A 72089-nucleotide genomic window follows, 5' to 3' on the forward strand; every position below is an offset into this window, starting at 1 on the left:
TAACTTCAAATGATAAAAATCTCTTATATGTTATGTATATGTTGTAAATTTTATTCCACGAGTGAACAATATTGTGTTGAAGTAATATACGTTGAGTAGATACCGATCAAAAAAAAATATACGTTGAGTAGATAATCGAAATCACGAGGATTGAGTATCCACTAAGTACATTTTTTATTATTATCAAAATTAGCTCTAATTTGGTACACAGATTTAACGTTTTTGTATTGTTTTTTGATCATTCTAATTATCCGTTGGAAAAATATCCTTTTTTTTTTCGTGCTATAATTTATATTTTATAATAACCAATTGGGCAAAATTTCGATTTACGGGGTGAACCGAATAAAAGAGAATGATTAATGGTCGAGGTAAGAGTTCGGCTCTTTTTCTTTAAGACGATAATGTCAGCAATGGTGCTGATGATTTTCTGGCACTTGTCTTCCAAGATATAACAACCTCAACTTGTAATAGTAGCGCTCTAAATTACAAAATTCGATGACCTAATAATGTTTTGATCTCTCTAAAATTTGAGGACTGAAATGCACGAAAATAATATTTGGGATTAAAATGCAAAATATGAAAATATGCAGGAAGAAAGAAATACAATTTGCAAGAGAGAAAAAATTGGAATTGATTTTTGTAATGCATAAAATCCGGCACATGGTGGCTCATATATATAAGTTGAAATGTTGTGTCAAAAAGACACAACAGCCAAAAAATTGTGTCTTGAATAGACACAATCCATTTGGACAAATAGTTTAACAGTCAACCATCAAATTCTAGAAGACGTCACGGATCAGGATAAAAGTTGTTGCATTGAGATAGATACCTTATGGGTTTGAATCTTTCCTAGTAGAATATTATCGGATTTATATGGCTAATCAGTAAAAGTGATGTCTTGAATTGTCAGCCATTTGTGTAAATCAAGAAAATAATAAAAAAACATTAACCTTTCTAACATTTTCGAGTTCTCATTGTTGTATTCATTTTGGCCTTGAATAACTTTTGAATTTCTTAAGTGCTTTAGAGAAATCAAACCTTTGAAACATTCTTATAGAAATGTCCCCACTTCATACTTAGACATCATGATCCCTTGTGGAAAAATATATATATATCAAATTTCTACCAAGATGATTAGAAGTTCCAACCAATAAGAATTATAGGTGATCTCCTATCAAGAGTACTTGTCATACCTTACTTGGATAATTCAAGCTATAAGAATCATTAAAAGTATAACTTAACCTAAAACTTTTTGCATACATCACATTTCATATTATAGAAACGGATAGAAATTAACTCCCAAGCGCTCAGTGAATCTTCATAACTTAGTAGTCCCATTAACCAAGATTTTGGGATCTTCAGTCAGAAATGTTGAGCTACTATTACAAAGATTCTTATGTAATAGGCTTTAAGCTGATTCTCTTTGATAGACAGTATACTTGATCTCTTGATAAACCTTTAGTAAGTAGATCTACAAAATTCTCCCTAGATTTTACATAATTTATGGAAATAACATCATTTGAGATCAACTGCTTAATTGTATTATGTCTTCGAGAGATATGTCGAGACTTATCATTATACACACTACTTTGTGCTCTATCGATCACAACGCATAAAAGTTGTGAAGCCATTCTGTTTCCTCTCCAATTTTATCTAAAGCTATGAACTCAAGTTCCAATGTAGATCGAGCTATACACTTTTGTTTAGAGGGTTTCCAAGATACGGTTGCGCCACCAATGATAAAAACATAACTACTAATAGATTTTGAGTCTTTTGCACTTGATATTCAATTAGCATCATTGTATCCTTTTAATATAGCTGGACTTAAGTCTATTAGTGTTTCAACTGGACTTTCATCATATATATGAAACTTCTTAACTATAATCTTAATATAGTGAGATTGGGATAAAACAAGTCCCTCATATGTCTTAAGAATTTTAATTCATAATATTACATCTATAATAACCATATCTTTTATGTCAGAATATTTTGTTAGCATTTTCTTGTTAGTTGTTATGATATCACAATTAGTACTCATAATTAGCATGTCATCAACATATAGACATACAATTACACATACATTTGATGTGATTTTAATATAACACAGTTATCACACTCTTTAATCTTAAAATCATTAGACAACATAGTTTTGTCAAATTTTGCATGCCATTGTTTTAACACTTGTTTTAGTCCGTATAACGATTTAACGAGTCTATACACCCTTTTTTTCTTGTCCAAGAGCAATGAACCCCTCAGGTTGTTCCATATAATTTTTTTCAGTAGCTCTCCATTTTAAAAAGTTGTTTTAACGTCCATCTAATGAATCTCCGAACAATGCAACGCTGTGATTGCAATTAATACTCTAATAGATGTTATCCTTATCATAGGTGAGTGTGTATAAAAATAATATCAAGACTTTCTTTTTGATTGAGCTATTTAATTAACATTCCGACCTTATATTTATCAATTGATCTACCAGTCTTTAATTTTCTTTTCAAAATCTAATTACCACATAACGATTTATTACTGGTGGGAGCTCTACTAACTTCTAGGTGTGATTATGCATGATAGAATCAATTTTCACTATTGATAGCCTCTTTCTAGAATTGAGCTTCTGGTTGAATGTCGTAGGTTCATTTTCTAACAAATAAGTTAAAAATTTTGGACCAAATGATGGAGCTATTTTGGTCCTATTATTGTATATTGGTTCTTCATTACATTGATGATTATTGATTGCAGTATTATAAATTCATTTTTGAGAACTTAGCTCTTTTCTATCCTTACAAGGAAAAATATCGCCTAAAAATACATTATTCCTAAATTTAATGATAGTACTTTCATGTACATTTGAAATGTCAGACTTATGTACGAGGAACCGATAAGCACTACTGTTATTAGCATATCCAATGAATATGCGGTCAATGGTTTTATACATTATTTTAACTTGTTTAGGCTTTGATACTTCTATCTTCACCAAACACCTCTATATTTTTAGTATTTGTATGAAGGTTTATGATATTTCCATAACTCATAAGGAGTTTCTTTCCTACTTTTTGTGTGGTAATTTATTTAGAATGTAGTTAGCTGAGAGAATTGCTTCCTCCAACAAATTCTGAGATAAACTAGAACTAATCAACATAGTATTCATCATCTCTTTAAGAGTACAATTAATATCGTTCGACTGAGGTAAATAAGAAGTTGTAGTTTGATGAATAATCCAAGAGTCTGAGCAAAATTCTTCAAAAGGTATTCCATATTCTCTATCTCTATCACTGCGAACAACTTTTATTCGTTTGCTAAGTTTATTTTCAACCTCATTCTTGTATTGTTTAATTGTTTCTAAGGGCTCATCTTTTTTTCTTAGCTAATAGACATAACAGTACCTTGTACAATCTTCTATAAAAGTAATAAAATACTTTTTACCTTATCTAGTTTGTACAAAATTTAAATTACAGATATCACTATGAATTCGTTCCGGAGGATTCGAGTTCCTTTCAACTAAATGAAACGATGTTTCGGCTAATTTAACCTCTGCAACAGTTTTGCACCGATATTTTTGATCAAATAAAATAGAAGACTATTAATCTAAACTTACTAATTTATGTAAAGTATTAACACTAACATGTCTTGATCTATCATGTCATAAATTAGAAGATTCAATCAAGTAAGTAGAATATTTATTTTTATTAATATCAAAATCACAAAGTATTACATTCATTGTATGTAAATGATTTGAAAATGCAGATGTGATCTGTGATCGCTTGAGGTGGACTATCTGATTTGGTGAGAGTTTTACCTTTGACCTTCTTCTGCACTCATGTACAGATATTAAGTTCCTAAAAGTTGACATAGAAAGCAAGCTCCGAAGGAGGATAGGTGTCATGTGATATGTAGCATATAAGTTTCCTGATGCAAAGGATGGAAAACCGTATGTTCACTGACTTTTTTAGTTAGTATGTATCAGTATTTCCAGTTGGAACAATTTGGTGATTCATTCTTTGTAGATTATTTGTTGTCTCTGCCTGTTTGCTCTGCCATGTGACTATGGTATGCTTCCATTTTGATGCTCAAGACTGGTTTTTGCCTTTTGTAGATCGACTAAGTCATCGAGTCAATAACCTTGGGCTAACCGCATGACTTGGCATCAAGGTCTGCTAGTTGGTTTAATATGAATTATTTTCATCCACTAAAATAGGATGGAAGAAGGCACACTAAGGTCAAATGTTTATATAAATTTGGGCCGCACTTATTTTCCATCCTTCTGCTTCATTACTTCTCAAATTGTCCAAAGCTTTTGGCCCCATCAGATGCTTTGTTTTATTAGTTCTGTTTATTTCTTTTGGGCACAGGTACTTCATTGGTTCTTCCAGAATCTTGGATTGGAGAAATAGCATCTGGATTATGGTTAAACATCAATAGGCTACTACTAATTATTTTTTGGGCCGCCTCCTAGTCTTATGATTTTATTGGGCTTGTCCCATTTGTGAAGCCCCTTACTTTGGATCACATTTAAGTGGAACATGAAATGGCAAAAGTCGTAATTTTCCTCTTCATCCAAATTGGCTGCATGTTTTAAGTTATTCCAACTACTTCAAAATTGAATAAATTCTGGAAAGATTATTGATGCTACAAGCTAGTTTAAAAAAAAAAATCCCATTCAAAGTATATTGTGGCTATGCTTATAAATTTTTATTTTACTTTATGCTGAATTTCAATACTATGGAAAGCTCATGTCAAAGAAAAGAATTGAGGTAGTCAAAACCATTGTGGTTGCTACAATGTTGTAGGCAGCTATATTTTTCAGTGACATTAATTCGGGCACCACCGACGCCCATGTCGCACATTAGTTGCTGAAATATGCTCTACTGGCAACAGCAATTCGTTTTAACATTGGGAAGATGCAATAAAGAAGGACATGATGCTCATTTGATCTATATATTTTGGGTTTTCTTGTTTGGTAAAATAGGCTAACCCAACTTCAGTCCTTCGCATCTGTGCAGCAGTGGTTGGTTTGAATTAGCTAGTACAGTGTCCGACTACAATCAGTTGCACATATGGCATTGCACAAGTGCTTTGTGTGACCAATCAGCCTTGAATATTCAGTTCAGACAAGTATTTAATATTGTCTTCCACAAGTTGAAATCATTTTGAAAAACTAAAAGGGCGTTATTTATTTGGCTTTGCCACTATCCCAGTTCCATTTTTGGCTTTCACGAGCTTAGCCTAGATTTCTCCTATTTGAAGGTCATCTTGATCATCATCATCTCTATTTTCGATGCAAACTCTAAGACCTCGCATGTCCGAGTCTTGCATGTAAGACCTCATATTATTGAAGGTGAGCTCTAGTTAGAGGCAACAATTTGGAATCCCAGTTTCTTGAAAAATGAAGAGGCTAATTGTAAAATGTGTTTGCCTTCGCAAAATGAGATTTTATGGCCTTATTTACAAAATGCTTATTGCTCACCTCTCACTATCGTCGAGCCTAGCCGTAAAACCTTATCATTCCGAGGCTAGTTTACGAGACTCCGAAAGTTTGAGAACTATTCGTGTGATGCTTATTTCTAGCTTAACGAGATGTTTATTCATCATCTCTCACTATCGTCGAGCCTAGTTATAAGATCTCGTCATTCCTAAGCAAGCTTATAAGACTTCAATAGTTCATGAGTTTTTCGCGAGATGTCTATTTTCCGCTGGGCCAAATGTTTATTCCTTGCTTTATGAAATGTTTATTCCCCGTCTCTTGTTATCACTCGGCCTAGCTATAAGACTTTGTCATTCTGAGGCAAGTTTATAAGACTTCAATCATTCTAGAGTTTTTCGCGAGATGTTTGTTCCTCACTACGCCAGATATGTATTCTTAGCTTCGCGAGATGTTTATTCTTCGTCTTTCACTATCGTCAAGCTTAGATGTAAGACCTAGTCATTCCGAGGTCAGATTATAAGACTTCGATAGTTCAAAGCTATTCGTAGGATATTTATTCCCCACCTCGCTAGATGCTTATTTCTGATTTCACAAGATTTTTATTCCTCACCTCTTACTATCATTCAGCCAACTATAAGACGTCGTCGTTCCGAGGAAAGCTTATAAGATTCCAATAGTACAAGAACTATTCACAAGATATATATTCCCCACCTTGCCAAATGCTTATTCTTAGTTTCCTGAGATGCTTACTCTGCGCATCTCACTATTGTCGAACCTAGCTATAAGACTTCGTCATTTCAAGGCAAGCTTTTATGACTCCGATAGTTCAAGAGTTTTAACGAAATGTTTATTCCCCATTGCGTTAGATGCTTATTCCTGATTTCACGAGATGTTTATTCCTTGACTTTCACTATCATCAAACCTAATTGTAAGACCTCGTCATTTCTAGGCCAGTTTCTAAGACTTTGATAGTTTGAGAACTATTCGAAGGATATATATTCCCACCTCGCTAGATGCTTATTTCTGGCTTTGTAAGAAGTTTATTCCTTGCCTCTCACTATCGTTGAGCCTAGTTGTAAGACCTTATCATTCCGAGACAAGTTTATAAGACTCCAATAGTTCGAGAGCTATTCGCAGAATGTTTATTCCCCACCTCACTTGATGCTTATTCTCGGTTTCGTGAGATGCTTATTACTTACCTCTCACTATCTTTGAGCTTAGCTATAAAACCTCTTCATTCCGAGGCAAACTTATAAGACTCTGATAGTTCAAGAGTTTTTCACGGGATGTTTAATCCTCGGTGCGCCAGACGTTTATTATTGGCTTCATGTGATGCTTATTCCTCATCTCTCACTTTCATTAGTCCAACTATAAAACATCGTCCACTTGAGGCCAGCTTACAAGTCTCCGATAGTTTGATCGAGCACCAGTTCAATATTATTCCTCATTTTGTGAAGATGCCTCACTATACGAGTTGTTGCATTATATGTGCACTTATATTCAAGAGAGCTCATCATGGCTCTACATCGACTATATTACAGTTGCTTATCTTTCAAAGCTTTGTTTCCACTTCAGCTATGTCACATCTACTTATCTTTAGAGAGCTTATATTATCCCTTACATAGATGAACCATCCATCATACAGGGGAGTGTGTGCACTTCGACGAAGAGAGGGATCCCAAAGATGGTCGTCTTCTTATTCATTGAAACAGATAGTACATGCCTCCCATAGGAAAATCCTCTGTATGGATGAACCATCCACCATGCAAGGAAGCGTAAGCAGTTTGACGAAGAGTGAATCCCTAGGACCACCTTCATATTTGTTGACGCAAATAGCACATGTATCCCATGTATAAAAAGCCCCCATTTGGTTCCCATTTTTTAGAAATAAAAATGGGTGGAATAGTGTTTTTTTTTTTTTGAAAAATGAGTAGTTGAAAAGGAAGAATTTTTTTTTATTTGCATGTAATATTATTTTATGGAAGATTGTGTGGTTAAAAATAGGAGAGAGAAAAATGGAATATAATTTAATGAGTATCAAACAAGGATTAATTTCAAGTGAGGCAATGAGAAATCACAGGAAGGAATATAAACTTCTTCATATTAGTCTTGTCCAAATTACTATCAAGCCTTTGTTTAGACTTGTTCTACACATTCCCGTTCTCTTAATCTTAAGAGACAAGAGACATCTCAAATTTGAGAATTTTTTACTTTCTGTTTTATAGTCAAACCTAAAAAGTGATCTAATAATCTCGAATTGTTATCCCAATTATACTATAGATCTAAATTATGGAGCTATAATAAATTCTCTTACTCTTCATAAAGAAACAAAGAACCTTAATTTTGATGAACGTTCAAAATTATTCGTTGTAATATATCGTATATATTACAAGGTAATGAGCACAAATTTATATATTGGAGCATTAATATCTTCTCCGAAACAAGAAACTCTTCTTAGGATGTCAAAATTCTACACTCAAATACAATTTTTCCAAAAAGAATTCATTGGAATAGGAACAAACTTTCAAAATCTCTAGAATGGGGGAAAAGTCAAAGGATACTTCTCATCAAAAAATAAATTATCCTAATGAAAACGTTAAGATGATATTTGATGATATTCTTTCTGGTTTAACACATTCCATTTTTTTTTTTTTAGAACCAATCATATTTCTAAAAGATTTCATCAACTCTCAAGACTTTCAACATCTTCCAAAAAATTAAAAGGAGGTGATTTTAATCCAAATATTCAGAAATCTCAATATGAAGATGAGTTTGATTCATAAAGAGCTGAGTCTCCTACTTCTGATATGCAACCTCCCCCTCCATTTGAAAGATTAGGAAAACAATTAAATGCCATTTCTTCTGATAGAAGAAGACAATTCAAAACAGATCAAACAATTCAAATTAAAGCCTTTAGAAAAATCTAAGGAAGATGTTTTCTAAAGAAGAATTAGAATCATTTTGAGAAAAAATTTATTCTTACCCAAAAAATTTAAGCTTCTTTCAATGTGTTGAAAAAAGAGTTTTTAGAAAACAAAAACAAAAATCTGTTAATATGACTTGTATTAACAGAAAAAGTTGCAAAACTATAAATGGAGAAAGCTTTGAGTCAAAGCATCCGCCAATCAAAAAAATTGTTTTTCCTCATGAAAATAGTGGGGTAATTGCTTCTTCTCTTAAACAAGTCATTGATAGACCAAAAAAATTGGTTCTACCGTCAAAGACATCATAAATATTCAAGCTCAAAATAATTATACAAATATTTTGTTACACTCAATGACAAATCAATTATCTAGAATTACGTCAAACCCAGAATCAAGAAGAGAAGAAAAAAACCAATTAATTCAATCTTTAAACAAATAGAAGAAATGCTTAAAACCTTATCTAGGGAAACTCTCTACAAAATCAAGTGTTATTAAAGAATCGTCAAAGCAACTATCAAAATTAATTGCATCAAATAATGTCAATATATTTGATTCAATTAAAGAACTAGAAAATCAATTTCTAGAAGAAAAAGAACATTCTCAAATTAATAAATTAAGAGCTAAAAATTCAAAAATACCTAATTTTTACCCAAAACTTTCATTTTCTAATATGCAATATGAGGAAAAAGGGAGACCTCAAACCTCTTATAAAGTTATAATGGATATGAGATAATTAAATGAAATATTGATGGAATGACCGAATATCAAGTAATTCAAGTCATTGAAAATATTGCCATGTGCCATTCGGCTCATCTCCGTAGGTATATCTCCAAGGAAACTGATTTCAATAACGTATTACTTGGCCTTTCAATTAGTTAAAAGGTCAATAGACTAATTACCTCTATAACGATAAACGCGAAGAAGTAATTAATGCCACTAAATCAAATGAACAAAATGACAGCCTCCTAACATTTTTGTTTGTCACTATCAAACATTTTATTGAAAGCCTGACTTCTTTACAAGAAGGATCCTCTAAAATTTTTAATAAATTTAACATGCCCAAAGCTTGATGATTTTCTATGGTACAAAGATATCTTCCTTACTAAATTAATAACAAGGAAAATTTGTTTTCAATCATTTTGAAAAGAAAGATTTATTTTTGAACTTTCAAGGCTCTTTGCTAAAAGAGTTAGAATTGCTAAAGATGCAATTCCATATGCTAAACTAACTTGTGGTGATAAGAAGGATTAGTACTATGCAATGATATGAAACTCAAACAAAACTCAAAAGCGAAAGAGCTAAAATTCGACGAGAACTCTGATCATTTTGTGGACAATATGGTATCGAAAAGATCATTACTCCTTCAAAACATAAAAATTAAAATAAACCGTATCCCCAAAAAAATAAATAAATAAAAATAGAGGATTTTATCAAAGAGAAGAAAATATCAAAAACCTCAAAAAAGAAAATTTTATAAATAGAGGTTTCAAAAATATAACCTATTGGAAACGTAAACAAACATGTCATTATTTAAATAAATGTCATATGAAAGGAAAAATATATAATCTTCAAATAAATAAAGATATTAAAAATTAACTTTTAAATTTGATCCATTCTAGTTCTAAAAAATTTTAGAATCTGACTATGAACAAATTTATCAAAATCAATAAGATTCAAATTTTGAAGAAGCCTTTGATTCTTCAAGCTTTATCAATGACAAAGATATTTGCGGATGTAATGGTAGTAGTTGCTATTGCACAAACAAATCAATTACTGTCCTTATTAAATAAAGGAAAATTATTCAAAAAGTAATTGAAAAAAATAGAAGATTCTCAATTAAAGAATAAATTCAATCAATTATTAACACATCAAGAACAATCAAGAGAGCAATTGAGCACGTCTCAAACAACGAATAGGAATCCACTTCTAAAGTTACAAGTTCTGATTTGATATCAAAAATCAACGAAATGAAAAATTAAATATTCATGCTTGAGCATCAAGTAAAAAATGTGAAATTGGAAGTTGTCATTCGAAAAACTAAATCTTTAGAAAAAGACGTTCTAACAAGAAGTAAATCGAAAATTGAAGAATCTGATTCCGAAGAAGAAGAAAAAAGGAAAAGAAGAAATTGAATCCACAGAAGAAAAAGTTAATGCAAATAGAATCTAAACTTCAAAAATGTTATTGTCAAACGACAATTAGGGTGTGTGCGATTGATGGGGAAAATATGTCTTAAAAAAGAAAATATTTTCCTTGTTTTGAGTGAAAAAAAATGAATAATCTACCTCTCAAAAAAAAATTTTCCTGAAAAAGGAAAACCAGGTAAATTTTTCAAAAGTTGAAAACCATTTTTCATGGAAAAAAATGGCAACAAAACACTCCAAAAGTTGGAATTCGAGTGAAAAAATGTTATTTTCCATGAAATTTTTTCCAATCAAACGTACTCTTATAGTAAATAAAGAATTCAAGCTAAATTCTCAAGTCCTTATTGATTCTGAGGCAAATCAAAATTGTATTGGAGAATGATTAATCCCTACAAAGTATTTGAAAAAACCAATAAGCAATCATATGGAGCCAGTAGAAAGAAATTGGATATTCGATGCAAACTTTTAAAAGCTCATATTTGGAATTCAAATATTTGTTTCAAAAATATTTTCTATTTAGTAAAAGATTTAGATCTATAGGTAATTCTCGGCATACCTTTTATTGTATAAATTTATCATTTTCAAGCAAATGCGGAAGGATTTTAAGACTTCAATTCTTTGACAAGAAATTGTTTCAGTTTACTAATCCTCCTTCATACAAAGATATGAATGTTCTCAAACAAGCTTCATTCTCAAAGATAATTAATAATATTACTTATAAAAAACAACATATCAAGTTTATGAAGGAAGAAATTAAAGATGAACAAATAGAGGAACAAATTCAAGAACCTAAAAATCAGGAAAGAATAAAAGAAAGGGGAATTTTCAAAAATGTCACAAAATTAACAAGTTCCCCAAAAGTTGTCATTTTCATTTTATGTGAGCAAAAATATCACCTTTTTTGTGTAAAATGTCCAAATTACCCTTAATGACACATTTTCATTAGCATTTAATACTTGATTTGAAAGAATTGATTATATTGATGTGATGATTTATTTTACATATAAAAAATATTGATAAATGTGTATTATATTGATTAATATGAATTTGTGTTAATAAAAAATGGTAAAAGAAATTTAAAATGAAACATAAACAAATATATCTTCTTCTTCCCTTACAAACCCTAATTTTTCTCATCTTCTTCATTTCATTTATCAAGAAGATTTTTCTCTTGCATTCATAATCCATTTTGAGAGGTTAGTTATTAGAAAATATTTACATTTTACTTCTACAGTTTACTGTTTTGTAAATATTAAATACAACCTGGACATATTTATTTAAAATTTTTGAAACTATTATTCGTTGATTTTTTTTTAAAATCCTTCACAAATGTGATTATCACTATTAAGGTTTTGAGTACTTTCTTCCATTCAAACCAAAAAATGTTTTCATTAAATGTCTCTTCAATAACAAGGCCAATCTGAAGCTCAATACTAATTATCACACTTAATGTGTTGTGTTGAAGAATATGTTCTACCCACTGTCATCTGCTTCTCGACATTTTCGACGGTTCAACTGTCGAATTTGACATTTACAAACTGTCGGGTTAAACGTTTGAAATGTCGAACCCGACATTTACAAACTATCGGGATATATAGTTTTACTGTCAAATTGAACACTTAAAAACGATGGAAAGCCTTGATTTGACCTTTTACTATTGTACGTATTTACGTATTATGTAGTGCCACTTTCATGCTATTAAATGCCAACATATTGATTCTGTAGAATTCTTATCGTTGCAATCCCAATATTTGAGGTATGAATAATCATTTGAGTTTCATCATGTCGCATGGGGAAAGTTTGTTCATGCGGATGACGAATAGAAGTGAAGAGGGGACAAAACCACTTACATTCTGGTTCCAACAAGTAATATCGTAACCGGACTTTTATTAATATTGAAGGACAAACTTGATATTCTTGATCCCCGTACTCAAATTGAATTGAAGTTCAAGGTCGTTAACTTGAATATACCTCCGACCGAAATACGCGACGATGGAAACTTATTTTCATCACATCTCAAATTGAATTTGAAAGACAATTAGTGTGATGCTTTTAAAGTCTAAGTGCGCTTGTATCACTCACACTTGTCTATCATTTATGAAAATTGTGTACATTAAATCATGTGTACATTTCATCTTGATTGAAACATGGTACGCACAATATTTTAATGCAAACAAAGAACTGCTCATTATGTTTTGCAAGAAAACGATGTCCAGTGATATTACCATGATTCACGAACGTTTTCGATTGAAACAAATCATAATATTCAATTCAATCATGTTTATTTTTAATTGAATACCAGTTTTAATCGATAAATCAAATGAGTTTCGAAAGCAAGAAAGTTATAAAATGCACCAAAAATCATTTTTATGTACACAACCTTGCTCAAGTATCGAACATGATGTAACCATTGTTTTGTACTGTGGAGTAGCTCCATGACCCTATTTAAAAAACAATCTACTATTCTTTACTATTTACTATTCATTACTATAAACATTTTCTGTATGAAACAAAAACAGTTTCCTCTGCCAACATCACATAAATAAAACCAACTAATGCAAAATTATATACATAAATAGAAAATAAAATATTTTTCCGTGCAGCTGCCACAGTCATAAAAAGTAGACCGTTATGAAGGTTGCTCTTTCTTTGATAACGAAATCGATTGGTTCCATATCCAATTATAGCAAGAATGTGTGCACCAACACTTTGACGATCATTCAAGTCATGAGTATGAGTCTGCTCATATGTCATCATACATTGGTGAAATTAGTATTCCGAGATAAAGCACGTAGAAAACAATGTGAAGAAATGTAATAACGTTCACCTTATGTGCAAAAACAATCTGATCACAGTACATAATATAACTCAATTGATTCATGCAATCTATCATAATCTGAATTCAAACAAGCAACTTCCACAAAAATAGATTTGAATTGCATGTGATCCAAAAATTATGAAGAATGAATCGTGACGGTGGTGGTAATGTTATATAAATAAAAAAGTGAAACACAAAAATATAACCACATATGGAAATCAGTCACATGTGAGACGTTTGGATGGAAAGAATCTAACCAAATACGGACAAATCAATCAAAAAAATTATGAGATCATAGCATTTCATATATGTTTATGTAAAACACTCGTGCAATGTTAGAATGAACCAAAGTTTGACTTGTGGAATTGAGCGGAGGGAAGGACTGAACTGTCGTTCTCGACAGTTCATTTGTCGACTGTTTCATCTATCGAGAATTACCGAGGCTAACAGTCGAAATCGACAGTTAGGCGCGATGGCATTTCTCTACATTAGTGAACTATCGACAGATGAACTATCGAGAAATTTACTTTTCACCTCTAAGCAAATAGGTATTATTGAAATTTATTTCACTCCATATTCGAGCATAACAAAATATTAAAATCACAGGTATGCTGTCAACTGTCTCGCAAGAGTTCAACCCAAATACGGGTACCTCCCACAACAAATGGATTTCAAGTAATAGTAATGTTATTTCCACATCACACAAGTACAAAAAATATTGAAACATTCAAAATACTTGAAATTTGGACTTTGAAAGCAAAGGAAGAGGATAAATATTAAATTGGAACCCGAAATAATTTTTTCCCTCAACATTAGTGTTGGCACGTGTTACGTGTGCATATATGCATCACTAATAGAAGATGTATAAAAAAGAGAAAATTAAAATTTATGGTGTGAAATTGCAGAAAGTTGGGGAAAAACATTTCTAATCATAACACAACCAAGAATTATTCAAAATGTCCAAAAAAATTACTGAATATCAAAAGGATTTTTACTTCTTTCTAATCCAAGCCCCAGCTCTTATTTTAAACCAAGCAAAAAGCTCCATTTTTCGCATCTCATAAACCCCTTACAGATAAAAATATCACAAAAACTGAGTAAAAAAAAACAAGATTTTCCTCTCTTAGATTGAAACCCGTAATGAGAGAAATGAGAGAGAGAGAGAGAGAGAGAGAGAGAGAGTAAGTGAGTGAGTGAGAGACTTAGAGTTGTTTGAATGAGAGAAATAAAATTCATCTATTTTTTTCCCAACTTTTCATCTATGACATTGACAAGATTTTTGTACAGTTTCTTCCATTGGGTCAAATCTCATTTAATTAGGACATGTATGGAATTTGAAATTATTTTCAGGGGCAAATATGTCTTAAATTGACATTCTTGCAATGTTTAAAAAAAAAGTGACATTTTTGTAAATATCTTGAGAAAAATTGACATCTTGTGCAATTTCCTCTAAAAGAAATTCAAAATCAAATTGATTTGAATTAGAAATATGTTATGCCATTCCAAATGCAAGACAATTGTTTCTTTCCCATACATTTCCAATTTTAATGAATCAAGAATTTCCACGAAATTAAGGTCAATTCAAATGAATAAAGAATTGCTTGATTTATTGGAAAAGAGTTTAATTCCTCCCAATAAATCTCACTGGAGTTGTTCAACTTTTATATCAATAATCAAAGTGAAATAGAAAGGAGTGCTCCAAGATTACTTATTAACTACAGACCTTTAAACAAAGTCTTTCAATGGATTCGACATCATTTGCCTTAAAAGAAAGATCTACTAAATAGACTTCTTAAAACAGTAATATTCTCAAAATTCGATGTGAAATCTAGTTTTTGGCAAATTCAGATTGATAAATAAGATAAATACAAAAATGTGTTTAATATTCCATTTGATTAATATGAATGGTATGTTATGCCATTTGAATAAAAAAAAAATACTTCTTCTGAACTTCAAAAAATTATGAATGACATTTTTAATCCATATCAGAACTTCTCAATTATTTATATTGATAAAGTTCTAATATATTGTGAAAGTTTAGAACAACATTTTAAACATTTAAATATCTTTCTCAAGATAATTAGGTCAAATGATTTAGCAATTTCTACTAAGAAAATAATTTTATGTCAAACAAAGATTAAGTTTTTACGGCGTAAATTTATCAAGGAACCATCACCCCAATTCAAAGAAGTTTAGAATTTTCAAAGTAAATTTTCAGATGAAATATTAGATAAAACAAGTCTTCAAAGGTTTTTAGGGTGTGTCATTTACGTTGTCGATTAAGTTATGTGGGCATTCTCAAACAGAAATTTCAAGATCAAGAACAATAGGTCCGATACCATTCTAGAATATGAATTGGTGCTCAAAAGAATTATTTTACTGTCAAAAAAGAAATTTTATCAATAATGCTATGTATTACCAAGTTTCAAGATGATCTTATCTATAAAACTTTTATTGTCAAAATTGATTGTAAAGCTTCAAAAGATGTACTACAAAAAGATGTAAAGAATCTTATTTCAAAACAAATATTTGCAAGATGGTAATCTATTTTGTCATGTTTTGATTTCGAAATTCATTATTCACAAGAAAACCTAATGTTTTTACTAGATCTTTTTACAAGGAAATTCTTATAAGGTAAGGTTGGGGATTCTACAAATAGAGAGATACTTCCAGAGATATCTCACTCTTTTAGTTCAAAATTGGGCTATACCCCCCCCCCCCCCCCCCCCCCCCAAAAAAAAAAAAAAACAAAAGAAACTTCATTTCAAAATTCTATCAAGCCAATTAAACCATTTAATATTTGTCTTCCAAAAACTCCTAAAAAACACCCCAAGCCCAGCCAACCTCAAAAAGGCTGTAGAAACTGGAACTTAAAAATTGCCAGCAATAAATCAGTCGCAGTAAAAAATCAAAATTTCAACACTACATCAAAAAGATTACTTAACCAACTGTCGATCTTGAAAGACAGTGAATGGATTTTGGTTTTTGCTAGATGATATCAAGAAAACCAAAAGCTATTATGAATTCATTCTACTGTATATCAATTTAGTAGAAACAACTCATAAGCCAAACTCTATAAAAATAGATTTTTCAAAATTCAAAATTTTAATTTTCCTCCCTACGAAGATTGGGGACATTCATGGGAATGCAAAAAAATCAATGTTCAAGGAAAAATATCTCGTTTCACAATTTAATTATTTCGATTATAAATATGTATGGTATTATGTCTTCTATATTAGACAAATTTCTCATTCTTGGTTTATTTTGTTTGATCATGAATGCCAAACGAGTTTTCCAACATGGTTTCAAAACTGATTCTTGTATTTTGGAATCGGGGAACAGATACTTCAAGGTCTCGTTTTTCAGGAATTTTAATATTTCAAAACACAAGAAACCAAATTTTTAAAAGAACAAGAACAATTATTTTTCAATTTTCACGGATCTTTAAAGTCTCATGGATATTTTGTTGGGACTTCCATATTCAAGTAGATGGTGAAACTCAATATTCTCCAAAACTTGTTGTTAGGATACTCAAGATAAAACGGTGGGAAATTGTCCAAAAGTTTTCCTGGATTGAAAGTTGCGCAATTCAAGTTACAAAGAACTCTAAAAAAACTTCTAGAATTCATGAACAAAAAGCTAATTTCCTAACAAAAAATAAATAAATAAACAAATTGATGGCAATATTGCTCAGTGCTAAGATCCTGAAGAATTTGTATTATTAACTCAACAAGTTTCTCCTCTAGCAGAATTAGCTCCAAATACATCGAAAGTTCCAAGTTCATTTGGAGTAGAAACTGAATACTATGTCCAAGAAAATGCTGATGATTGTTATGGCATAGATGATTTGGTGGATGACCGGTAATTTGATCCAACAACGTATATCCTTCAAAAGAAAATGCAACAATTCAAGCAGTCTTTGAAAACGTTAGAAAAAAAAGAAATAATTATCCTTTAAAGTTTCAAAAGTATATAGCAAGTAATAGACAGAATTGATAACTGTCTTTCAAAGCAATCTATTCAAAAGCAAGTGGATAACAGTCATATTTGTCCTTTTAGAGCCTATACAAAAGCAAGTGAACCACGGTCGCAATTGTCCTATTAAGATTCATTCATCAAATTGGAAGAATTTTTTTAAGTTTGAAGAATTCAAGACCTCTCTATAAAAGAGAAACTCTTCAAGAAGAAAGACAGAGTGTAATTTCGGAGATATAAGAATTCTCCCTGTAAAATTTCATCTGTTTTTAATTTTATATTTTTCATAATATTTCTTTGAGATCTTTTTCAAGAAAAAATGTAATTCTTCAAGGTACAACTGGTCAAGTTATTATTTAAAGATAATGTTACTATTCAAAAAGTTAATACACAAACACACACAAAAAAGATGATGTTTATGCTACACAACAATCCATTTTGTCCTTGTAAAATTGGTCAGATTAAGATTAGACGTTTAAACTTTAGCTAATTAACATATTTTTGGATGGAAATCGTTAAAATTTTTTCGAATGCACATTTGTTAAACCCTTGTTTGATAGGGATTAAATTCAAATTTTTAGTAAATTTCGATAAAATTTGATGAAATATATGATTGAAAAGTTTTGGATCCCACAAATGTGCAATTAAAATTATTTGTTGACTTCGATTTAAAATAAAATCTTGATTGTTATCAATACCAAACAAGTGCTAAAACATTTGAGACTGTGATGTACATTTTTGAAATGTTTGAAAGCTTGTACAAATTTTCCTTGTTAAAAAGTAATTAAAAGTTAAAGATCATTTTTTCTTCTTAAATCGGTCAAATTATGAACAAAAAGTAGATTTTTGGATAGAGGCATTTTTTTTACGGATTATTTTTGGTGTACACATGGAGTACATGAAGGTGTCAATTATGGACACCCGATGCCTCAGCGCCACCCCATTGGAGGGGGGTGCTTGCGGCGCATAGGCGCCATTATAGACATCCTTGCATACTTAGTGATTTACACTAGAAATAATCCTTCTTTTATTACACATTTTGGAGGGTGTAGTGTAATTAATTGAGATTTTTAAAGACTTTTTGATATTTAACCTACGTTTGAGCCCCATTAAATTTATAGAATTAATCTATTTGTACAATGTTTTTGTACAACACTGTCAACATGTTTGTGGCAAAAAAGTGTCCATTTAAAATATGAATTATTTCTTAAATTGTTCAATAACAACATGCCACGTGGTATATTGTCAACAATGTTGTCAAAATAATTGTACATCAAACATTGTTCAAATTTATAATACATTTTTTCTCCATTCTTTTTAACACACATTTTTCAATAAAATGATATTATGCATAAACTAAAATTTTTTTCTTCTTTTTCAACTACAAATTCTTCAAAAAACACTATTTCAAAAATTATAATATCAAATAATGTGTGCCGAAGAAATCCCCCCAATGGTAAAATCCTCTAAAAGGTCACCAAACTTCAATACGTCCCTAAATAGTCGCTGAACTTTTCTGAAATCCCCCAAGAGGTCATTGAACTTCAATATATCCCTAAATGGTCGCTGAACTTTACCGAAATCCCCCCGAGAGGTCACTCAATGTTGCAAATTGGGATTCCATACATAACTAGTTTAATGACCTCTCAGGGACTTTTTGCAAAGTTTGGTGACTATTCAAGGACATTTTAAAATTCGGTGACTTCTTGGGGGACTTTAGCAAAGTTCAGTGACTATTTAGGAATGTATTGAAGTTCGATGATCTCCTAAGAAATTTTCTGTAAAGTTCAATGACCATTGGAGGGATTTCCTCAATGGGTGCCAAATGGGGACTTAAAAAGTTTAATGGTTTCAAGGTAAATTTTTAGAGATTCTCCAAAAATATTGGTGTGTTCAATTGAAACTTCTATATTCAATATAAAGTTTTTATAAGTTTTCGGATATTTAAATTGTTAATGACTTTTAGAAAAGTCTCCAAGGTACTAACTTTTAAACAAAAAGTACTAAAATAAAATCTCAAAATTTGTCATCATTCATTCCAAGATTTTAGGAGATTTTGACAAAACAATAAAAATAAATTAATATGTATTTTATTATTATTATTAATATTTTTTTTTTTTATTTCCATTCATTTTTTCCTTCTACGAATATGAGTCATGATTAAAAATAATTTTTTTTTTTACTGATTTTATCTGTTCTATTTTTCTTTTTCTTTTTTCCCTCTCTCTATTTCTTTTATGGAAAAGTTAAATTGTCACTAAATATTCTGATAACCATTTTTTTCCTTTTTCTTTTTTATGAAAAATATCTATTTGTAATTAAAAATTATAAAATTTTATAAAAAAAGACTAATTTACAATTGAATTTAAATATATTAGCTTCTTGTGTTACTCATTGAAGGTACGTCATATTGATGATATTGAATATTTAATTTTTTATTCATTTTTATAAAAGAATAATATTTTGATCATTATTCTTTTTAATTAAGGTGACTCAAATTTTTATTCTTTTAAAAAAAAATTCTCATATACAGGTGAAGGGAAATTGTGAAATTATGTGAGAATTTCGCATCATTATTATTTCAAGACCAGGTGAATTCTATTGTCAACGAAAGTTTTCATAAATCTTTTGAATTTTAAAAAAATCTATAAAAATTTTAAAATGAAAATTTATAGAAATTCGAAAGACGTCCCTTAATTCCATATAAATTTATAAAAAGTTCGTGTAAACTACAAAAGAAGTTCTAATTGAGCCCCTGTTTGAGCTCCATCATTCTAAATTATAATGAGGGGAATAATAATTTTTTGGAGAATATGTAATTTTAAAAAGGAATAATTTTATATTTACGTGTAATATTATTTTATTGAATAATATGTGATTGATTAAAAAAGAGGAAAAAAAATGAATTTTAATTTAATGGGCCAAACATGGACCGAATACGATCCCTTGACATTTAGGACGTCACTAGAAAAAATAACACAAAATAACATAATCTATATACAATTCCGTTTACATAGTTTTCATTTTTTTCCACTGCGTGACAAAACTAATAATAGAAAATATGAGAAAAGCGAGACCATCACAGAAATTCCTCCGAACAATACCAATTTTTTCTTTTTAATTCCTGGTGATATCAAATAGGGATTGTAAAAAAGAGTTAAGAGATGAAGTAAATGGACGTTTCTTTTATTTTCGATTCTTTTAGCAAGATGAGAGAAGGCCATATGGAAGTTCAGAAAACTGATCAAATACCTCAAACACATGATTCAATGGACATATAAATGGTTGCCTTGTCAAAGTGCCCACCAAAACTCCAGGATGTCCAAACCACAATCTATCCAACCTGTGCCATAGTGGAGGCATTACCTAAAATGATAAAAAATGAAAGACAGATCAAAACCTGAACCTGAAACAACAATTGTTAACAAACTAGTAAAATCAACAAGTCAATACAATTTTTATGTTAGATCAATCAATCATCAAAGATATGTTATATTTTTCTACCCCCGAGGCATAACCTAGTAGTGCAAAGGACGGGAGTGAGGTAATCTCAACCTTATTGGCAGTTGCAGTGTGAGGATTCGATTCCTGAAATATGGAATTAGACTCTTTGTGGGCATCAATGTACAAGCAAGCTCTTGTTCCCTGGCCTGCTGAAGCACATCCCACGATTTACCTCCCTCACAATGCTCCAAGGGCGGGACGGTGGGGGCCCTCAAGGTTGGAGTTCGACCTTTATATTATATTTTTCTATCTTGATGCTTTTACTAAAAACTCCAACGAGAAAGAGAGAAATTCTCATAAAATGTTATATAACTCATATTCAACCGCATTATAGGATGACCCTTGGAATTTTTTTATTATTTATTTATTTTTGATAGGTCCCTTGGATTTTAACTGATGCACTATGCCTAGTTGAACAATTAATCTTATCCATTTTATTTTAACCAATGCAATGTGGTCAATTCAACAGTTAATCTGTTTGTGAATTCAGAAGTACGGATTGTTCTTTCTTTTCGGGATTTGCAATTTGGATTTGATGAAGAATGTAGAAGAAAGTCAATATACAGATTCATGATTAAAATTTTATCTCACCAAGTTAGGCCAAGATACTAGATAGTTTCTGTACTACCATACATGGAAAGTAAGGCGTCACTTGTTTTTCTGTTTGTAATATGAATGTGCGAAAGAAGGAAGCAACAATTGACAAAGCTGATAATTCAAAGCAAAGGTTTTTACTATTTTTCCACACAGTATAGTTGCCAAACTAAGCTTAATACAACTATTTTAAAATAAAAAGCAGAACAGTTCTCACCAGTGTACGGTTCAATAATGAAGCAATGGCAAGTGCAGTCCTCATTTGTTTGATCTGAAATCATTTTGGCTGATGATTAGAAAAGATACGACATGGACGGTTCTCATCATGTTATAGAGAATCAATATAAAGAAATATACGTGCACACACTTCGTAATTAACCAGAGTGTAAGTGTGACTGTTATGCTCGCCATCTAATAACAAGCTCTTGGGAATGGATGGTTTAAATATCAAGAATCCTCCTGCAATTAACAGAAAATGTCCTCCTCTTGATATTAAACGAATGCTTGGTAAATTAGTAGCAGAAACATAAAATGCCAAAACCAAAAAAGAGAAAAATAAGAGAGAGAAAACATTGTGCATGCGTCTGAATTTTGGTTCAAGATTTAGAGAGGAGCACTTTGTTTCAATCAAAAGTTCAGTCCAAGAATTTTGATTAGGTTTGGAGTGGTATATGCACAAACAGATTGGAATCAATCAATGGGCAGTAATGTTATATACATCTTTATTCAAGTTCTTGTGATGTTTCTTCGATTTGGTTACTAAAGAACAAGATTCCTATAGTTAAATACTGTTTCTTCCACTTCAAAAATAGTTATAATTGATTTAATAGCATGTTTTCTTCGCTTGTTGAGATATTGGAACCAACTAATCGCTTTTAGGGGGATTTCATGAAAAATGTTTTAAATACCATAATTAAGCTTGCAGTTTTTCAATTTCCAGCAATGTCACATTTCTGTTTTGTCAGAATTTCATGACCTTATATGCAAAATACGATTTCACGAATATTCACAGTATTAGTAAAACCAGAGAGCTATGTGTGAAAATAATTTCATCTGAATTTTTAATAATTTTCTGAAGTTGGGCAAGATTGCAACAGCAAAGAATTTACATAGAGATTTGCATTACTTATATCATAAAACCAGATTCTGCCCTTTTAACATGTTATCCTATGTGAAGTTATTTTTCCAACAATATAAAATACATGAATTAAATATTTATGTGCCAAAGTTTCTAAATTTTCTGAGCAAAGGCGTTGCTGAAATTCCCAACAAAAACTTCTTTCTCCCTCCAAGTGATTGAAGGTCTTCCCGACCTCGGATGTGCCCTAATTTTGATCATGGACTTACCTTAGGGTGTTTGTAAAATTTGGCACTAGTTTCAGATTTTCCAGATATTGTTTTAAGGGGCATTAATTTTTGCGTAAAACTTGGCAAATCTATCCAACTGGTAAAGATTAATAAAAATTAGTTTGCCATAAGAATTTTCCACTTTTAAAACTTAAAAGTTGTAAGATTAGAGGTTGAGAGTCGGGGCATCACATTACACTTGTGAGTCATACTACGAAATTATAAAAGAGGGTGATTGAGCATATATGCCAAAGAAATCTACTATGAAAGCAATTTACCTACTTAGAGATTGATGCAAAAAGGGGGAGAGAGAGAGAGAGAAGGTTAGCAAATAGTTTTATAGATTTAGGAAATGCATGACAGCGTGTCTAAGGAGGTACTACAGAGAAAATACACTTTTTATAGTTTATAAAAGATATTTATTATGTAGCAATAATGAGAGCTGGAAAACTTCCTATCAGTATAAGCTTTCATCAAGGTTCTGGCTTATGTTATCTGTTTATGACACAGTTTTAGTTAATGAGACTAAAAGGTGGTTAACTTGTAAATTAGAAATTTGTAGGAGTATTATAGAACCTAAAGGTTTTAGGTTAAGAACAAGAAACAATACAATGTCCTTTTTACTAATGATAAGAATAATGATACTGGCTGAATCAATACTTAGGATCACATTGTCCCAAAAGTGGTGGTTTCAGGTACTTACATAAAATCATTAATAAATTAGGACATCGAAAGGACAACTGTGTTGACAAAATGGAGAAGGACAACAAAGATTCTATTTGATAGGAAAATACCTATAAGGTTAAAAGGGAAGTTACACAAAATGGTTATTAGACATACTTCCATTAGATCAACTTAGCAGAAATGAGGATGTTAAGATTGACAATACTAGAATATTTGAGATACAAGATTATGATAAATGTCAACAGTCGACGGTGGAACCAATTGAGAATATATTAAAAGAACGACGGAAATGAGGATGTTAATATCAACGTAGCAAAAATGAGGATGTTGACAATACTAGAATATTTGAGATCAACGTAGCAGAAATGAGAATGTTAAGATTGAAAATACTAGAATGTTTGAAATACAAGATTATGATAAATGTCAACAGTTGACGGTGGAACCAATTGAGACTATATTAAAAGAACGATAGCTTAAGCGGTTGGAGCATGTCTTGCATAGACCTAAACAGACTCCTTTTCAAAAGAGTGAAGTAATACCACTAGAACAATTTAGAAGAGGTAGGTACACTAAAATTAACACAATCAGTTGTGGTTACCAAGGATATGATTGCATTGAAACTTCCAATTGATGCAGTAATGGATGGAACAGTATAAAAAATGATTCATCTAGCCTACTCCAAATTTATCAGAAATACAACCAAAAGCTTATTTGAGAAGCGTTTATGAATGATTTAAATTATAAATAGATAGAAATGAGTAGTAGATAAGTATATAGTACTTGTGGGTTCCCTGAAATCTGGATAAAAAGTAGTTTGACGGATTATAAATAATTTATAAACATTAGCCAAACATTGGCTTAGCTTACTGTTATTGTGGAGAAAATGAGAAAGTTATGGATAAGGAAACTAAACTTAAAAGACTAAAGTAAAATAAGGCTTAGTACATCTTTGGACTCTTAACCATTAGAGAAGGGACTTTTTTTTTAATAAGCAAAACACTAGCATAACTACTAAGTTTTCAAGCGCCATCAGGGAAGGCTGATGGAGTTTGGATTCCCAAACCATATATACAAAAACACAAACCATGAGAACAAGAGAAAGGAAGGCTTAAACTTAACCTCCCAAAAGCAAAAAGATGCAAATAAGAGGGGAAGTACTGCTTCAAATACAAAATGAGCACATGAAAATCAAGCTAACATTCTCTAATGTGAGGAAGTCCATATCTATCTATCTATCTATCTATCTATCTATCTGTACAAGAGCTTGAAGACGTCGTGGGAGGTCAAGGGGACCATACTCCTGATAATGGCCCTACCCCTTAGATGCAAGTGAATCGACTACCTGGTTGACCGGTTCCCATTTTGATAATTGAGAAGGGGCTTTTGTGAAAACAAGTTGAATTTCCTAAAATTTTGAGAGAGACTAGCAAACTATCAAGTGCAGCTCTATTTAGGGCTGGACAAAACTCCCAAATCGAACTTGACCCAACCCGAACCGAGCAGTTCTTCTTAAATTAAATACCCGAACGGATATCTAAATCGAGAACTAACGGGTTTTGTTTGATTCTCGGTTCTAGAACAAGACTGAATAAGAAGCGAATCTCCCTATGTTTTTTAATTAATTTATTTTAAATAAACCAAATTATTTGATTTTTTTAAATAAATTTGCTAACTAGTTAATTTAGCTCAAACCTAAAAATATGATTTTCCGATTTCTAATTTTCAGTTCAAATCCAACTTAATCAAATTGATTCAAATTTTATCCAAAATCTGTTACTCTACCGTAGTGCCGTTATACCGTTCTAGAGAAATCGAATTGAAACTCAACGCCGCCTCTTTTAATTATTGTGGGCTCACTATCTTCCTCTTCCAGTGATTTTAACAATTAAATTTATGAAGAACTCAGCAAAGAGAGATGTAAAAGACACATAAGATTGGACTATATTATTTTGTAAGAGCTAAGATTGAACATATTATTAGTTGAATTAATGTAGTTTTGTAAATATTAAAAAATTTAATTATAATACAGAACTTAGGAACTGAATCGAACTGAACCAAATCGAATGGAAACGAATCAAAACGGTTCCATAGTTAAATTTGGACCCAACGGTTTCACTTACCAAATACTCGAAAATTTTGGGTCGGGTTTGGTTCTAATATTGCAATTGACAAGAATTTTCCTAACAGCTAAGTAAATTCATTTATTTTATAAAGATGACCTATTAGGAGACAGTTGGCCATTTATACTCCTTATTGGACAAATACCTAACAAACTTGAATTTGGGAGGCTCGTATCAAGTACGACAAGAAGAGATTTCCTGATGGTTATCTGAAATGATGTGATCTTGCAAAAATATTAGAGACTTGGATTTCCTCATGTTTAAACTTTTGTGGTATATCTTCTCCGAAACAATGTGCTCTTGCAAGAATATAAACAGCAGAATACTGCCTGATTTAGAGTCTAGCCAGTTTTTTATTTTGAACATCTTTTTGATTTTATTCAATGTAGCAAGTGGACAACTTGTTCTGACCACAACCAAGCCGTCTCATGGCACCCTGTTGACAGTTGAGATAAACATCATGAGAATTATGACATGAACCACAATGTTCTAGAGAAATTAGACATCGTTTTCCAGATAAAATAAGTAAATTGTGAAAAAGAATAAGGAAGGTTTAATGGACATCTTTCTTTTAGACAACGAGATTGTTGTACAAGGCTGTAAAGTCGGAAAATTGATATAAACCTGGAGAATCATAGTATTCTGGTGGATCGTAGAAAAACTTAGCTTCACGCAGCCGATGGCACTTCCCCTCAGTACCAGCATATTGGAAAGTGGTATGTACAGCATAGGGCTCCAATTTGAGTTGTTCACATATAGCCTGACAATTAGCACAAGGTTGAGGAAACCTCTGAGTGATGTAGCCTTTTGAATATTCAAGATTTAGACTATATACAGGAATAATATTATAGGGAAATTTTCTTAATCTTCTATTCTTTTATTTTATTATTTACTTTGCAGTCAATTGTACATCAGAAATTGAGGTCATACAGAAATCACAAACAAAAACTTGGATAAAGTACGTATGTCCACTGCAAAAGATGCTCGCTGGGAGAAGTCCCAGTTTGAGGTTTCCATCGTAAGCATAAACAAGTCCACTATCTTCATCAACGGATGGCCCCAGCTGCCTGCGAATGATCTCATTGAAACCATTTTGATCCCATATCGTTTCATCTGCTAGAAGCATTTCTTTCTTTTTTGAAGACTCTGTTGGCCTCCAATGAAAAATTCCAATGTTGTAGGCAGCACCAGCTGTGCACAAGATGGAAAAAGGAATATAAATTGGTTGTGGCAAATAAAAATAATACCTTATTTATAATAATAATAAAAAAACCCAAAAAAAAAACACCATTGTTTGAAAATAATGTCCATTTTCCATGAGCAGAAGCTTTTAAAGCTTCATACAGATTATAAGCTATGGGTCCTACAGAGTGTGTGGATAAAAGTGCGGATTCTACGAAATATGCAGATAAAAATGATATTTGATCAACTTATAAGCTTGAAAAAAGCTTTACCAAACATATCCAAGTTATACAAATGATTCATAACTTATTTTAACCGTGTCTCTCAAAATAATATACCTTCTGCAGTCACCTAAATCATCATGTCAGATCAAGTCGCCAAATCAATTCGTCATTTTAAAACACAACTTTAAAAGGAAAATTACAAACTGAACCTTATTCCCATTAAATTTGAGGTTGGCTACACAGATCCCTTTTCACTACTGAGTTTGGACCATTACTACACCTACTGGAAGATCCAAAGAATCATACTCTTCATAACCACAGCAGTATGGAATGAGTATAAAAATTAACCTGTAAACACACTGCAAATGCATCACCCCCCCAAAAAAAAAAAAAAAAAAAAAAAAAGCACAGATGGAGTTCTATGCATCTGTCCTCCTCTTTGCCTTGTAGAGGAGAAAAAAGAGGTGCAACCCTTTCTTTGAAGGCTGCCTGATAAAATATGACAAAGGATTGAACAATATGCAAGGTCATTGTGTTCGGCAACCTATAAATAAAACAGAGATGAGCAAGAGAAGCTTTACTTTGTTGCCAGATGTCCAATCTGTCATCGAAAACTGTAGGTGCGACTTGATTAGTAGAAGTTAAAACATCTGCTTCAGGGAAACGTGCAAGATATGGAAGAGGATCCTGTTCAAGGGACAGTGATGTTAGTGAAAAGAATACAGCAACAAGACACTGGGTTGGGACTCTGGAGGAAGGAGTCTGTTGAAAGCGTACTATGTTTATTAGGGATAAAAAGCTCAAAAGCATTGGAAGCGTGCATTGAGAATTAAACAGATGGCAATAGCAAATATTTGAAAAAGCTAGTAGCTCATTTTTTTTACCAGAAGATCATTTAGAAAAGCTTTAAAAAGATGAAGATTAGAGAACAAATTGAGTATACTAATAACTGGAAATTCAACAATCATATGTGTTATTGTGTAAACACACACACACACACACACACACACACAATATTCACATATACTCGCCAAAATGAACTAGCTTGCTACCCACCTCCTTTCTCACCGGCCAAATGAAGAAAAATTAAGGCTAATAAAAAGAACTACTCTCTTGTTCTTCATGTACTACTCTCGTTCTTCATTCAGCCTGGCTGATAGAAATCAATTCTTCATATAAGATGAAAGGATGGACAATTAATTCCATAACAATTGATAATGAATACGGAACATAATTGTGAAAGTTAATGGAGATCTTCATATTATGGAACAATATTGCAGATGTTAGCGGAGAAAGTTGAAAAATTAAAGGGAGATCATAAGATAGTGGAGTATTATTTCTCTACAAACTGTAAGGGTGTAAACTACCTATAAATTACTTCAATCCCTAAACGTTAACATACTTTCTATGCACGTATGCACAGAACATCATGTTCTATGTACATATTTTGATATATTGTGCGGTCAAAGAAAGAAATTGTAGAGTATGGCATTGAGCTTGGATCATTATTGCAGATTGGTTAAATATTTATGATGGGCTGTTATATCTTGGAGGGTGAAAATCTTGATATTTTTTGCACTGGTTCTTTCAAACATTAAATGACATAGGGTGTGAATCTCCTCATAGAGAGCGATAATGCAAGATACACGTGCTTCATAGTAACTATTTACCTTTACACAAGTTTGTGTCCGAACTTCACTTATTATTTGATTATCTAACTGTTATATCTCAACTCAACATGTTTTTGAAGAGGAATGCAATCTGTGTAAATTCAATACATGGGATTGCAGTTCATTGGAGGCAGATTTTCAGATGTAACTTAATACTTCATTTTTTATAGAAAAAATAGCTTGCCAGCATTTGAAGAACGTCTGACAGTAAAAAGATGAATTTAGGCGCATTGATTAATCAGCACAAAGATGGCAGCATCCGCAAAAGAGCTTATAAAAGAAAACAAGCTTAACAGATAGATTACCTTTAGCCAGACCATATCAGTGTCGCACATCAGTAATTCAAAGCCGAAAGGTAAGATAGAATCTATCAAAATTACCTTTTCTCTCCCCATTTTGTGAAATCTTGGAGAGCCCCAACCAACATCTATTGTGCTTATATGACTACCCATATCAAAAACTGGAATACCTTTCCAATAAAGAGCCTCTAACAGTTTTGTGTCCACGGCACCTAGGAATATAGTGTTTCTGTTAGCCTAGGAACCTGACTAACCACGGCGAAACGTTCTTCCATGCAATGAGAATACTGAGAAAATTACCAACGAGAAGGTTATCAACACCCAAATCTGTCAAGTGTTTAACCCAAGTCAGGGTGAAATCCATGAAAGCAAAGTTACCAAAGGTCACTACTACAACATTATTCTTCACTCTTTGCTGAACTAGTTCCTTTGTCAGTTTAAAGCTCTTCAGGTGTGGCATTTTACAACCAGGAGGGGGAACCTCCCAAACAGATTTCAGCAATTTGCTTTGAGGCTGGGAGGTTGGTTCTGGCACTGCATCTGTTTCTTTTATACGAGAGACATTAGATGGTCGATCTAAGGGCAGGCGACCTGCATCTGGAATAAGAAATGCAGGGGTTAAACCCCAAAAAAAAAAATAAAAAATAAAAAAATGTCCAGTGAATGCAGAGATTGATCGTGTAAGAGATGTATTTATAGTGCCAGATCAAGGTGAACATTTTGAAAATCCAACGGCTCCACATCAGTGGCTTTTGCATGATTTCTCTACTTATCCTTGTTATGACAAGAAAACTGTTCTTCAATTTATCCAAATATCTATCTGTTCAAGTATCGCAGAGACACATGGGGGACAGGGGCTGGCAATCGCCCCATAACATTTTTGAATTTTTCTCGATTTATAGTGAATTTACATAGATTTTTTTTTAACATATACCTAATTATATATTTTTCCCACATTTTTTTGTCCCCTCCCCCTCCTCGTGGAAATCCTAGCTCCGCCACTATGTTCAACTAAAACATGACACATACATTCCAAAACTACAAACACAAATGCAGCAACAAACTCAACAAATCAATCGAGTTTTTTGAAGTAATCATATCAATACCCAAGAAAATTTCAAATAAAGACTTGAAGATATCATGATAGGGAAGAAGTATGTATTGCAGGAGTTACAAAAATTACATGTGGTGTCAGTGCAAGAAACGAAGCCATTGTTTGACAAGAAGAAAACGCAAGAAGGGAATTGGGAAAGGCGGCAAGGGATTCTAATATCTTTACAAGTTTGGTATTGGGCTATGCCTAAATTGCTTTTGGGCAAGATATATGTATTTGGACTTAGGTAACTAAAATGGGCCAAAGCTTTGGATTGGATATTTTCTTCAGGTTGAATAGAGCAACATATTTAGTGTTTAAGTTATAAATATTAAATTTTTTAATTTTTTAAGCAGTCTATTAATTATTAAAAATAAGAAAAATATAAAAAAATCGGTTCCATCTCGTGACCCACTGTTCCAATTCAAGAACCAAAAATCGACCTAGACCCACTCTGTTCTCAGTTTTCAATTTCAATTCCTTTTTTTTTTTTTTTTTTTTTTTTTAATGAGATCGGTTCGGGATCATGTAATACGATTTTCGTCTACTTTGAAATAACATTTCTTATACTAATTTTTCTACCAATCAGTATGAGTATGTGAACTTTAAAAATACTATTATGCATTTTCTATATAGTAACCATATTTTAAAAGTGGTTTTTCAATAATTGTTGGACTTTATTTTTTACTGTACTTTCAAAATTGTTTTAGTGTGCTGTCTCAAATTGGGCCAAAAACAAAAATTCAATATTCCAGAGCTCCACATGCTGTCGAGTGTGGGGCTAAATCTGGAGCCCTATTATCACTTTCCTATAGCATGAAAAACCAACAAAACAAAACAGAAAGAGGAAAGACTCCATACCAACATGATGCTCCACATCATTACTGGGAGCGGTAAGGTGAGGCGGCTTGGAGGCATTGCATTCATTGTCATTCAAAATAGCTTCTGAATCCCTTTGAAAAACAACGAAGTGAAGATCTATTCATTAAAAAGGTACTTTCGCATATTGATACATACACATGCTCTTAATCAACATCAGTTCTAAGATTAAACTTATTTATTTCAAGAAAAGAATCAATCACTTAAAGAACCTATTCAGCTAACCAGTTACCTCATTGTTTCCAGTTACAAAGGTAGTTGGCTTGGATGGCAACATGTCATTTACTCGACCATCTTGCCTCAAGTACAAAGCTGAAAGATAGAGATGCAACTCACATTACAAATTTTTACAATTATATCAAATCCAATTGCTTACAATTTATAGACAGGAATTTACCACATAAGACAAGTTGATCATTCACCCAAGAAAATAGAACAACATGATAGGTCAGGATTAGATCTCACTCCTGCATCCGGGTTTGGAGGTGCATCTATTGATTTGGTTAACGTGGAAGAATTCAGCTCATTCTTTTACTCCAGCATACCAGCTGCTGGTATATCAGTTCCCAAGTACCCCAGACTATTTTTAGTTGCAAGTGACAGATCAATTCTAGAGGATAGAGAGCGTAGCATATCGTCTGTTGCCTTTGAATGCACTCTTCTTAATTCTTCCTGGATATTCCATGATCCAGAGGCAAGAGAATTCCGTTTCTGCCACATCCATTAGGTCTGTCACAATGAAAAATAAGAATAAATTGATAAAACCATAAGATCAAAGAAATTGAAAGGATGAAAAAAACATTAAGTGCGAACGATTCTCAAAAACAATTTACACCTATCTAAATTTAAGCTAAAGAGCATATAAATATTAAAAAATTTCACACATTTCTAATGTCAAAGAAATCATAGAGGCATCTGCAGTATAGAAAAACAGATGATGATAGTTTTGTTATAAAGTATAAACAACAATTTGGGTGTATAAAAAATGCTGTGTGTAGGTTCAAGTGACACATAAATAATAATTGATCCCTCTTAACAAGGTGATGACCCCAGGCAACGTCACAATTGCAGCAAGTTTCTGCTCAAGACATGGTTTTCTATTCAAAAACATAAAGAAAGGAATAAAACTGTTGGTGTTCAAATGGACATTGGCATAGACAAGATCGAGCACTACTTAAAACACCTACAATAATAATGGAATGCATAAAGAAGAAAAAATAATCAATGCACCTTCAACAAAGACAGAGAATCACTGCCAACTGAATCTCGAGTTCCTTCCTTGAAAGGCTCCATCATCATCGTTGATGGGGTTCTTACTTCAATTTGTTTTGTAGGAGAGGCCCAAGGTGGACGGACCTTCATGTACGATTTGGCCATATCCACAGGAGAACCAACTTCACTTCCTATCTGCATTAATCAACTCAGTATGATCAGCAACTAGTTTGGCAACATTATTCTCGTTACAAATTTCTTCGTAAATCTAGGCACACAATTTTGACTAGCGGAAGCAAAAGAACATATGATTTAAGTGATGAGATCCAAAAAAAAGGGGGGAAAAAAGGAAGGAAAAAAAGACACAATGGTACAAGACATATAACAATTCGAACAAATAAAGAAATATTGAAACACAACATGTTCAAGAAAAAATGATAACACACATTTGCTCAACAGTATCACTTATTAAGGGCTTGTTTGGTAGTGATTTTGAGAATTGATTTTTTGACCGTTGAAGAGAAAAGTGGGTCCTACCCGTGAAAGAAGAAGTCAAAAATGACGGTTTAATAGTGAAATAACGGTCAAAAAATTGATGAGAAAAGTGGGTCCTATCCGTGAAAGAAGAAGTCAAAAATGACGGCTTAATAGTGAAATAACGATCAAAAAATTGATTTTTTGGGATGAAAAATCAAATACCAAACACCCCCTAAAATTACTGACATTTTCAGGCACTGTGGAGTTTAAACCAATGGTCCCATAAGCCAAGTCTGACACTGGGCTTGATCCCATTTTCTTATCTCCAAGCCACCTGTTTGCTTCCATAACAGTTCTATTGTAGATCAACATTTTCTGTGTATGAAAGGAAAACTCTATTGGTGATCTAAAGACCCTGAAATTAGATTACTTGGAAATTTCTCGAAAAGCAACTGTTTCCCAAGGTGACACAGTGAGTAGACGTGTCTCCCCAGCTTCCGTCGTGGAATAATCCACCAATCGAGAGTTGATAATTTTTATCAACCTATCACACTCTTCACTGCTAGGGTTATAGCACAAAGTGTTAGACAGTAGATGAAGCACTGCAGTAAAATCCTTTTTCGATGACACTATGATTTTCCACATTAAATGCACATTGCCACAAGCTGTCATCGATAAGTTTGATCCCAACATCAATAGGAGGAGACAGAAGAGGAAATACTAGAAACATAAAGGCAAAAATCTGAAATTTGTTGGCAATAATTTAATTCAACAACTTGACATGTACTTGGAGAATTAGCTAGCAAAATCTGAATAGGAAAAAAGCAGAGATAGTATAATGAAAATTGAAGAAAAAAGAGCAACAACTAGAAATGAAAAGGACGCCAAAAATATTACAGAAGGAACATATGCTTGTAATTCCTAGTAATAGACATGCTTTAAAATTTACTTAGTTACCTTGAAAACATCTCCTGCATAATTAATTGTTCAATTATATGTTTGGTATCACTCTTCCCCCTCTAGAATGAGATCCCTGTCTAGATTGTATCACTTCCGACGAAGTCCCCCGTCATCAAGAATAGAAAATACATGTTTTAACTTTAATTGCTTGGCTAATATGATCCAAAAACTGAAATTTAACTGTATAGCATTATTAGTATTGCATACTTTACAACACCTTCAAAGGACATATAGCAGCATATAAAGGAACCATATGCCGATCAGGAAAACTCATGTGTTGTTAATGCGTATTAGTGAATGCACATTATGGACCAAACCTAAGATGCACAAACACGGTCATGGAGACACTTTTTCTTTTTTCTCTTTTTAAGTAGGACTTGGACACAACGATTTAAATTCTTTGAAATTTAGAATTTAATATCTTTATTATTATAATTTTTTAAATAGAGGACATGGCTTGCATGAGAAATGTCTCTAAAGTAATCCTAAAGCCTTAGAAATTTAAAAAATATAACATAGGATAAGGCATGTAGTTTGTCAAACCCATGTCATGGAATGCCCGACATCATACATATAGTACACAGACACACTGCCCATGAAGGAGTGTCCGTGCATCATAGAAGCAAACAATTCTGAGAATGAAAATCTTGTGCAAAGTGTATGGTATAAGTTAGTGACAGGTAGACCTCAATAACCTTCTTCTAAATCATTACTCACAAATACTGAACAGCATTTATCAGCAATGTACAAAGAAGAATGCTAAAGATAAGCAGTTAATTGTTCTCAAATCCAACAGCAACCTAAAGGGCAGATTGTAAGTGGATATTGTCAGTATAACTCGCGTCGCCTTCTCTACACTAAAATTCTAGCAAGAACTAAAGCCTGTGCTGTCATGTTGCAATGCTAAACAAAATTAGCGAGGACAAATTCGCAGCAAAAATTTAGATTAGCTTTCTTTCATGGCATCATTATGAGGTTTAATTTTAAGGATGTCTATAGATAATGCTAATTTAGAATTATAGATTTCTAACTGAAATTACAAAGAAAATGAATAAATTATACCAATAAAATCAATGTAAAATCAACAGAAAAGTCTACATATTATTCTATAAATAGGACAGAAATATATTCTTCTGCATAGTAGGGAATAAACTAAATAAGATTAATCTAACACTTCCTATTCTTCAGTGACATGATGCTTGAAGCAATTCCATAATTATCTGTTATCATTCATCGTGTATGCCACAAAGATGATTAAAGATAACTGAATCATATTCTATGATGCTCGGACTCTCCAAAAATGAAGAAGTATCCGTGTCGACACGACATGACACAGATATCGACATGAGATATGGGTCGAATTCTTGGCTTTGAACTCGGACACGGCTAGAAAATGGAGAAGACAATGGACAGCAGAGTATTGCTTCTGGCTTGCGGTTGTGGCGGCAGGAAACGCGTTTATTTCAAGTTCGGTGATAGTAATATGAAGAAATTTATGGACGAGTGTAACATGGCAGCAGCATTTACAAATTGCAGAGAGGGAAGATAAGAGTTGGAGAAGACGAGATGGGTTTGGGGAAGATGAAAGGTTTTGAGTATGTGTTAAATGGGATTTTGTGAAGTCCAATGAATAAGTTAATGAAATGAGTAAGCCCCCGTTTGGCACCCATTTTCGGAAAATGAAAATTGGTGGAATAGTATTTTTTTGAAAAATGAGTGGTTGAAAAGGAAGGAAAAGTTTTTTATTTACGTATAATATTATTTTATGAAAAATTGTGTGGTTGAAAATAGGAGAGAGAAAAATATAATGTAATGTAATGAAAATTAATGAGGGTCAAACGGGAGCTAAATTAGGTGGTTTAAAAGTCAACAATTCATGCTGCCATAAATTAGGGGTTGTCTCTAGTCTCTTCCAGGTTGTATTATTTATTGTAATTGAAGTGATTTATTGTTTTATTTAAGATAAGATTAGTTTAATATTTAATTTTAAATTTGTTTGATTCAATAGTTTAAGTTACAATTATCCATTTTGAATAAATTCATAAAAATTGTAAGACGTATCCTCGTATCCGTATCCAAAATTCGGATCCTTTTTAATCGTATCCCCATATCTTAATTTTTAAAATAAGAATCCGACTCCTAGATATGTACCCGTATCCGACACCCGTACCCGAATCCGAGCAACATAGATCATATTAGCAAAACAAGCTATTATGCCATATTTGGGTCCACGGGTGAAGATAAATAAGTTTAAATAAAGGACGCATTTCATGTCTGCTTAGTTTTCTTTCGTCTTCCTGGATAAGCAACCATAGAGAAGAAACATCATATTACTCATCCATACAAACCAATTCAAGGTTTGCTAGTCACTCAATTTCGCATCATCACCATCCAGTCTTTATTGGATCCATCTAGAATGACGGGGGCTCGAACCCGCAACTTCCACCTTGACAGGGCGGTGCTCTGACTAATTGAACTACAATCCTAGGAAGTTAAATAAGTAGCAGATTACCTTGCTCAATTCATTAATGCCATCAGAAGGGACATTGTAATCATTGTCATTCCCAACATCATCTTCTGAAAATAAAAAAATAAAGAAAGAAATAAAAGAACAAAAGACAATAAAATAATTACCACTTGAATCGACAAATGTGATGAAGACGGGTGCGAAAAAGGACGTAATAAACAGTGGCGGACAGAATCACTTCTCAATATGTGACATTCAATAGATATCAATCAAATTAAAAACAAACCATATACCTTCTAGAAGTAATTCTACACCTTCTGCCATGTGTTAACATGAAGAATAGTGAGTTAAGAGAAACTTTTAAAAGGAAATGCATCATAGTTAAAATCAATATATCTAATAAAAGAATAATAGTTTACAGGTGTGATCCAATCTATTGACTGGCAATGGTTTATGTTGTACACTTTCACATGATAAAATAGTTTTCCTGAACAGAATCATCCTCAATACAGCAGAAGCACAGGCAATACCACCACTTTTGATAATGGAAGCTTGGCTGAATTTCTGGAAAGTACAGCAATATCTAAGACTGTATTTGTCAATCATATGTGTTGTGGAGAGTTCCAAGGAAAAAATTACAGTTCGAATTTCTATATCAAAATTAAAAACCTCCACCTGAAAGCTCATAAAATTTCAGATGGCTAAACAAAACCACAGAGTATCAACATGTTATCGCAGGGAAGTTAATTTGTCACATATAGCTATATATTTATAAATTATTGTACACTAAAGGCTGGACTCAAGCTTTATCAAATTAAAAATCATTTGCAACCTCTCACATTTCTGGTCAGGGTTCCCTCAATTTGTTGTATTTCTCAGTAACTGCTCCGCAAGTGTCTTTGGTGTTCAAAGTTTGATAATTTACATTGAATAAAGAGCCTCACTCTGTACACAATCACACACAAGATCACACATTTTCACCAATGCATCAAGGTGGCATATTTCTCCTTTCTCAATTTTGACAACAGAACAATTCTTATTTCTTTCTTAGTTACCTTGATTTTCAATAGTTTTACAATCTAACATCTTCAACATCAAACTTATCGTATATTTTTGAGGTAAACTTACGACGCTATAATCCTAAACTTTCAAAAGAGTTGGTACAATAGAAAGATTTCTTCTCCATTAACCTTTTTTGGCCCGTTTTCCCTATGTTACTTGTTTAATCAGCAACTCTTTAAACTAGAACACATACAAATTTTATTTCGAAGATACTTTTACTACAGAAAAAATTCATATATGCATAGACAAGCTGGGATGGAGAGTGATTACCGAAAAAATAGCAAAAAAAGCACAATACTCTTAGTCTTCCGTATTGTATTGTAAACACATTTGAAATGGTCTAGTTGTGTTCCTTCCAAATCATCCAGGAAATGAATGAGGAGACATCTCATAGGACAAAGATTTAACTCACACTAACCGTCATTGCTTTTGAACCACCACCAGACCACCACAATAAAAAAAACTTAAAAAAAAAAGAAGGAAGAGAGAGAAATGGAGATGAGAAAAGAGAATCCAATAAGTTCTGCTGCTAAACAGGCCAAATTCACGTTTTCCACTTTTATTTTTTTTTCCTCTTGTTCAACATTAACCAATAATATAGACCAAAAAAAGTTTTTGACAAAAGAGAATTTTTGCCACACTTCAACTAATCATTGATGTATAAAGTTTACAGCACAGTATTTATCTTTTCTATTCTTTCTTTATTTCTTCTGGAGGGGATGTTTCTTGTGTGCCACTATAGTGTACAATGACTTACTGTGGATTGAGAAGACCTTCCAGTTGCTTAAAAGGATCTAGAGATGGCGGAATACTTGTACCAGTTGGTTCACCTAAGTCGAGCAAGTCGGGAGGTGGCTGGGAAGTTTTTATAGAAAGTATCAGACGTTGCTGTCTTTTCCGCATGAGACTTATCTACAGCATGGCTGTTATTCTTAGTAACCTTCTGGCTTGGAGAAGATTGTATTCTATCAGATTTTGATGCACCACCAAAATGTGAAGCAGCCAGTTTATGCTTCTCAAGAGATATCTCTACTAGCTGCTTTCTTGAATCATAAAAGGCATCACATGCTTTTGAGTTTGCACTTCCAACTGAATTGCGTTGGGTTGTCCCATTCTTTATCTTAGTGGTATCATTGATCGAAGTAGACGACACGGGTGAAGAATAAGAAGGTTTGCCCCACTTCTTTTGAACCCCATAAAGTCGTAGCTTGAGTTCTGATGACCCTGCATTAGAAAAAGACGGCACAGGTGTAGCAGAATAGTGGACCTCTGTATGATAATATTGATCGGGTACAGGAACAAGTTCAGTAAAAGATGCTAGCACTAACTTGAGGGGTCATGGAGGGTTTAGGAAGTTCATAAGCCTCAAACCTAAGAGAGTGCGTTAAGGATTCACGTTGTTCCTGGCTTTTGAAGTTGCTAATATTTGGCACTCCCGAACGTTCACTCGCAGAAACCTATGGTTGAGCCCCCCTTTCTATAGCTAATTGAATATATCCATCGAGAAATGAAAGGCTTTTGTCAATCTGCAAATATTTTACAAACTTTACTAGCATTCTTGAGCCAAAAAAAATATGTAGCATGAGAACGATCAAGTAGCAATGCATACAACACTACCAACCACAGCCAACAAAAGCAAAGCCACAATAAATTTGTAATAGCCAAGCAATTTCAAATAAGAACGACCAAGTAGTAATGCATGAAAAAACATAAAACAAATTTCATCGGAGAACAAAGCCACATAATGTGAAGTTGATATATAATTAGTCATGACAAGAAAAATATATATTAGTGGCGACCATACTCAACAACTGCCTATCCATCTTAATGACTTCTTTCAAGCGCCCAAAACATAACAAGGACAATCATAAACCTTTATAGAACTTGTATGGGTATTGCAAAAAGTACGGGAAAGCAATGCTTCACGTTGTGTGACTGGAGTCCTCTATAGTTCAAAGTGAATTGAAGTACTCCCCTCATCACCTTGTGCCTCATATCGGGGCATTGCATCAAATAAAATATGGATATAATAAGAGAAGTGGTGTTAGTATTTTATCTTTCTTATAATACTTTATCTAATTTAGAAGAAAATAGTTATTGTCCTCTTCAGGAACGATGCTCATTGTGGGGCAACAAAGTAAGAAAGAGTGGCATTCCATGTACACAAGAAAGACTCTACAGTATCCTATCTTTATACCAAAAATTAATATAGGCTTACATCATATCAACTTCTCTGTTCACTTTCAAATCCAGAATCTTACAATCAGATAAGACTCACATCCAGTTCACTTATTCTAGGTCAAAGAAGGATAGATTACCAGATGGTGGTAAGGGGTAAACAGAATTCTGTTAGAAGGGAAAGTAGTTAGAAGATTCAGTTAATAGAAGGCTAAAAATTAAGGGGGAAAGGAGCATAATAGGCAGGCATATTTTAGAGAGAGAGTGTGAGTCGTACTTTTTGAGATCCCAGCCATCTGCAGGCTTGAGTATCTGCCTTTTCCGAAACCTGTTATTTTTAATCAGCGATTCTTTCATTTATCTGTTCTTCAATTTTTGCATATTTGAATCTTATCACAATCCTGGTACAGAAAGAAAGGAGAAACATTAGAATAATCAAACTAGATATCCTAGAATATCATAGTCCCATGTTTCTAAACACGCATTTAAAATAGTCGACTGCTGGGAATAATTGTCTCTTGTGATCACAGTTTCCTCACCTTGTTATATATATTTTTCCAACATTCCCTTACGGCAATTTAATAGATAAGACTACTTTCTTAAAACAGTTTGGACTTTTAAACGTGAAGATCAGACAAACAGTTCGGTACATCTTCCAGGGTAGAGAAGTTGAAAGGAATAACAAAGACAATTAGACCGACAGAATCTACCAAATGCAATGTACATTAATAATTATTGGCAAACAACATTAACCTTTATGAGTAATGATATTTGTAAGCACTGTTGATGGACAATAATCCATGTAGCAGTGATCTAATAAAGTCGAGATGCATTTTAATTCACAATAATCCATGTAGCAGTGATCTAATAAAGTCGAGATGCATTTTAATTCACTGGAGAGTGTCGCACTGAACCCACTTGCCACATAGACTATTGTCGATCAATAGTTCTTACAAATCTCTTCCAAAACTTGCAAAATAAAGAGGAAAAAAATAAAGTTCAAATTAAATATGTTAGAATAAAGAGAGATGCCCCAGCATCTCATTCTATGAGAATGAAGGGAGCTGGAGATTGCAAATAAACTAGGTAAACATCTGAGTTACTCGTATGCACGTACAATCTACAATTTTATGTCCTTTCTATAGCAACCCCAAAATGAAATTCACAAGAGAATGCCCGCAAGACTGACATTTTAAAACTCAAGCTTAAATGCAAAGATAAATATCACCTCAATGTCTTCACAACTTGCATCAATTGGCATTATATTTGCAACAGAATGAGCATCTAAACCATTAATTGCTTGAAGTTCATAAGCACACTACTGCAGATCTATTGAATTGGATGCTAATAATTCTTCAATCAAGGATTCACACTGCAGCAAGCAAAAAATATCATCATGCAGAAAGTTCTATCTACATATTTGAACAAAAGCTCAAGTTAGAATATGAAGAGGTGTATTTTTTTTAAATTATTATTTACATTCTATAAGAATAAGCATGGAAGTTAAATATTTCTACCCAAGAATTCATTACTCATAAAGACATATAAAAAACAGTTCTGCCAATGCTAAAGCTATCCCTTCAATACCAAATGAAGTAAAAAACTAAATTTTCATGTTCCAAGGTGGAAGGATGAGCCTTTTCTAATTCTCGAACTTCCGTTATTTTTTGTAGGATTTCCAGTGTTTCCTAAGGAACAAAGCTTGCTTAGATTATATTACCATTCCATTCAACTGCCACTAGCTAGACCATTTATTTTAACATCTAATACATCCCAAAGTAACCACTGCACTAGGTCTCCTGGATTCAAGAATTAATTTACCAATTGTACGATCTCTGTGAATATCTATTACGCAACCAATACAACAGAAGGAAAATTTCCACCCTCAAATGAATAAGAAGTAATTAAGCTCAAAGAAACTTTTTACACCTCCATCTGTGTGCACATTATTTCCCTAAACCTCCTCTTCCAAATAAACCAAGCTCCATGTGCTAAACGGCGGTTCCCTGGTTTTGAATACCAAGAAGTCCATGCATGTATCTACTAAAAAGTAACCTTACTTGAATCTGGATTATCTAGCATCTGACAAAACATAGGCTTTGTTTATCATGGTTGTGAAAAGTAACAACATTCATTGAGCCACAGCTGGGGATTCACGACTTATTTTTCAGTGTCACATAGCAAGTTCAACAAGGAGAGAGGTAAGAGTGATCAATAAATCTTCAGTATATTTGTGAATATTCTCTCTTTTCAGAATTGGAGGTAGAAGTTCAAAATATTTAGGTCTCAGCAAAGTCCATACACATGCAATTGCATCCACTAAAAAAATCACTCAATAATACAACAAAAATTGATATTCTAATTAGGTAGGTATGGATAAGGTATAATAGAAACATAATAGTTCTCACAGAGGATTGTGATGTCAAATAATACAAACTGTATTCCTGAAGTGTACATTTAATGAACTCACACAAGGAACTACAATGAGAATCTAAACTTGTCCATACTCAACAGTACCACTTGAAAAAGGCTACATAAACATTCAAGTAACACTTGCATATACTGAGCAGAAAGATTAAGATGTCAAAATAAAACTACACAAGATTAGAACTGCCTACCTCAGGAAGCATGTTCACTTTTCTCCCAACTGCTATTTCAAAAGAATATATTTTCTCAAGGGCTGTGACAGCGTATTCCTTCAAAATCAGGATAAAAAAATTACCATTATCGTACATAAAATTATTACTTCAGTGCAACAAGAAGATTACCCTATGATAGTCACTATTCAAAAAATATGTTTTCATCTATCAGAATTTGCCTAATAAAGGGGGAGAGAGAGCTCAAGGCTACTGACTATTTATTGTCCACAGTAAAGATGGTTCTGATTTTATAAATAAATAAGCGGAGATGACTAGAGCTACTAACTATTTATCTCCACCATGAAGATGGTTAAGTTATATGATTTGATAAAAGATGACTGACTATTTCGATCATATTGACACTGCGCCACTTGTAGACCCAATATTCATCAATTAGAATTCATGTCAGAAAAGAACTGAAATTAGCTAAAGACTATCCATTCTCCACAGTGTAGACAGTTTCTACTTTTATGCATAGACAAAAACTGACTGTCTGGACCATATTGATTTTGAGAAAAGTCCACCAGTTTTCTTCGTCTCTAGATCACATAGTTCCTCGAAAAATTGCCTGGGATCATTAAGCAATTTTCTTCTTGAAGAATATTTCGTCTTCGGCTTAGTTTCCTCTTTTCTTTTTGCAAAGGACCATAAGAGTATCAATTAATACCTTGAGAAATTATTAACAACTGCATGCCCATTCTATTCTGCAAATTTCTGGAATTTATAAATAGCAGATGAAAAAAGAAAAAGGGTAACCAAGAGGTCGGTGGTCAATGCAGTGACCGCACCACTTCAGAGGATGTGGATCATTTGCAAGGACAGAAAAAATGCTTTTCAGAGTGGGAGAGAATTTAGTTATTGGCTATCAGGGCTTTCATTATCTTCTATTTGCTTGAATTTGTCAGACCCATATTCTATCCAGCAATCAAAAGTTATTCTTACTTGAAAGCATAAAACATAAGCATTTAAAGCGACCACCTCCGAGTCCTACAAAAACACCCATCAACATAATCTAGTCTGACTATAACATAAAAATTGCTAGATGCAATGTGTCACTAGTTAAGATATGGTTATGTATACTTGTCACATAGTCACCAATCGAACCTTACCAATGAAGCTTAGCTGACTTAATTTTCACAACCCAAAGCAGTTTAAATACTGTGAGCAGAAAATATAAATCAACACGCATTTTTGTATTTTCATTTCTGCATGACATGCTGACACGTAATTTTTTTTTGATAGGTAGTTTAAATAAGTAAATTCACAAAACTCCCAGAAAAATTAGCTTAATATGTACTCAAAAGAACGTGCAGATGAATTACAACCAAAATATAAATACATCATCAAGTTTGGGTTATAGCTACATAAACTTTATTAAGCCAACAAGTAAATCAAATGTTTCAGAATATAATATGAAATGGTTAGGTACTAAAGCAAACACATACTTTGACAATGTCGTCAGTTGAATGTGCCTCTGCCACATCAGACAATTTCCCACTGATATATGAGGCAGAATACTTCCCACTTGCAGTACTGTATTCCCTAAAAACCCAACAAATGACCTGCACATAAAGCTGGCAAGATTTGGGTCTATATTAGAATAAGCCCATGCTAAAAAGAAAATATGTATTTTTGAGGAAGAAGTTATGAAAATACTTTTGAGGTGTAATAAACCATATTTGTTAAATGTTCAAGGTCAATAAGACGGCAAGGCCTCTTGAGGAAAAAGCACACAGCAAGGCACACATTTCACAAATGCAAAGCACATATTATTTCTGAATTATTTCTTATATGAAAATTCTTCATATGTGCCTGATCTTTTTATTTAAACTAAAGTATTGAATGAATTTCAGCCACTTAATAATATCAATGGTTGCGCATAAATGCACTGGAAAATAAAGCAATAAAACAATGTGAAATAACATAACAAATAGGTAGGACAACCAAGGGCAATTCAATGGTTTCACATATTGATTTCTAAATTATGCCCCCATTTGAGCCACATCATTGTAAAAATGAGAATGAAAAATATAGCCGTTATGAGCCCTACAAAAGAAATAAAAAGTCAAATATGATGGCTTGATGTGATGGATAACAGTCACATTTTTTGTTTTAATGAGGAAATAATAGAGCTCAAACAGGGCCTATATATATTTAACCAACTGATCCAATTTCAACAACTTAACTATCAGGAGGAAGGGTAGGGAATTGATCCTATTTCAACGATATAGATTAATTACTGTAATATTTTTCCTTCCCCAGAAACTACATTCGCATCTTCAATTGTATGTACATGATTTATAGACCTCCACGATCTATTGTAGAGAGTTCAGACATTGCTGAATCTTGGAAGATGATCCATGTGACAATTTCTATATTTTCTTCTATAGTTGTTAATCTATAAAATGGTTATTGTCATCTTATGTTATCCTGATACCTCCATGAGAATGTACTCTCTTTCCTTTCAAAAATCATATATTGATCGTAACATATTTCTTTACCAGACATCTTAAAGGAAAAAGAAATACATGTAAAGTATCTCAACGTGTTTAGAGAATATTAATTACCTGTTGAAAAATGACATCTCTTCAGTGGTGTGTCTATAATAACCACTACTAATTCTTAAATATCACATGAAAGAACCAAATAATTCGTTAAAGGGAATTGAAAGAAAGTTATGCAACCAGCTTCACTAGAACCAGCTTGTCTGAGACAGACCAAGCAAAATTCAGAGCTTATGATCGAAAAGACTGACCCCATTTCTTATTAAAAAAAAAAAGTAGGCTGCATAATAAAATGAATAAATGAGTAGATATATGTATTTTCTTGAAAAGAATGACTAGATATCGAGTAGAATCAGGTACAAAACAATAGCACATTCATTGTAAAAACCTACCGTGTTGGAGTTCCCATTCAATTTTGATCAGCATTTCCTGATGCCGGTGGCAAGCAGTGAACCAACGAGGTGTGTGCAACTTCATCTAACTTTAGTCCTCTGTAGGAGATATAATCCCACAAGTTAAAAGCTTCTTCTACTTTCCCTTCCTTGCAAAACCCGTTTGTCAATGTATTATAAGTAACTGAATCTGGATCAATTCCTTTGCCAATCATTTCACTCAGAAGCTCAGAAGCTTCTTTAATACGACCCAACTTGCAATAGCCATCAATAATGACTGTGTATGTTATCTTATTTGGTTGTACATTGCATGACAACATTTCTTGCAAGACACTCTTTACTTCATCCATCTGACCTAGCCTACAGAAACCACCTATAAGTGCAGTATAACAGAAAATGTCAGGTTGCAAGCCCTCATTTTTCATTTCATCCATAAGATGTTTTGACCCATCAACATGCCCCGAAATGCTCATTCCATGTATTAAAGAAGAATAGGTGGAACATGAAGGTGAAATGCCTTTGCTTCTCATTTCATCACGAAGTTTAAGGGCCTCTATCATGTTTCCATTTCTAGAGTGCGCCTTAATAAGTATATTATATACAACAGAATTTGGTTCCATGTTATGTCCAAGCAACATGTTGAAGAATCTTGTAGCCTCCTCAACTTTCTTAGCATTGCAGAAACCATCTATCATGACTCCATACAAGTGAACGTTGGGAATAAGACCATTTCTTTGGCATTCATGCCAAAGTGCAACAGCTTCATCCAGTTTACATTTACTACACAGCCCATGCATCAACAAAGTGTACGTAACAATATCAGGAGAAATTCCTTGTTTAACCATATCTTCCTTGAGATTAAAGCCACTCTCCAATTTACCCTCTTTGCAGCATCCATAAATGAGTGCATTATAAGTAACCACATCCAATCCAACACCCCTTTTCAACATATTTTTAAGTAGTATTTTAGCTTCCTGTATGTTGCCCACCTCACAGAGTCCAAATATAAGTGCATTTGAGGTCACTGTATTGGCTGCAATCCCTAAATCTAGTAGCATATACCATAGCTTCAGAGCTTCTGAATGCTTACTATTCTTGCAAAGCCTATGAATTAATGTTGTTAGCAACCTATCATTTGGCCTCAAATTCCTAGATACCATTAACCTAGTGAAATGCAATGCGGAGTCTAATCTTGAATTCTTACACAGACCATGAATAACAGAACCAAATGTACCAGGGTTTATACTTAAGCCTTTCAATACCATTTCAACTAAGAACTGTTCTGCTAGATCAATTTGATTATCCATGCAGAGACCGTTAAGAAGTGTATTAAAAGTAACTGAATTTGGACTAATGCCCTGGGATAACATATCATCCTTTAACTTCAACGCTGTTGTAACATTTCCAATCCTGCAATACCCATCAATCAACGTGTTAAAAACAATTTCATTTGGAACATGCCCCTTGACCAACATTTCTTTTAGAATCAAATTGGCTTCATCATATTTCTTGAGTTTCATCAAACCATTAATAAGCACGCCATATGTTACAAGGCTTGGGTTCACACCATTATTTACCATTTTCTCCTTGAGCTGAAAAGCCTCTTCCAAATTCCCTTTTTTGCACAACCCATGCAGAAGGTTATTATAAGTAACAACATTTGGAGTTATACCCACACCTTCCATTTTCTTAAACAACATAACTGCATCATTGACCCTACCTCCTTTGCATAACGCATTTATCGCTGTACTAAACAAGTAGACATCTGGCAAAATGGCCGAAGAAATAATATTAAAGACCTCATAGCACTTCTCGAGCTCATCCGCCTTGATGAGCGAGCTAAGCAAAAAATTAGAAGTCTTAAAGGATGGAAACAACCCTCTGCTCGCTAAAAGACGAAACACATCCACTGCAACATCAAATCCCAAACTCTTGAATTGACTAGCATAAACATGAACCAAAATATCCAATGTCCTAATACTCGCGTCGAATTTTTTCGATCCTGAATACAAATTTGCTAATAAAACTGTAATCTCTTTATGCATATTCCCAACAATATTATCATTTAAAATCACAGGGAGCTTTTTGTCAATCAATCTTATCAATAGCAATCGTGCTGCACAATCAAGATTCTTACTCACTAACAGGTGAATCAAAAGGCAATAAGATCTGAGAATGAATTTAAAGCCAGCAGAAGTGCTAGCAAAGTAAAAGAACTTCAATGCAATTGTAGGGTCAATCAAATGATAAATTTCCAAGAAAATGGTATCAAACTGATGAGAAGTTAATTGGGTTAGTAAATGTTTCCATTTAGATGTATTTAGATGTGGGCTTGAGAGAATGGAGGATACCCACTTCTTCTTGTTGAGAAATATCTGATCAAATGCTGCCTGTGTTGGCACTCCCCCGGGTTTTACTGGGGCGCAGTCTTCTTCCACCTTTATTTTTGAAGACATCTGGTTTTCAAGCTCCGGGTTTTGTGGGGCAGTGGAGGAAGAGATTGTAAATGGTCGTTTGATGGGTTGTAACAATACCACGTTGGTGTTAAGGTATTTGAATCTCCTTATATCCATATATATGAATATGTATGTAAACACACGCATATATGAATTTCTATAAATTGTGAACTCCAGGAACCCAACCCGTATCGTAAGTCGGCGGTGGGTACCAATTCGAACGACTGGTGGACGCCGATATTCGGGTGGTCTTCGGAACCCGATTACATTACCAGTTCTTACGGATTCGAGAACGAAACGGGAAAATCCAGATCCTACAAGTCATTCCGAGGATGTTTCACGGCAGAGAAGGCGAAGGAGTTAAGGAAGAAGACAATTGTGACCTCGACTTTTCACGATATTATGTATCACTCAGCGATCACCTCCAGGCTCGCGTCCTATGTTTCTGACCATTGATATTACTGTGACGCAAATCAATAATCAATCCGTCGACCAAAAATTGTTTCACATATATGTGTACTGAGTCTGGTCGGTTGTGGAAGTCGGCGAGAGACGAGTGAGAGGCTGAGGCGCGGTGCTGTGGTTTGAACCGTATGGCGTGAGTTTTTTCTCTTTGGCTGCTTGGGCTTTCTCTTGGGCTGCTGTAGTGAAAGGCCCAACAGTCCAAAATATAAAAACAAAAAAGGGAAAAAATCATATCAAGTATAAATTTTGAAAATTCAAAATTCAGGTATATATTTAATTAATTAAAATATTTATTAAATAAATGTAAAAAGTCACAATTACACGATTAATGATCACGAATTCATAATTATATGTCACATATTCATTAATCGGTCATTGTCAAATTAGTTAATCACAAATCAAAAATTTTGTTGATCACAGATTATTTCAAAAATTATTTCGAGACCACAGATAATTTAAATTACAGGTCACATTTTATCTATGAGTCACATGAACATAGTTTCTTGGTCACAAATCAGCCAAATGGTCACAGACGCCTACCAATGAAATAACAGAGAAAATGTAACATGAATCCAAATCCTATGACTGTGACCATACTGAGTTTCTTTCAGGCCGATGCAAGTTATCTTGTACACAAACTTTTTCCATTCAAAAAAAAAAATCAGCAGAAAGAAGAAAAGAGAAGCTTGGCATCATGTTCTTTGTGTTTCAACTTGTGTTTTTTTTTTTCCCATTTCATGATTCATACGTTTGTCCAGCACATTACAATCCTCGAAATTTTGAAGGATGAGTGGTTTAAGAAAGACTATAAAGCACCAATATTTGATGAGAAAGAAGATACAAATTTGGAGATGTCCAGCTGTATTTAAGGATTCTGAGGTGAATTTGCAGAGAAAATGGAACTATTAATTACTGATTATCTGAGATTAAGAAAAAAAATTGTTGAAAAATACTCAGTGGACAGCACATCTATTGCTTACTATAGGAATATCTTGTGGCAGAGAAAAATGAGCAGCAGCCATGAATGCATTTGAGTTGATTTCAATGTCAAAAGGTCTCAACATTGGTAATCTGTTCGGAAACCAAATTGGGAATCAACATGGCCCAAACCAGCAGTTTCACCGCTCCACGCTGGCTCTGGCGTCGACGCATTTCCTTTATCGCTTTTGCAGTGGTTGAATGCGTCGCCAAGAAGAGAGAAGAAAGAGACAGAACCGGGTTTCAAAATTGGGTGAAATGAATAGGGCTTTTAATTGAATTGGGGGAATTAATAATATCTGATTTTTGCATAAATATACTTCACTCCTAAACTTTGAATTTGAAAGTTTAAGTACTTGATTTTATATAATTTTCACAACAAAAAAATAACAATAATTTGGGATGGGCCAAGAGTCCAATGCAGGCACTGGCCTCAATTGGGCTCTGCCCCTGATTAGGTAAAAATCATGTTGGGATTAAAATAATAAAAATCAGCTGTAATAATTTAGTATTGGTTTGAGAGAAATTATAAATTGATAAAAATGAATTGCAAATAAGTAAATAATAATTGTGAATCTTACTATGTCTTGAATAAAATTAAAGTTCTGACTCTGATCTTTATATTATAAATAATGCTACTTGTACATTATATTAAAGAGTTGCTTTGATAGCTAATAATCGTGTACTACATTGTTTTAAATTATTAGCTAGCTACCAGGCATGCTTGGTCCTTCAAAACTGGTTTTTCTTTTCAATTTAAGCATCTACCTATTTCCTTGCATCATATTCAATTTTACAAAATCATAATAGAAGATTTGATGTGACCTTGTGGAAAGTCAAGATATTGTTGTGTTCTTGATTTGGACTCAAATGTCAGCAACAACATTGAGCAAACGCAAGAATACTACTGTGTTCCTGATTACTAGTTGACATGCATTGAAGAATTTTAACAATAATGATCATTTTTGCTTCCGTATTACTATCTTCAAGTAATATCAAGCAAATTATTATATCACATGCAGTTTTTTCATTGGCAAATTCTCTAAAAGCTATAGATGAAAAAGTTATATAACCAACCAAGTGCACAAGAAATTTAATATCCAACCAAATAACAGGCAACCAAAAAATTATAATCCATTATATACAATTATTTGGTTCTCTTCGCTAACATTGGCTCACATTCTGATAGATAATAGCTGGCAATCAAAACAAACAAACTAGGAGTTTATTTGGTAGAGATTACGAGAATCAATTTTTTGACCATTAGAGAGAAAAGTGCGTCCCCATGTAAGTAAAGAAGTCAAAATTGACGGCTAACTTTTCAAAGTAACGATGAAAAATTGATTTTTTGGGGTGAAAAATAAGAACCAAATGAAGCTAGACTACATTTTTACCGTAAGTAATTTATTGGAAAATATAGAGAGACAGACTTTGCAGTTATAAGTGTGATACGAACTCTTGTACAGTAAGCAACAACTCGATTATGGTAATTTTGACATGTTGGTGGCATGATTGGGCCTTGGAATGTAAATAAATAAAATACTCGATTATGATTGGATCAACTATTCACGAATTCTAATTTTAATTACTCTGAAGCCATTTACTCTTGATTTAAATCATTAACAATTCATTGAAAAATATAAAATTACAATCGACCAACCTAGCCAATATCTTCTGTAGATTAAAGTTATAAACAGAAGCTTTCTAACAAATAAATAAGAAGGGAAGAGGATGAGGAAAAGGTAAGTGCACAAAGCACCATGTGCTGAAAGTATCTTAAGCACAAGTTGTCCTCCCTAAGATTTTCGTGTACGAAATTAAACAAATTATGGGGGAAAAATCAATTCCAAATTAAGTCCCATGAATCTATTGTATTAGACTTCCAAAACGATGAAAGGAAAAAATGAAAGCGCATAAACCGACCAACCTTGAAAGAAGTCTCATTCTATCAAATTTACTAGGAAATTATTACCAAATATAGCACATCTCTTTTTATCTCGCCACTTCTTCTGCCCATGTGAAAACACAAAAAAGCATAGGTCAACAATGTGATTGTTCTTGATAATATTCATTGAATTGTAAGAACCATCATCTAACTAGGAACATATACTAAGTTTGTTTGACCGTAAAAACAACAATCTAAAATAATGGACATTAAAATCCATATCCAAAACACATACATCGGTGTTGAAAAAAGGGATAAGAATGAAATAAAGTTACAAAGAAAAATGATATTGCACTTTCGGATCCAAGCAATCGCCAAGATCATGAAAAATACAAGGATGAATTAATGTTTAAAACATGAAATTGATTAAGCTTATGTTTTATAGTATCCTATGTCAAATTTCCATAAAAATGCCATCATCTAACACAAAAATAATAAAAAAGAATAGCATGTCACGGTATAGTTGTCAAGTGGTATGACCATCCATCAGTTATTGATAGAAGGGCTGAATACTGCACTAGATTGAGATATTCCATATCTCAAATTACCCGGTTAACAGTTAGAACATCAATCCTTTTATTTTGATGAACAGTGAAAAAATTACTTTCATTTATTTACAAATTTAGATAGATCAAAACTTTCAGAGTTCTAATTTCTTTTCCAACTCCAACTCATTTCAAAATAACACCTTGTCCCTTTATTAATGCAGAAATACGAAGCATTTTCCTATAACACTTGGTCAACTTCATTTTTTCCTGTGTCGAATTCTCACTTAACTACAATTGTCAGCCGGCATCAGTATTGCTAAATGCACAGATCATAAACACAAAATATGAGAAAGGTTCTCCATTTTTCCTTACCACACTATCCCGCCATTAATCACTCAGGTATTGCACTGGTTGAGATGAAAGATATTTTGACAAAGTTGTGTTCAGCACTGGAAGCTGCAATTCCAATAGAGTGTTGAAGGGGGAACAGCTCTAAAACCACCATGTTGGACTGGAAGGCGACGCAAGAATTGAGATTTAATAATGTAATATGAAATATATAATATCACAACCAATAGAACAAGATTAAAGTAAAAAAACAAAAAGAGAGTTAAATAGAGGAATCGATGTTTTATTCAATAACAATATGGAAAGAGTCAACTATAGCAATAAAGCTTCACAAAATTAGAAAAATAGTCTAGCATTTATATAAAAAAATCCACCCCTAGAAGTGGAGTTGTAGATGAAATAAAATATCAAAATTTTTCTTATTTGATCTCATCAAGTCCAACACAAATTTCAACTCTCAATGAGCTTCCAAATAGAACTTTAACTAGAATTTGTCAATTAAACTTCGATAGGATTACTCCATAGCATTCCAATTAGAATTTCTCTTGATGTGCACCTCAATTATATCTCTACAATTATTTCAACGAGGAATTCAAGTTACACCCAAATTTTAACAATCTCTACATTAACACGAATTCCACTGCAACGATTAAAACTTCAAAATTTTCCCACTAAAAAAATAAATTCGACTGCAACGAAATAAATTGAACTCTTCAATCAGAACCAAAACTTTCCATTCCACAAAAACATCTTTCCCTGCATGGTATCCACAAATGACACGTGAACCCTACCCCTGGGTTCCCAAAATTCTACCTAGGAATCACAATTGACCAAATAGGGTCGAAGCACACTCTGTAGTAGAAACCACATAAAATGCATGATTAGAAGGCCCATTGTTAGAACTGTCACCTTCAATGATCCCGAAAGCATTACAAACATCGCCGACACCACAGTACCTATGCTCAATGGATCCAACCCTAGTACTGAACACAGTGTATCTACTGAAATTGGTGGCAAAAAGGAATTACCAACGCTCCCCTGAGCAATGTTCTGAATCGATCCAAAGCCCATCACAAGAGATATTGTACCCAACTGAATTTCTACTACAATACTAAACTTGTCCAAATGTCTCTTAATTGATTCTACGCTTCCTTACAAGATGTATAACCAAGACTTCTTTTGTCCCTTTCCGTACAACCCGGACACCCCTTCAGACCCTCAAGACTCCACCTCCACCTCCACTAGAGAATTTATACCATTTTGAATTTAGGGTACTCAAAGATATGAGATTCCTCTTCAGATTTGGAACATATCGAATCTGGCCAAGTGTTATAACCATCACATCGTACAACCTCAATCCGACTCGATCGATTCCAATAACTCGACCAGACTGGTTGTTTCCTACGACAACTCCACATTGCTTAATCACCTTATATGTTTGAAACAAGTTCTGATTGGAACACATATGGTGTGACATGCTGAATCAAAAATTCACTCCTCGTCAGACTTAGACTCCACGTCAGATATTATGGTCAACATCACATCACTGCCATTCCAAAAATCCTCAACTACATATCATTAAATAGACTAAGAATTGCAGCTGACGTCACAAATCTTTCAAAATATTGTAAACTATATCAAATCTTTCATTTTTACATCTAGGGCCCCAATGATGGCAAATGAAGGACACACGGAATCCGACCCTTCATCCATCAGTTGACCTAAAAAATCAATTTTTTACTCATTTTGACCATTTAAGTGAAAGTCAAAATGGTCAAATTAATATTTAAAAACAAAAACAAAAACTTCCCACCCCTTGACCAACATTTCTTTTAAAATAAAATTGGCTTCATCATATTTCTTGAATTTCATTAGACCATTGATAAGCATACCATATGTTACAAAGCTTGGGTTCACACCATGTTTTACCATTTTCTCCTTGAGCTGAAAAGCCTCTTCCAAATTCCCTTTTTTGCACAACCCATGCAAAAGGTTATTATAAGTAACAACATTTGGAGCTATACCCACATCCTCCATTTTCTTAAACAACATAACTACATCATTGACCCCTATTTGCATAACGCATTTATCGTAGTACTAAACAAGTAGACATCTGGCAAAATGTCCTAAGAAATAATATTAAAGAGCTTGTAGATGTGGGTTTCCCGTGGAGATGTAGACTTCATGGACGAACTTGAACCTAGGAATAAGGTTTATCTGCTGCCCATGACGTAACAATGTGGGTAGATGTAATTTCTTTGACTGGTACGGCCCGCCAATGTGTGCAAGATCCAATGAACTGATCCCTGAATTTTTACGAGTTAGAAGGAAGGTGAAAGCTGAAATAAACATCCTCCATTCTAGAAGCCATTGTATGGAAGACTTGTCTAATTGGATTTTTTTGTGGAGTTTTTGTGAAATGGTTCTGTAACTAGATCTGTGTTAGGTTTGAGCTCAAATGTTGGGTTTACGCGTTGTTATGTGGGTCTTTATGTCATAAATCGTGTTGTCCGTGGATTTCTAACTTATCTTCTATTAATGGAATATGTTGTTATTAAGCAGTGGTTTGATTATTTCTTTCTCCTATTTTCATATTCTTTGCTAAAAGCGAATGATTTAGAGTAAGGGAAATTTTGATTGCAAAACGTTATGGAGATGGTGTGGTGATGGTCCAAAACCCTTTTTTGAATTATTAGATACGGTCTCAAACGTTTTATCTCTCACAACAAAAGTCTAAAACCTTTTAAGCATGTTACAGGAGAAGTCTCAAACCTTTGAATAAGTTGCAATAGCGATCTTTAACCTTTTTCCAATTTCATATACAAAGTATGTACTAATTATAAACATTTCCACACCTGGTCAATTGGAAAACATTTTAAAAAATCAAAAGTATAACAATGAATTAAATGACTAAAATGATGAACATGTATTTCACTTTCAAGCAGAATATACATCGTCAAAAGAGCATTATACAGAATCAGTCTAACTTCACAAACGATCAGTATTGTACTAAATTGTTAAATCAGTGACATATCGAAATATCAACAAAAGATTAAAGACATTACAAAGTTAGTGCAATGTATGTACATATCATCAGTAGAGCTAAGGTTTTTTTTTTCCCATTCCCTTCTTCTTCTTTGCCTGTGTTTGTGAATCCTTAGATGTAGATGCTTTTCTCTTGCCTCGTAATATTGTTGGCTTGTGATTGTGGTTGAGTATCTGCTTGTGAACCTGGGTGGGAGCTTGTATTTGCATGCAAAGAGGCTATGTATGTTCTTTTGTTATGGCATGTTTCTCCACATCTTATGCAAGTCATCTTCATACTCGTTCTTACAATTTTTGTTCCTGCAGGTGGCTCAACTTGGGACCCTTTTTCTCATCTTCTTTGGTCTACCTACTTGTTTCTTTTTTACTGGTGGATTAAGAGGGTGTCTACCAAGTTCTAGCCATAACTCAGGACTAGACTGGACATTGATTGGATGACTGGCTGTAGGTCCTGAGATAAGCTTCTTTAGTGTAGTATGCATCAACGTACTCGTATATGCCAATAACTCGTAGATGCCCTACAATTTTCACTAAATAGTGTACCACTACATCCCTTAGTAACTTTATGTTGTCTAACTTTATGCCTGTGTAGAGTGGATCTTGCAAGAAAAATATAAGACATGATAATTAGAAAATGGTGAAGTAGAAAACATCGTTACCTATATGGCATTTTGGATCTTAAATGTCAGTGGCAGGGTTAAACCAAATGTCATTCCTAGCTCTTAAGGAGGAACCATCTTCTTTACATTCAATTGGAATGCTTTTAGATCGTTCGAGTCATCATAGTCTATTCCATTATTATCTTCACCACCAGCATTACCCTGAGTTTCATCACCAATGTCAAGCGATTCAGTCAACTTGAAGAATACATCTACATCACTATCATCTACAGCTACACCTTCATCTTGCTCATATTCTGGATCACAGAACCTTTCCAGCAATCCCTCTTCCATGTCATATTTTCCATCAATAGGTGATGCATCACTCTCGTCTGGTTGTTGAGCAGAAGGCTCTACATTTGGTTGTAGAACAGGAAGCACCACATGCTCTTTAACAAGGGATGGTGTGGGTAGATCTTCAACAGAAATCTCCACATTTTCAACAAGGGGTGATTCAACTAGAATCCAACGTTTTCATCAACCAAAGGTGGAGCATCAACAGGATCTTCAATAAAAATCTCCGAATTTACAACAGGATCTAATACGTTAGCTGAAGGTTCACTAGTTTTACTAATAATAGGTGCATCATCTTCCTTACTCTCAACTCTATCCACAATGTACGCATCATCACCCTCTATGCTTTTATCATAGACCTCCACAGCGTAGCATGCATGTTGCTGAACTTATCCCTCAAATTTTGCTTTTTTCTTTTTCTTTCACCTCTTCCAAAAACCTTACCCGTGTTGACATCAACAACTAAAATATCATGCTCTACTCTATCATCCCGTGACAATCCACTACAGGCAAAAACCACAACTCCACAATCCTCTTCTCACAAGCAACTTCACTACATTCATAAAGTCTGCATCCCTCACCAACCAAAATGATACCTTACTCAATCTCTTCTTTTCAACCTTATAGAGATACCTCATTTTGTGAAAAGATCCCAATATCTTCATGGCATTGTTCAGAAGAAATCTGTTAAACCAGCCAGGAAACATATATTAAAGATATGCTATCTTACCATGCTCGTACACAAAATTTCGCATCTTGGAGAATAATATACCACCATGATGTAACTTTATGGTAAAATAAGTTCAAGACAAATGATCGTTAGGCCCTAGTCACAATATACATGAATTTATAATGTAAACCCGCAGCGATTGTACGATTTATGATATACCTAAATTAATAAAATAGTACAAAATACAAAAATTGTACTAAATGAAACCACTTCAATGCTCTTTGCACAACAAGGAGCATTGATGTTTTCAGAAATTCCAAAACACAATAACACTCACCATACATAGGCTCGGGAAGAGTGCCTCGCATGTCGCATGCGATATCTTCAACATTAACGTCAGATTCATGGCTTCCTTCTTCAGACATCGTAGAAGGTAACCGTTCGCTTCTTTATCCATGTTAACGTTAATAGGAGATTATGAAATTTCTCCTTTTTGAACGAGAGAAAATCTGCAAGGACGGAATTACCCCTCCTTAAAATGGTCAAATTTCATCTTTTTTAATTTCCAGGTCAACTGAATATGTTTTGGGCATTTTCCGTCTAGATGGATCTCCAGTGTATATATTATAAAATGTTAGGAATCTCCGCTGGCACAAAATAAAGGTTAGGACAGAGCCTGCAAAAATTGAAAAAGTTGGGGACTGCTGTTGAAATTTTCCCTAAACCTTTTTCTACTTGTTTGTGTCCCTCATCCAATTGCTTCTTATGTGTTGTGTTCATCAATTACATTATCTTTGCTTCTATCATATGTTTTGCAATCAGCTGTGGTTAACTAGCTTTCTGAGTTTTGTAACTTTTGTTATTTATTTATCTCTTCATCCCATAATAATGAAATTATTTTCATTTTTCACACAAATTGAAAAAAAAATGTAATTAATATATTTTAAAAAATAAATTTTACTTACATTTTTCCAATTATACTTTATATTAAATAATAATTAAAATAAGAGTAATTTATATTTATTGATAATAAGACATTACATAGGGACATTAGAAAATTAAAAAAAAAATTATTAAGGGTGGTTATATGCACACCACATTTTGATTAAATTAAAGGTCATCAACCTTATTTATTATCACGCTTATATCCTTATCATTTTATATCACATTTTTTTTAACATTTCATTAATTAGAAAATCATATACTTAATCATATTTTTTATTCAAAAATATTGTTAACATGCTTTAAAATTAGGGTCAGATATTTGATCGTATTTTTGTAGTATTATTTGATTTGCTTATTCGAAAATATAATGGATAAATGAGTCTTTTTATTCTATTTTTGAAAAAAAAAATAGAAAGAAACCATAATAAAAAATAATTTATATTAATTTAAGAATAAAAATGCGATAAAAATTTGAGATATAAATGTGATAATGTGCAAAAGTTTTAAATTCTTCATGGAGTTAAAATGCAATCTAGTTATCAAAATCATAGTATAAATATATTTGACCACTAACTATTCAATCATTAGGGAAAAAAGGTACCTATAATTTGAAACAAAAGAATAAATAAAGGGTACCGCTATTTGCATCCGCGATTTTTATATATGTATCACACTCTATATACATCCTTATTAAATTATTAAAATTTTAGAAAATTATTGTTTTCAGCTACGTCAAATTTCAATATTGATCTTAATAAATTCATTCATTTAAGCATAATAGATCCATACAAATTTTATATGTTCATCGCACTATAAATATATTTCTAATACAATTTCGAAAATATCTATATTCATCCAATCATTATCATCATTTAATCTGGTTCTTACTTTTTATTTCTTATACTGTCATGTCTGTATTTTAATATTTAGTTATAATGGTTAGCAAATCTCTCTCTCTCTCTCTAATTTATAGGATTCTCTCAAAAGTATACCGCTTACGCAACCAAACAAATTCCTCCTTGAATCATATATTAATTATTATTATTTTTGCTTATAAACTCATAATTTTGGTTGTTTGTGTTCGATTGATAAATTTAAGTTTGTTTTGTTTTATAATGTAAAAATATTTGGAAAAGTATTGAAACTTATTTTAAAATTACTTATATATTTACCTCTATCAAATCAATATTTAAAAAGGCATAAAAATAATATTCAATTTTTCATATCATGAAAAAATTATAACTCTAATAATATGTCAATTTTACTATTATTATTATTATTATTATTTTTTTGAATTTCCATTGAAGAGGATATATTATGATTAGAGTTTTATGATTTTAGTTAAAGATGATATTTTATGATTATTAAAATTTTAGTTAAACACACACTCTAAAAGAATATAAAAATGTTTAAAAGAATTTATGAAAATGAACATTATTGAATGAATTTAAAACAACATATTTTTATTCAATTTTATATATGTTTATTTATGTAAATTTATATAAGAGAAAAAATATAATATAATTATATTTTTAAAAGTGGATGTATATATAAAAATTATGGATGTAAATAGCCGTACTCTAAATAAATAGATATATCTCTCTTTATAGAGCAAAGAGAGTAAAAAAAATAAATCTACCTTGATGATTAAGGGTTGAGATCTGCTATTCAAAATTGACGATCCAACTTGCTGTTTATTTGACATATCATTTTTCACCTATTTTTAAGTACAAATGACAGTAATGGAAAAGTTGAAGGTATTAATTTAAAAAGATGTGTCAATAAATTATTTGAAGGTCAATAAATTGGACAATCAATTCTAAACGGTAAATCTCAACTGTCATGCAATAATAGAGAAGCTATACATCACAGGTTTTCAGCAAATTCTGTTGCTAACAGCTGTATCCACCCAAAATTCCATTACATGAAATAATCTGAATTGAGCTACGTCAACGTCACCAACAACTTCCTTGCATTAGAATCACAAGTCACTTGGGTCTTTCAATGCAAAGAAATTAAGGACCAATTGGACGGGCTAGTTTGTCTTTACAACATGATGCCACGTAACTCATTTATCTACCATTTAAGAATAAAAGAAGAGTTCCAAATTCCTAAGTCATTTTCGAGTCTTATTCTTCTCAAAATATATTTTTTTTATTTATTTTTAATCATACATTCTTTTATAAAATAATATTACACATAAATTTTAAAAAAATTCTTCCTTTTTGACCACACATTATTTAAAAAAATCAGTTTCCCAAAATCTAATTAGAATAGAGTTCAAATAGGAGTTAAGTTTCATAGTTAGGCCGTGTTTGACAATTATTAAAATGTGTTTTTAAATAGTGATTTTGGAGAATGTATGATTAAAAAATAAGAATTTTTTTTTGAATTTCATGTAAAATATTTTATTATGAGAGTGTGATTAAAAATGAGTTTAAGAAAATAATAAATTTTGAAATAATGAGAATCAAATATTAATTTATTTTAATCAGAACCATTCGATCACATCAATTTCGAATCAAATCGAGCACTTGATTCCTATTCCAGTTAAAATCAATTCAATTCTATAACTTAGAGTATGTTTAATTGATTGGTTTTATTTTTCATGGAAAATGTTATTTTTCATTCAAATTCTTATTTTTTGAGTGTTTGACTAACAATTTTTTCATAGAAAATATTTTTCAACTTTTAGTCAATTGATCATAATTTTTATTTTCCAAATAATTCACTCTCTATTTCTCTCTCTCATCTATTCTTTATCTCATCTGTCTTCCAATAAAAAATGAACAAGTATAATATTTTCTGAGTTGAAAACTAAATTAATCAAACACATTTAATTAATAATTTTCATACAAATAAATTTTAGACAATTAGATTGTCTAGAATTTATTTTTTTCCTTATAAATTACATACTCACATTCAAATGAACCCTTAGGAATAAGGGAAAAAAAAAACAAACAATTCTGAGATCTTGGTCAAGTAATCAAGTTTTATTTTGATTCTGTAAATATTTTTATTAACCTCTCTATCAAATTATAATTTATATAAATTTACATAAATTAATATGTATTCAAATTAGCCGACAACTTTAACATATAAATAAAAAGCGCGAAAAAGTATAAAAGATTCAGACGGGCTCTGATTCGATCCAATTTTCTTTTCATCAAATTAGTGATTTCATCTACACAATTTCCAATTACAAATTGAGGAAATTACACTAGACCCTATTTTTCAAGATCACAGTTCAAAAAATAGGTATAATGTTTATTTAATCAAAAATCAAACAATATTTAATTAATAATAATATTATAAAACTAAATTAATTTATATACCCCATCTAACCCCGTTCCGCCCTCCCCAAATTTCTCAAACCCTAATCACTTCCTCACTCCATTCTCTCTCTATATCACTTTTCACTCTCTATCACGATTTTGGATCTTGTTCTGAAATGATTTTGTCAATAGTTTTTACAGTTTGTAATGGTGGTGGCACCGATGGCGACGTGTTGGTGGTGAGCTATTAAATAGCTAATATGTTAGTGGTTGGTAGTAAGGGTGATTGTTCATGGTTGAAAATCTACGATTATGATGATTTTTGTTGGCAGTGGGTTGGATTTAGTGGTGGTGACTTTTGTTGTTGTGGTGGTAGTGGTGTTAGTGATCGTAAGTGGCCGTCGTGGCAATGGCGATAGTATGTGATCCACTATTTGGTGTATGTGAGCAATTATTTGGTTATCTATTATCACTATTCAATTGTGATTTAAAATTTTGATAATTTGTGATTGAAAAATAATTTGTGATCAACAATGATTTTGATTTGTGACCAATTAATTTGATAATATGTGACGTTATAACCGATAAGAATGTATCCGTGACCATAAATTGTATAATTGTAACCTTAATATATTTAATCAATAAACTATAATTAATTAATTAATTAATTAATACTTAATTTCTGAATTTTGAAACTTAAAAATTAGAAAATTGAATTATTCATATTTAATACATGACTTGTGAATTTTTCCTCAAAATTTTGAATGAGACTAAATTCGGTCAGATTCTCAATTATGTGTGGGCAAACGACTTGGTGCCCATCCCTGATGGTTTTCAAAATGGGACATTAGCCTCTATTTGAGCCCATTTTATATCCATTTTCAGACAATTTCGGATCGTAGTACACTAATTTTCTGCATTCAATTTCTACTATTTCTGATAAATAAATGACTACAGCCCGTCATATAAGGATAAAATCCCTTGTCCCGACTCGGGGACAGGATTGAAGACAATGACACCCACCATTCTTGAGGGGCGCCATGTGGAGCCCCTGTCCCCAAGCCGGGACAAGGAGCAGGTCTCATCAAATAATTCGCACTATAATAGAAGCACGTCTATTATTCTTAGCCCCCGTTTGGCCTTCATTCTATTTCTCTCTTTTATTTTCAACCATATAATCTTATATAAAATAATATTATACATAAATCAAAAACTTTTTATTCTTTTTTCAACTACACATTTTTCAAAAAAACACTATTCCAACCATTAAAATTTGACAAGAATGGGGGCCAAACGGAAACTTAATTCTAATAACTATATAAATCTATAATATTTAATTTACTTCTTTTCTTTTCATTAAAGGTCCGTTTGATTGTAAAGATGAAAAAGCAAACCAATTCCATGTAAATTAGAAAAGAAAAAATCACCAAAACCATAAGAGTTCGGTTTTCATGTAATTAGCCAAAGACATGCTTTATACGTTTATATCTTGAAATTCAAACTTCATTTTCACTTTTATATTAAACAACAGAAGTAGAAAGCGAATTCTTCGAATTTGACATTTTTCGTGAAATTTAATGTTATCAAACGGATCCTAACAGACTTTAATTTCTAGAAAATAATTCTTTAACTTATTTTCTATAAAATAAACTTCTAAACACAGAGAACACACTCTCTAGCTAAGAGTTTTTCATCCTGAACGACTCCCTGTCCAAACGGGGGGAGTTGTCCAAGTAGCAATGCCCCTTCTTATATTATATTAAAATTAAAACCAGCCCGAAAGTCGTCAAGCAAGTATTTAGATGAATCATCCCTTTATTTCATAAAGATAGACTTGTTTTCATTTTCACACCAATTAAAAAATATATAATTAATATAGTTAAAAATATAATTTTTTTATTACAATTTTCCAATATACTCCTACATTAAATAATAATTTAAGTATGAATAATTCATAGAAAACATATTAAGCTTCCGTTTGACAACCATTATTTCAGAACTTTTTTTTTCTCCATAATTATTTTCAATCACACATTCACACAATAAAATATTCTATACGTAAATCAAAATTTTCCCTTAATTATGCACTCTCCCAAAAGTTGCTATTCAAAACTTTATTTTGCAAAAATAAAGGTTGTCAAATAGGGACTACATATGAGCGTATTAAGTCCCTGTTTGGTAGAGATTAAAATAAAATTTTTAGTAAATTTTAATAAAGTTGATGAAATGTGTGATGGGATCCATAAAATATGTGGTTGAAATGAATTGTTGACTTTGATTTAGATTAAATTTTTGATTTTAATGAGTGTCAAACAGGAGCTTAAAAAAAAATAATAATAATAACTATTCTCTCAACAACAAAAGACCTATAATTTGGAAAAGACGGGGGGAAAAAAAAATCTTTATGGAACGGAAGCATTATTTTTTACCGTCTCTCATAACTTCAAGCAACGAAATGCATGAAGTACAGCATTTACAGCAACAAATTAAAGCATTTACACAAATTTAGAGTAAACTGCGTGGACATTTTGTGCACCGCTCGTTGGGTTCATCAAACTCTAAAACAAACTAAAGGGAAATACAAAAGATGCGCAAACTAACATATACAAACCTGGAAATGTAATAATTCGATTCGTCTTTCTTAAGCATCATCCATTATATCGTGCATAATATGTCGAATAAGCACGGGGATAGTGATTTCTGGTGCACTCAAATGGGGTAGGTGACCTTCAGTCGACATGATTTCAACGATGGACTTACCGCCAAGATTCTGGTGGAGATATTCCGCCACGGCCACCGGCACTGCTAAGTCTTTCGAGCTCTGGATAATATGGACTGGGACAGTGACTCGCGCTAGAAAATGTCTCAGGTCAAATGTAAATATTGTCCGAAAAACACTCAAGGCTATGTCGGGTCTCATGTTGAACAATGTCCTGCTGAATTCTTGGACAGCCACTGAATCCATGTCTCCACCTACTACTAGTGGAGCAAAACCAGAACACCATGACTTGTAGTTGGATTCAATTGCTCCGCATAGCTGCTCAATGTCTTCTTGTTCAAATCCTCCATAGTAATCCTCAGTATTTATAAACCTATATTTAACAAATTCAAAGAAAAAGGAGCGTCAATTAAGTCGAATATTTATAATTATAACCCTAATTCCTTATTTATGAAATAAATAATAAATCACTAGTTACATCTACTTGCCTACCCTACCTTAGTCGACTGTACTAAGTTTTGAAAAGAAAGTAAATTAAATATTAAATCAACAGCCAAGTACGGTACTCTGATAAAACTCCACATAATTGAACAATCTAAAGAAGCATTGAATCACCTTGGAGAAGCAGAAATCGTGATGATTTTTTGAAAGAGATCAGGCCGAAAGATGGAAGCTATAGCACCAGTCATGGAGGACAAAGAATGGCCAACAAATATGCATTTATTAACCTGATATTCTTCTAAAATTGCTAGCAAATCATAAGCATAGCCTTCAAGAGTGGCATATCTTTCGAAATCAAAGTAATCTGGGTTAGTCGGTCCAGACCCCATATTATCATACAGTATAACTTTGTATTCATCCACAAGATGAGGAACTAAATGCTTCCAAACTGACTGATCAGTGCCAAATCCATGGCCAAGAACTATTATTCTCTCGCCGGAGCCTAAGATTCTCACGTTATGAGCATCTCCAACCGTGCTCATTTTCTGTTTCAACCTTTTCTCCCCTTTCTCTTCGAATATCTGGCTGCTGGTATTTGTGGTTTGAATTTGTTGCTGCTATAGTTGATTTTTTTTGTGCTGTAGGACGACTTTTTTAAAGGTTGAACCGCCTCACTACCCGTCCTTGGAGCATCATGATGGAGATTAACAGCGAGATGTACCCTAACAAGTTAGGGAACAAGAGTTTGCCTGTACATTAGTGCTCACAAAGAGTCAAATTCCATATTTTAAGAATCGAACCCTCACATTGTGACTGTCAACAAGGGTAGGATGACTTTCTTTGATGTGGGCGATGCCTACATTAATTACTTGAGCAATATTATTATTATTATTATTATTATTATTATTATTCAGCTTCACTTTTTGTTCACTCATATAATTAGGGCTGGACAAAACTCTCGAATCGATCGAACTGAACCCGAACCGAACAGAACCGAATCCGACTTTTCTTCTCAAGTTAAATACCCGAACGGATATATGAATCAAGAACCGACGGGTATAGTTCAATTCTCGGTTCTAGGCCAAGACCCGAAAAATCGAATAAGAACCGAATCTCTGTAATTTTTTTAATTAATTTATTTTAAATAAGTAAAATTATTTTATTTTTTCTAAATAAATTTGTTAACTAGTTAATTTAGTTCAAACCACAAAATATGATTTTCCTATTTCTAATATTCAGTTCAAAATCGACTTAATCAAATTGGCCTCAATTTTTTGTCCAAATCTGTTATTCTACTGTAGTGTCATTTCTACCGGAGAAAAGCGAATTAAAGCTCTACAACATCTCTCTTAATTATTTTGAGCTCGCTATATTTCTCTTTTTGTGATTTTAATAATCAAATTTATGAATAATTCAGCAAAAAGAGAAGTGAAACACATAAGATTGAACTACGTTATTTTGTAAGAGCTCATATTAAATATATCATTAATTAAATTAACGTAACTTTGTATGTATTAAAAAATTTAATTATAATACGGAATCGAATGGAATCGAACCGAACCCGAACGGTTCCGTAATTAAATTTGAACCCGACGATTCCACTTACTAAATACCCAAAAATTTCGGGTCAGTTCGGTTCGGTTCTCGTTAGAACCGAATTGAATCGGACCATATCCAGCCCTACATCTAATCTATGGCCGAGAACCGAATCGAATCGGATCATATCCAGCCCTACATCTAATCTGTGGGCTATTCACATTAATGGTAGTGACCCCTCTTCTGTTTTATCCCACTAATGGTTACAAGTGACTTGGACCTGACAATTTTCTTGGATGCCGAATGATTTAAAGCTAGTGGAGCATATATGAGGTGCACACATGGGTTGGTTTCGCCGAAGAAGGTTGAATGGACAAATGCAAGAAAACATTTAATTAGGAAAGTGACATTCCCGTGCTTGAAAGCAGAGTTCCCGTGAAAGGAGATAACCCATCCAATAAATTCATAGCGGGTGGGTGGAATTAATTTTGATTGCCATTTGTCACGTTTATATTTATTCTAAGGGTACCTGCTCTTTTCCAGGCGTACTAATGCCGCCACATAAAATTCTTGAAAGTTGAAACTAGAGATAAGTTTGAGCCCCCATTACATAAAAATTTCGGATAATGCTGCACGTACTGGGCTATGAATAATAATATTTAGTCTCATTTATGCTTGTTGGCGTCAAAATTTGTAAGACTGATCTTGAACCAATTTTAAGAATAAAAAGGGCGAATTATTACTAAATGAGCCATAAATCGATTGGGAAAATATAATCATGTCATAGTCCTTTCTTCTCTTTTTTTCTTTGCCCCTTGGGGTAACAATTTCTCCATTATTTATACATGTTTTCGGTCGAAATTACATCAAATCAGCTACAGTTCCGAGCTCGAAACTCGGGTCACCGAATTCTCCTATGATTGATCGACGAGATTGGTGGCCATGTGTTAATGTTCTTCTCAGATAATGATGACCCTTAGGCAACTTGAAGATCCCGAGCTAGGGATTGGTGGCTGTGAACGACAGTGACATCACTCCCGACAAATGGGTTGATTAGAGTGGTTAATGTGACAAGAGGTAATCATGATGTCTTCTGAGTTTACAGTGGGAAATCCGATTTGGGGGTCCCAATCGAACTCACATTTACTTGAGGTGGGGCCTGCGATGATTTGTCATGAGGTTAGAGTTCGGTGGTCAACAATGCTTATATATTTCTTTGTGAAAGTGTGGCTATGTATTTTATTCAACAAAATTATTATTCATTTTCATAATTCTTATGTTAGAACAATGTGATTGTGATCTTGTCGTCACATAAATCGGTACTAAACATCAATAAGTTGAATAGTTAACATTATTTCACAAGCTATTTTTGCACAGCTAATCACCCACGACGATTATGCTTTTGTACTTCACTGTTGTATATACTTTTGCACCAATCACTAAGGATCCGAACTTTAGTTTTTGTTCCAACACACCTCAGTAATGTACGGTTCTATTCGTGCTTTCCTTTTTTCACCTATTATACCATTGTCTTTATAATTTATTGGTCGATTTAAGTTTTATCCAATAACAAGGTAAACGTGACTCGATAAAATCAAAGATTTATTAGAAAAAATACCTAATCAAGTTATTGTTAGAGGTTCAAAACTTTGCTTTGATCTAAAATTAGAGGCAAGACTCAAAATGTAGAAGTTATGTGAAAGTTGATTGAAATAGAGGGAAGTCGAGAAAAGATTAGAATAATTAGTAAAGACGATAAAACAATCAAACTGAAATAAAAGTTAAAAAGACACTAAGACCATGACATTAGATGAAATCAATGACAAAATTATTATTCTCGTTCATGACAAAAGTAAATAGTAATGGATAAAATCATGACAAGTAAATTATCATTTTCATCCATGACAAGCAAGTAAGTAGTGAATACGTAAAATGATCATTTGATACATCACAATAATATTTGGCTTGAACAATAAAGAGTCGGCGCAGGGCTTCTTTTTATTTATAGCCAATGGTTTAATGTCGATATATTTTTTTTTCTTTTTCATTCTGTCTATTTTTCAAGATGACATATTTCATGAGATCTATTTATTTTTATTATTTCTAAGGACTTGAACCTGTTCTGAAATCTATTTTACCTATTTGGGGATCTTCGAACTTCTTTTAGGTTTCATTTGATTAGTTATGTTTTAGGGTCTCTTCAATTGTACTGCTTTCTTGATATGACTATATGGATTATTTGCTCTACTTTCCTTTTGAGGAATTTTTATTTTTATTTTTATTTTTATTTTTTTGAATCAACTTCTCTAACACACTTCAATATATTTAAATTTTACTATATATTTAAATTTTACTGACTGATTGTCTCACTAGAATATATATCCGATTGGAGCATGTACAACTAGTAAAATGTCCCAATGCATTTGGCAGCTGATTTAGTATTACATTTTTACTTCACATTCAAATTGCCTCGTACAAGCTTAACTATGATGTATTTTATATTCCATTTTTTCAACTATTTAATTTCTATTCCTTAACTTTGAGATAATTGTATAATAAATAATGAAAGTTAGCAAACTATGCCATAAATCGTCACCCTTCAGGGATCAATACATCCTAACTCCTAATCTAATCTAATAAACTAAAAGAGCCGTCCCCGGCATAACCCAGTGGTGCAAAGGATAAGAATGAGCTTATTTCACACCTTGTTGGCAGCCACAGTGTGGGTGTTCGATTCCTGAGACATGAAATTGGACTTCTTGTAGGTGCAGTGTACATACAGCTCTTGTTTCCTGACTTATTGGGACACATCCTGTGATTTACCACCCTCACAAAGTTCTAGGAGCGGAACGGTGGGGACCCTCAAGGTTGTTGTTCAACCTTTTTTTATTAATATACTAAAAGAGCCAGTTTTGAGGACATTGTTTCTCTGGAAGTGTCCCCTCGAATTTCTTTTTCCATTTTTTTTTACCTCTCTCTCTCTCTCTCTCTCTCTTTTTTTTTTTTTTTTAAACTCTTCACTCAACATTTAAAAATGTCTTTTCCTCATTATTGATTCAAAAATGACACTGTTTTATTTGCGGGAAATATATCCAAACAGCTTAAATAAAAGGAATGTTTTTGAAAATAGACTAAGAAATGAAAACATTTGAAAAATAGTCTCCAAATAATAATCTTTCCAAAAATACCCATTATAGAGAAATTGCAACCAAAGCCATCACAATGTATAAAAACCTTCAAATAGATCCTCAAGAAAATATAGACCAAAAATCTTTAATTAATCTAAACCCAAATATTATAGAAAATTTTATTGATCTAAGAAATGCAACAGAATGTGAATTAAATTATTTAGAGGAAGAACTGAAAGGACTTTTTACAGAATATTTAGATCCAAAATTAAAAAATAAAAATGTTACTATAGATAATAATACAATCAAAACAGAAAATGATATATATAAATTAATTCTTAATCTGAGAAGAAGAATTAAAGAACTAAATAAAATCATTAAAGAAGAAGTATTAATAAAAAATAGTGAATTTTATAAATTTTATTGCGATATTTTAAATACTTATGAAGATTTTAATTGGCTCAAAAATATTAACCCTCCGCTGCATACTCCGACGAAATGGTATCAGAGCCATGTTACGAATCAAAAATTATGATGAATATAGTAGATGAGGAAAATATAATTGAAGAATTTTTGAAAAAAGTTGAAAAATATAAAAAAACCTAGTTATCCTTATTTACCTAAAAATACCACAAATGAAAATTTTGGGGATATACATAAAAGATTAGAAAATCTAGAACATAATCTACAAATAGGAAACGCTCTTTTAGACAAAAGTCTTAAGGGAAAGGATAGAATTATAATAAATCCACCCCAAGATTTTAGGATAACACAAAAAGAAAATAATAAAGGGAAAAAATATGAAGAAAAACTATATATGATAACAGATGTAGAAGAAATAGAACAAAAATTCTTAGAATCTACATGTGAAGAGTATGAAGAATATAAAAAACAGTTAGAAGAATTAACTGAAAAAATGGAAAATATAAAGATGAATACTAATCCATCTTCAAGTCAGAATATAAAAGTAGAATTCAGTAGTGATGAAGAACAAGATTATCCTTATGGTACTACAATACCACTTAAAGATGGTCTTAATCAATATAGAAAAACACAGAAAAGATACACTGGAAATGTAAGAAAACAATCCATAAAAGAAATAAACCCTATGAAGTCCTACAATGAACCAATCCACACAACAGGAATATGGTTAGATTTAGATTGTGTAGATAAGAATAAAGCTATTGAAACATGGATGAAAAGTACAGATTTAGCAATACAATTTAATAAATGGGAAACATATACAGCATTTGGATTTATAGAACATACATTCAGAGGAATTGTTTCTGAATGGTGAAGAAAGCTACCAGAAATTATTAAAGGAAGAATAAAATATGGAGCAAATAGAACTGAGGTATTAGATAATAGAAATACCTTAAATGAACAAAATATACATGAGATATTAAAAAGACTTGAAAAAATCTTAAGAACAGAATTCTTAGGAGATAGGCATACTTCTAATGAAGAAGAAAGAAAACAAGATGAATATAATCAAGGAATGATAGCAATGAAAAATCTAAAGATATGTGATATGTGTGAATTAGAAAGATATACATGTAAATTTGAAGAATTATATTATATATTAAATCAAGGAGATTATTAAGAAAATAAACCTATATTAAGATCTTATTTTACAAAATTACCATTCCCATGGGGAATTAAGCTATTAAAAGAATATGAGAAATTAGTACCTTTAGGAAAAGAGGAAGGAATTGAAATAGATAGTGTTGGAAGTAGAATCGAATTTACAAGAAGAATGATAGGTATGTGGTGCAGAGAAGCACTAGAAAATAAGAAAGCTTATAAAATAAGAAAGAATTCATTATGTTGTTATAAAGATAATGGCCAAATTGAACAATTTGGATGCCATAAGAAGAAATATAAACCATATAAGAAATACAAAAGAAAATTCAAAAATTATAAAAAATTCAATAAAAGGAATTTTAAACCATATAAGAAATATTTCAAGAAAAGAAATTGGAATAAAAAATTTAAATCAAGAAACATTAAAAAATGTAGATATTTTATTTGTAATGAAAAAGGACACATTGCCCCTCAATGTCCTAAAAAGAAATATAGACAAAATATAAAAACTCTTAGGATTTATGAAAAATTTCAAGAAGATAGTGACATAGAACCAATTGAAAATTTTGAAGATTTAAGTAGTGAATGCAGTAGTATTTACGAATTAGATACATCTTCATCAGAAGAAGATTACGAGGAAATAGTATATATGAACCAGGAAATACAACAATCAGAAATAGAAATTGAAACAACTGAAGAAGTTGAAGATTCTATAGAAGGTATTAATCAGGAAATTACTTTTGATATCAAAAAATATGCAGGAATCACTAAAAAGATATTAGATCTACAAGAAAAAGATGTATTCCATCAAGGATTCTTAGGAATTTTACCAAGAGTAAATAAAACAATTGTAAGTATGAATTATAAAGAATTGTCTATTAATATAGAAGATACTATAGGAAAAGCAAGAATTCCTATAATTACAAAAGAATGGGTAAAACAAAAATTATCCAAAATCCCAGAAAATGTAAGAAATAAATTGAAATGTATTGAATTAGGAGGAGTCCAGATAATGGTAAAAGGATTATTTAGAGAAGGTATGAATATACCAATAGAAATCTACTGTATGGATAATAGAATCTTACAAGATCCTATAGATGCTCTATTAGGAACAGTTGTAGGAAACTTAGTCTATCAGAAGATAATATTTACAGTAAAACCAAATTATGCAATATCTTTAAATGATGAAAATATTGACCAAGTTTTCAATCTATACTATAGAACTGGAAACCTAAAAATGTTACGAAGAAGTAAGGCTATTAGTATAAGCATAAAATCAATTTTTGCTTCTAGTACTAGTCATCATAATAATCTAAGAAAGATAACTGATAACATTATCATACATAAAGATTTTAAGGAATTAGCACAATATATACCTCCTAGAAAATACCAAGAACATGAAGTAACAATACCAAAACAAATAATGCTTGATTTTCATAAACAAGCAAAAGAAATTAATTCTGAAGGAAAATTAATAAGAAGAAATAGTGTCAGTTTAGAAGGAGATAATCTTATTGCAAGATTTCCCTCTAGACAAGACTCTAGGATAAGCAGACTTAAGAACTTAAGTATTGCTGAACCATCAAGTTTACAATATTACATTAAGACAAGCTATGTAAATCAAGAAGGGTTTAAGAAGAATCTTCTTGTCCTCATAGATACTGAAGCAGATAAAAGCCATGTAAATGCCAAGTTTGTTAATCATTTAATAGACTTTGAAATACCAGAACCATATATATTTAAAGATTATTTGGGAAATAATCTTAAAATAAGAAAATATGTTAAATTCCCTCTTATACTTGTAGGAGAGGATCAAAAGGAATATATTAAAGAAATAATTTTATATAAAGATGAATTATATGGAGTAGATCGTTCATCTATTCTGCCAGGAATGAACTTTCTTGAGAAATATAGTCCTTATAAAATTTGTCAAGGATATTTAAAAATAACAATTGATGATTACCCAATCATCATACCAAGAATAGATGAAAATATGAAATCATTGTTATCATGGAAAGAGTAATAAGTACTAATCCCATGAGTCCATATATTGAAATTACACTCAATATAAAAAATTATTGTAGAATTAAATTCCATACTTACTTAGATAAAGGAAGTACAATAAGCTTATGCTTACCAAATGTACTACCATCTGAATACTGAAAATACAATTCAAAGAAGGTAGTCACTGCTATAACAGCAGGTGGAAATAAGGTAATATACAATAAATATGCTACGCAAGTACCTTTTCTAATTTCCTTTAAAGAAGTATTTGTTGATACAATATTTATGTCAACCATAATACGATATGATATTTTATTAGGACAAAATTTCCTATTAAAA

At 32.4% G+C, this 72089-nt stretch overlaps 2 protein-coding genes across 19 annotated transcripts; both read right to left on the minus strand.

Annotated features, from left to right (window-relative positions):
- Positions 1-20218: 20218 nt before the first annotated feature.
- LOC111397013 (arabinosyltransferase XEG113-like) lies at positions 20219-47824 on the minus strand. 18 transcript variants are annotated; one of them, XM_023023673.1, is made up of 19 exons: positions 43320-43448; positions 41854-41931; positions 40464-40607; positions 39513-39636; positions 38386-38583; positions 37815-38281; positions 36041-36105; positions 32110-32286; positions 31277-31608; positions 31112-31191; positions 30862-30953; positions 29208-29504; positions 28914-29119; positions 27520-27625; positions 26482-26723; positions 26157-26292; positions 21749-21840; positions 21599-21652; positions 20219-20649 (listed from the first exon to the last, which is right to left on the minus strand). In XM_023023673.1, exons 10-19 carry the CDS (start codon positions 31114-31116, stop codon positions 20485-20487), a joined length of 1395 nt encoding a protein of 464 aa, XP_022879441.1. In that variant the 5' UTR covers positions 31117-31191; positions 31277-31608; positions 32110-32286; positions 36041-36105; positions 37815-38281; positions 38386-38583; positions 39513-39636; positions 40464-40607; positions 41854-41931; positions 43320-43448; the 3' UTR covers positions 20219-20484. The 18 variants fall into 18 exon arrangements, 1 of the variants encoding a protein (XP_022879441.1); XR_002703112.1 differs by lacking the exons at positions 20219-20649; positions 21599-21652; positions 21749-21840; ... (3 more) ...; positions 28914-29119; positions 29208-29504 and adding exons at positions 39376-39403; positions 44771-47824 and having other exon boundaries at positions 30891-30953; positions 31105-31191; XR_002703117.1 differs by lacking the exons at positions 20219-20649; positions 21599-21652; positions 21749-21840; ... (3 more) ...; positions 28914-29119; positions 29208-29504 and adding an exon at positions 44771-47824 and having other exon boundaries at positions 30891-30953; positions 31105-31191; positions 43320-43436.
- A 14904-nt stretch (positions 47825-62728) lies between these two features.
- On the minus strand, positions 62729-64146 carry LOC111397015 (probable esterase D14L). The gene is made up of 2 exons (XM_023023674.1): positions 63673-64146; positions 62729-63430 (listed from the first exon to the last, which is right to left on the minus strand). The coding sequence occupies exons 1-2, from the start codon at positions 64038-64040 to the stop codon at positions 62980-62982; spliced, it is 819 nt and encodes a 272-aa protein (XP_022879442.1). The 5' UTR covers positions 64041-64146; the 3' UTR covers positions 62729-62979.
- Positions 64147-72089: the final 7943 nt, after the last annotated feature.

Source organism: Olea europaea, chromosome 7 (assembly GCF_002742605.1).
Source record: "Olea europaea var. sylvestris chromosome 7, O_europaea_v1, whole genome shotgun sequence".
Lineage (NCBI taxonomy): Eukaryota > Viridiplantae > Streptophyta > Magnoliopsida > Lamiales > Oleaceae > Olea > Olea europaea.

Coding starts and splice junctions, on each gene's coding strand:
- LOC111397015 (XM_023023674.1), bottom strand. CDS start 64,040: ATGAGCACGGTTGGAGATGCTCATAACGTGAGAATCTTAGGCTCCGGC. Junction 63,431..63,672: donor ACGATTTCTGCTTCTCCAAG/GTGATTCAATGC, acceptor TGTTAAATATAG/GTTTATAAATACTGAGGATT.
- LOC111397013 (XM_023023673.1), bottom strand. Junction 29,505..30,861: donor TGATGTGGAGCATCATGTTG/GTATGGAGTCTT, acceptor TTCTTATTCCAG/ATGCAGGTCGCCTGCCCTTA. Junction 27,626..28,913: donor CTGATATGGTCTGGCTAAAG/GTAATCTATCTG, acceptor TCCCTTGAACAG/GATCCTCTTCCATATCTTGC.